General features: G+C 41.7%; 1 protein-coding gene across 1 annotated transcript; it reads left to right on the top strand.

The window, feature by feature from the left end:
• Window positions 1–29,232: 29,232 nt before the first annotated feature.
• Window positions 29,233–70,791, top strand: eif2s2 (eukaryotic translation initiation factor 2, subunit 2 beta). Its single transcript, XM_052030958.1, has 9 exons — window positions 29,233–29,364; window positions 34,423–34,606; window positions 39,163–39,257; window positions 45,346–45,481; window positions 47,291–47,391; window positions 50,095–50,243; window positions 55,211–55,267; window positions 68,045–68,130; window positions 69,831–70,791. Exons 1-9 carry the CDS (start codon window positions 29,350–29,352, stop codon window positions 70,004–70,006), a joined length of 999 nt encoding a protein of 332 aa, XP_051886918.1. The 5' UTR covers window positions 29,233–29,349; the 3' UTR covers window positions 70,007–70,791.
• Window positions 70,792–72,089: the final 1,298 nt, after the last annotated feature.

Here is a 72,089-nt window from a genome sequence, read left to right as displayed (position 1 = left end):
TTTAAAAGCTCTATGTTTCTGAAGCTCCTTGAAGTGTTCCTTTTCCTATATCAAAGGTGGTTACGTGAGAGCAGCCAGTTGTTGAATATTGGATAGTTTTTCATAGTGTAATTGTCCTAGTGAAGAACTGAATTAAACTTTACATTAGATTATTTCTTTAGGGTAAATGCTGAAACATCTACAGCTTTACATCTATTGACAGACATGTTTTTACAGATTTGAACCTTTCATGCTCTTGCTCTAGGTTTAAAATGTTTGGATTTATTGGTACTTTTCGTAAATGTAGGACACACAAAAGCATTTCACTGTGAATGAATTCCTTTTCCAGTGTAATTGCGGTTTAATACAAGGAGCATGCGGCAGCCAATCTGCAATCAATGAAGTCCACAAATATCAGTGAGAAGATAATGCGTTGCTGTGCTATTTGTTGAGGATTACCTATGTATAAGAATATCAGGACGAACTCCTTTCTTTAGAATAGAGCTATAGAACTATTTGTCTTCACCCAAAGGGGCAGGAAGGGTTTCAGTTTAACATCATACTGAATAATGGCATCTCACATAATGCAGTACTCCCTCATTACTGCACTGAAATGTGAGTCTGGATTTTATATTCAAATGTGTCTTCAGCTGAGTTAATGCAAGCACCTGAAAATTAATTCCATAATGCTGTTATTTTGATGTTATGCAGCTGAAAATGATCGCCCTTAGCAAAGAAACAAACTTCCCTCTAATCCCACCCCACCCCACCCCATTGACTACGTGCAACACTGTCATTTGTGCCCAGAGTTTTCGGCCTGGGGTCAAAAGACCAAAACTGTCGACCAAACTCATCCAGCACACCCATTTCTAGGTAGTGACATTTACTTAACTTGATGTTTAAATGTCTTTGGAAATTGTATTCATGGTCTCTTCAACATTGTGTGCAGCTCACGTTATTAACAACCAAGGTAGGGATTGACATAACTGCTGAAGTTTGTTTTCTTATATCAAGGAAGCACTCATTTTGAAAACCATGATATTTTTGTCCTTCTTCAGCCTTACTCTGAGTGGCTGGAACGGTCGACATCATCTAATCACAAAGCAGCAGCAGTGTGCTGCATGATACCCCAAATCCAAAGCTCCAGCTTCCATTTCTCTCAGCCTTCAACACTGAAAAATATTCTCAGAAACACGCAAAGAATTACAAGGGTGGATGTCCAAAAGCCTGGATATTGAACCAGGTTTTTAATGAGGGTCTTAAAGGAAAGAAAGAGGTAAAGAACGACAGACAAGTGGGTTCCCACTGGTTCTCCACTCGCGTAGCAGAAGGACATCAGCAACTTCATTTTGGCAACTTCCCCATTCATCCAGGCTCAATTAATTTAATTCATCTGAAGCCATTTTTGGATCGAGGGGTCTGAGGAGAGATGGACTGGAAGTTGTGATGGAAATAAAATATGCTCTGAATGATTGCAACTGATTTGTATGCTCTGTTTTGAAATAAAAATCTAGATTATTGTAGTAAACAAATGTCATCCAACCTTTCTGTACTGTCCACCAGTTCAGCAGAAGGTCCTCCTCTAACTTCACCCCACCCTGTCGAGTGGATGGCCATATGGAACTGATTGCTTCATTTAAACTTTTATTAGGATTACAGGGGGATGTCAGTTCAGATTGCTTGTTGTGTTCCTATGGATGTAGCTGCTCCGCTAGTCACCAGTTTGTAACAATGCAGCCTTGTGACATTACTGCTCTTTAATGTGACCGCCTCTCATTCAGTCCCAGTGGACTTCAGCCCTTGGGCTCCCATGAATTTCTCAAATCAATTTAACTTGTTGCTCATAGCTGAGGTGGAAATGACACTCCTTAGAAATAAACTAAACACAAAACAGGTTTCTCCCTTGCTTAAAAAAAAATTCAAGTCCTTTGAAGAACTCAGGATTCCACTAATTATACCAGCTAATAACCCTGAAATCAGACTCTGAACTGTTCAATGTCATGTTAATGTACAAGGACAAGAAGTCAGAATCAGACTCTCGGGATTAAATATAGCTACCTTGATTGGAAATGGAACACCTTTAATACTTGCACTCACCTAAAACCAGCTTTGAAGCGAAGCTCCACTGACTGTTATTAATTGACGGCGACATTTGCTTTTAATTTCTGTTGATATTTTCAAGCTTCTTTGATGAGCTGCTCATTTCACATCTGCAGGACATTTTCATGAAGCGGGGAGGAGAGATTTTGAAGACGAACAGGATGCAAGTTGATAGGAATGCCTCGCTGAAATTAAAATGGAAGAATCATTCCTATCAAGACAATGGCAGTGTGCAAGACCCTGTTGTTCAGCATCTACAGCTGGGTAAAAGATAGGGCAGAGGTGGAGCAGGCCTCCTTTCTCAATAGCAGGAGAACATTTAGCAATGTGAGTATTACCGAGATAATGCTGTCTCTTGAGGAGAATTACATCTTAACTGCAATGCCTCAAAGTTTTGTTGAAACTTTTTGTTTTCAGATTGCATGGAATAGCATCTTATCAATAAAGACCTTTTTTTCTGTAAAGTAGATCAGACCCAGATGGTTTCCTGTGGAAGGAATGACAGTTTACATGCACAAACCCAGGATATAATTATAACCCTAATACTTAGATCCTTTCCAAGCATCTTACAGCACCCCCTGGTGTTGTGAGATGACTAACTCCCTTAATTTGCTGTCTGTCAAGTTTGAGGGCCTCAAGAAAACCAAGGAAATAAAGCTGGGCAGGTCTCAACCTGAAAATAAAACAAGTTTATCTAGATATCGAATTTGAAAGAACATCAGTTTAGTTATCTAGTACCCTACAACAAGCAACCCTTTTTCAATTTTAACAGTTTTCCTCATTCAAATGCTAAAAGTGATTATAATAATCAAATTAACTTGTTTTAGACATAAATATAAAACTAAATTTGATTTTAACCATTCAACCCCCGCAACAAAAAAACTGAACATAAAAATGAACTAGTTTGCTCATTTCGCCAAAGGTATTCAGGATTTTGTGAAATCTTGTCCACAGTGTTAAAATATTTTTGTTCCTTTGTTTTTTTTGATAAATTTAATAACATTTTCAAAATGTACATTAAATTTAAAATGCTTTCAATAGATAAAAGAGACATCTAATTGGAATAGAGTTTCCAAGAGACTTCGAGAGGTTAAACTTCCCCTTTGGTTTGTAAATAATATTTCCAATCCCCGTTGGCAAATCGCGGCTTTTATGCAGTTTTATGCAATTGCAACATTTGGAGAATTGGCTAATTATTTGACAGACGTCAGAAGTGAAGTTCTGAGATGAAGCAACATTGCCATTAAATAAAGCTCTACCAGCAATCAACTAAAGTGAAAATGAGGGGATACGGCAAACACTGAACATCTGAAGTTCCATAAAGACGGCTCGCAAACGCGCTGCGAAGTTCATGGTGTCTGAAAAATGCGAACAAGCAGATTATTATTTCAACGGAATGAGTGCGAGGAACGGTTTGTTCCTCCAATGTAAAAGTTGGGGAAGGTGATCGGTAACATGCTTCCAGCTCCCAATAAACCTGTCTGTTTTATTTGCCAGTATTTACAGGTCTCGGTCGCATTCCTGCGTTGCGTTGGTCACACATTTTATTAGAAAACATTCATCTGCGAGGTGAAGCAATTGTCTGTAGTAAATTCGTTGCTAGAATTCCGCAACTACTCTGTTGTTATTATCTAATGTGTCTGGTTTTATTCGTTTAAAGAAAGGACGCACAACAGTGCAAGAAATTATATTTCATCTGTGCTCAATGCATCCCCTCGGCACATCAACGAAAACTGAAAACTCCGCAGCTAGCTCAACCTTTGGTGGTTTAATTACTTTATTTACACAATAAAGTAAGGAATAGCACCAAAAGCCTATGACTTGCTGCAATAACTATTTATTCTTTCGAAACAAAGCATGCACAATATAAATCGGCTAAACTGAGACGCTAATTCTAACCCGAATGCGCTCTTTCGTCTATTTGGACGTATGACAACGTTGCAAATCTTCGCTTTCACGCTGGACCTTTAGAATAATCTGCGTACAAAATGGGTTAATTTTAATAATGAGAGTATCCTTATTAATTTAAATATAAATTTGTTTAAAATATGACGGGGATTAGTGACGAGCTTCAGTACATTTGTTTCAGTAGAACGAATTAATGATAGTTAACATTATTTTTCTGTCTTGTATTTCTTTATAAATAAATAACAAAACCAAATTTTGGATGCAGCGCGACAAAAGGGAGATTACAGTGCGCCGGTTTAGGAACTGGGAATTGCGAAGGCGTACTTTAAGTGTAATTCACCAAAGAGGCAACAGCCTGTTTGCGTTATTCCCACAATTTTTGACATTTGATTGAAAAAACTAAAACAACTGACTATATTGGAAAGATTTGTTTTTTGAGGGGATTGGAATAATTCAGCTGACTGTCTTTTAAATCGGATCTTCAATTCTTAAAGCTGTGTAGAAAGGGAAATATTTTTGTCGGAATGTTTTCAAAGTGTTGCTTTCAACATTGGCCAGCGCACTACTTAGGGCAGTCAAATGTACACTAACTCTACTTTCAACGTTATTTAAATCTGATCGTTCAGTTGTTTTAGCACTTCGTTCCCGTGTTTGTTTTGTTACAAACAAATTTATGGAGTAAATCGTATTTCACTTTCGTATATCAACTACTATATCGGGAAATTCTTGCACGGTTTATTCCGGCTAAGATAATTCGCTTTTCGGGTTGTGTGAAGTATTTGACGATCGGCGATGAACCTTCGTTCTTGACCGTTCCCTTTCAATACCCGAGTGTCTGCATAAATAACTATAACAGGCCCGCTAGAATCACTGAGGTCGCTGATTTTCCTTGGGGGATTTTGTTTGAATCACCCTAACGGGTCACAAGTTAATGCGCTTTTATAGAAATGATGGTACTATGATGAAAACATTTTTGTTTCGTTTATTTTACGTTGTACACAAATCAAACTTACATTAAGACAGTCTTAAGTATGTATATTCTGTTATATTTTTAATAAATTGCCTCTGAATTTGAGATCAGGATTTCAAACCATTGAAACCCTTCTGGACCCAACTTGACCTCCGATTTTACGTGATTTAGATTCACATTGCTCAGAAGGAAGCAATTCGGCCACCATGGAAAGTTGGCACTTTGAATGGGCCGTCATTAGTCTACACACTGCCATACACATTTTCCCTTTTGGAAGTTTCCATTGAAACATTAGTCCTCCCTTTCAGGCAGTCGGACCAAGTTCCTACACAAGGCACTAAAAATTTAACGTCTCTCCTCTGTCAATTATCAATTATATTAATTATCAATTAATGTATCAATCAGTTTTGAACATTTCTGTAATGTCTCTCATACCTGTCTCTTTTCTAGGAGATACCTAGAACCAGGGGCATGACTTCAGAGGAAGGAGTTGCCCGTTTAAGATGGAGATTAAGAGTAATTTCTTCTCCCAGAAGGTCCTGACCCTTTCATTCTCTACCCCCCTAGAGCTGTGGAGACAGGTTCATGAATTTATTGAAAATGGAGGCTGGCAGATATTTGAACTTCAAGGGATTCATGGGACTGGTTGGCCTGCTACGTCCTGCTGCCAATGTTCTGAAGTCCCCAGAACCAGGATCTCACCAGTCTCACTCCTTAAAACATTTCAGTACAACTTCTCTGCAGTGAAGTGCCTTGATATCCTGAAATGTGATGCCCAAAAACTGGTTCAATATTCCCACTGAGCCATAATTAGTGGTTCCTAGGGTTCATAAGGTTAGGCATTAGTTCTGCACTGTTATATTTAATGCTTCTATTTATACAGAAAATGCTCACGGCTATAATTTTTTAATTCCAAATTTTATTTAATAATTATCAGACATCCACGATGGGATTTAATCTCCTGTGCTTTGCATTGAGTCCAGGACATTGCCTTATTATGCTGCAGTAACACAACCAGCACACTCCCATCTCCATCCGCATCTCTCGTTGGACAAACTTGGGTTGTTTTCTCTGAAGTGGCAGAGGCTGAAGGGAGACCTGGTAGAAGTTAACAAGATTATGAGAAGCATAAATAGAGTAGATAGCCAGTACCATTCTTCTAGGGTGGAAATATCTAATACTAGAAGGCATGCATTTAAGGGGAGAGGGGGAAAGTTCAAAGGAGATGTGCGGGACAGTTTTTTTACACACAGAGAGCAGTGGGTGCCTGGAATGTGCTGCCAGGGGTGGTGGTGGAGACAGATATGATAGAGGTGTTTAAGAGGCTCTTAGATAGCCACATGAATATGCAGAGAAGGAAGGGATATGGACCATGTGCAGGCAGAAGGGATTAGGTGTCATTAGCTTAATTAGTTTGACACAACATTGTGAGCTGAAGGGCCTGTTCCTGTGCTGTACTGGTCTCTGTTCTATATAACTATGAGCATTGCTTAGTGCCTGTTTTGGATCTGTTAAATTTTACTATGTTTTGGCATTCTCCTTAATGCCATTTCTCTGTGCAATGTGTTAACTAATTTGTTATTAATTAGAGTATGGAAGTGGTTATGGTACTGGGCAGACAGCCCACTGCCATGTGCTCAAATTCTACCATAACCAATTGTGAAACTGAATTCAGTAAATCTGATTATTTATGAGCCAGCACCTTGAAAGTACCTGCTGATAGGAAGAACCCAGCTGGACCACGATGTCCTTCAGGGAAGAAAGGCAACAGTGCTGATGAGCAGGGAAATTCTCCTCATGTCCTGTCTGAAATTTATTCCTTAACCGTCACCATCATAAGGTTACTATTCTGTTATTGCTCCTGATGTGTGTAAAATGACTGTCACTTTTTCTTAAAATGCAACAGTGACTACACTTTAAAAGCAAGCATGAAATGTGCTACATAAATGCAATTTCTCTATCTGAGTCCAAACATGTGAATCATACTGCATACCATTTAGATAACAAGCAATGGGTTGCCACTGAATGCTTTTCATCTTTCCTCTCCCAAGGATATAATTTTTAAAAATCTGCAGTGATTTTAATGGGTCTGAATGTTAAGCATCAACCGCATTAATTGGTTGCTCTCCTCAGCAGAGGATGTGACTATATGTTTGCTTGACTTGGCACATTTTTCCATTAATGGTCTGTAGATTTGTAGAGTAGACTCACAGTTGATGCGGTCAATTAATCCTTTGAAAAAGGAACTGGATTAGAGGTGAAATGGAGGGATTAAGAAATAGTCGCAGACTGAGTTGCTCAGTCATTCCAAGAGATCCACCATAATATTGGAAAAAAACTAGGAATAGTTTATAAAGGTCCATCTCCAGACACTGAGCATTTAAAAACATAGCCTGCACATTTCTGATTTTTGTATGTTCCATCTTGAACTTAAAGATAATCATGCTGCTTTTCAAAAATAAACTTTCTGCTTCAATGATGCAAGTCTGTGTCTGATAATATCATGTAATAAAGGCAGAAAATGATGGAAGATCTCAGCTGGTCTGGCAGTATGTGTAGAAAGAGAAACAGTTTCTCTCTCCACAGATACTGCCTGGCCTGCTGAGTATTTCCAGCATTTTCTGCTTTTATTTCAGTTTTTCTGCATATGTAGTTCTTTAATAGTTCAATTAATATCGTTAGTGGAGGGATATGGACCATGTGCAATAACTGGTTTCAAGTGCAGCGTCACTATTCCTAACATGAGAATTGTTGCTTTCTGTTTGTTCACAGGACGTGGATGCCTCTGGCAATGCTGCCACTTCTTGCCTCCGAACTGAGGAAACAGCTAAGAGTCAACTACATTGGTGGGTCTGGAGTCACACATAAACCGGACCAGGTAAGGACAGCAGATTTCCTCTCTTAGTAAACTACACTGGCTTTTACAACAAGCTAAGATAAGATCTCTTTATTAGTCACATGTACATCGAAACACACAGTGAAATGCATCTTTTGCGTAGAGTGTTCTGGGGGCAGCCCGCAAGTGTCACCACGCTTCTGGCACCAACATAGCATGCCCACAACTTCCTAACCCGTACGACTTTGGAATGTGGGAGGAAACTGGAGCACCCAGAGGAAACCCACGCAGACACAGGGAGAATGTACAAACTCCTTACGGACAGTGGCCAGAATTGAACCCGGGTTGTTGGCGCTGTAAAGCGTTACGCTAACCAAAATCTGGTAGTTTGTTGCATTTTTCAACAGTTGGCCTCATAATTTAACCACCTTAAACCCTAGCATATTTCTTGGAAATTTGTGCTACACGCTCTAATGTTGTCAGTGCATCCTTATTGAAGTATGGTTCTAAATGTTGAATATAGGGAAGAGTACCTTGTCCACCTGGTATGCTGACCAGTCTGCCTACATTCTCTTCCTCCTTCCTAATTTATGAACTGGCTTTGTACCATCCTGACTGTCCCACATTTTGATGAGAGTGATATGGGGCCTATTTTTCATTATTACCAGTGAGGTAAGGCATTATTGGTTATGTTTTGTGGTAGTGAAGTATAGGACAATCTAATAGTTGGTTGGGGGGTTGGGAAGGGACTTAGGTAGGACTCTAGGGGAGAGTTTGATGTATGGTCAGTCAGAAAGGGATTATCTAATGCAAAGATCTCACTTGAATTGGGAATCTGTATCACATACTGACAGATCCACTTTGTATTTAGGGGCTTTGTTCCAGACACTTGACATTGACAGATATTATTTTCTTATTTGAACAGTACATTTATAGTTCTTGGCACCGATGAAGCTGAACGCTGAGAAAATCCAGCTTGCTTGTTTTCCTTCAGTGAAATCTGCGGCGCTTTGCACAAAATGATGGAGTGCATTGCGCAACAACTCTTGTTGCTTTCAAACTGCACTTCGCTGAAATTTCTCTTCAGCTCTCCGGAGAAACCTTCAATCAGTTTTGCATAATTTAGTGGTGAAATTTGTTGTTTAACAACAAAAATCTCCCAAGGAATGTTCAGGTTTGGATCAAGTCTCTTTTCAGAATGGTCTTGCAGGACAATTGTAAATTACAGAGTGAGAAATTACCCTGTTCCTGATTAAAAGAGAAATATGAGAACATTTAGATGGTGAAGTTTCTTTGGCTTCCTGTTTGCTGAACCATTATGTTGGCTCTCTGTTTTGATGAACCATGTTGATGTTGAAGTTAGTGGGAGATGATAAACTACCCAGACAAGTTTCTGAGAAAGGTTTTCCTGATTCAGTCATTAACCAAAGGTTAACTGGGAGCCTGGCAATTCACAGCAGCTAAGTTATTGTTAGTCATTAACCTGTCAGTGCAGTAAGGATACCTGTAATTTCAGTTCTCTTCTCATTCCCAGTTTCCATTACTGCTCAGCCAGTCTCCCTCAAACAATTCCCTAATCCCCAGTTAGCACTCACTATTTAAACAAGCAATAGGCAAAAATAATTTTTAAATGTAATTTTTGTTGTACCTCCACAGGCTTTTGCATATAAATTAATAGATTTAATTTTGGGATGGAGATCAGTTTCCAGCACCGCTGGTCCCACCTCGCAGTTAAATAAAGTGATGAACTCAATGGTATTCCTGTTTAAACACTGCAGCGGGATCAGGGAAAAGCTGGAGCTGAATTTGAAGCTCCCCAGAAAATGGCAGCCTCAGTTTGCTTGTAGTATTCTGCAAAGTTCGAAGTTCGTCTGTTTGCGAACTGTATTTCATGATGCACACACACACATGCATGCACACACACACACACACACACACACACACACACACACACACACACACACACACACACACACACACACACAGACAAACACACACACACAAACACACACACTCTCTCTCTCTCTCTCTCTCTCTCTCTCTCTCTCTTTAGTATCAAGGAAAGATTTGGCAGCATTTGTGGGAAAACACAAGGAAAATAAACATTGTCCTCAAATCAATTCTCAAAAGAGAAAAATTCATGAAAAGATTGACATTTTCAGGACACAGTTCGTTTCAGTAATTTGCAAAGCATACTGAATGTTCGTTATTTTTGAAGAGCAATATTGCAACCTAATCCAGAACTCAATTGACACTCTCGTCAGAAGGATGTGGATTTAAGCCCTAGTGCAAAAACATAAACACAGACTTACCCTCAGAGCAGCACTGCACTGTCAGACATCTTGACAGGATGTTGAAACAATTTGTATTCCCTCAGGTGCAGAAGACTGAAGTGGCTAAAATGTTGGACAGGAAAATAAAGACTATTTCCTCCGGTCGGGCAGAATCCCAATCAAGATCCGAGCTGTGAGAAATCAGGAACACCTTTATCAGATCGAGGTAATAGAAATAAAGAAAAGTTAATGGAAATACTCAGCAGGTCAAACCGCCTCTGGAGATGGAAAAGTTAATAACTCAGGTCAGTGGCCTTCAGTCAAATCATGGGTAATAGAGATCTGGGACTGATCTGTAGCTCAGCCCTGACTGAAGGGCTGAACACCCTGTAGTGATTATTGAAAGCCAATGACACCAGATTTTGTTAGATTGAAAGTAGCCAGGTTTTGTGGGGGTAATTGTGCCTGCCATTTTGTTAACATGAAGATGATAAGGGTGTCTTAGCAGACACAGAAGTGAGCAGAACTCTCTGGCGATGAACCAGCAATTCCCTTAATTCAGAAAACAGGGAAAGAATTGAAAAGCTAAATGCTGGAAGGTGGCAGGTCATTGGCCTGAAATGTTAACTCTCTTCCTCTCTCAACAAAGGCGCCCTGACCTTCTGTGTATCTCCAGCACTGCTTTTATTTGAAAATAAATCAGCATTCAGCACCAAGGCCACTGAGAATTTTATACCAAGGATTACAGAGTTCTTTACCTAAGAATTAGACAGAGGAGAAAGAAACCTTTGAGCTGGAGGTTTTTTTCAGTAGAGTAGGGGCTGAAGCGCAGCGTTCATGTAAACTGATAGAAATACTGTGGAATTTTCAAATCTCCTGGGAGGTACTTGGAGGCAGTTTTAAATAATTAGTTCCTGAAGTTCATTTTAAAGGCACTTATATAAAGCAAAAAAAAATTCTTGTCCTCCTTGCATCCATCTGCAACTTATGACCTTGCACACTGCAGCCCAACCCTTGGGACTACCCAGCACTGGGCAAAAGTATCCATCAAACCTTCTACAACAACTAAACAAATGACACTGGGGATTTTTTCTAACTATTTATGGACTGTTATGAAACAAAATGTTTTCAGAGAAAGGGCAAGTGTCATTCTCTACCAGTTCATTATAAATACTTAGGAGACTATTTCTTTGTTTAAGTGACTGCAGATGTGCATGACTTCAAATATCAGAGTGAGCATATTATAAGGAATAAGGTTTATTAACACACAGGAAAGCAAAATATGTTAATCCTGCTTTTTATTTTGTTGAACTTTATTCGTCTGTGGTCATTAATTATATGGTAACATGAATTTAGATCATAACTGTGAGAAACGACATAGTTTTGGCAATGATAGCTCCTCTCATCTTTCTAACAGAGTTCAGCGAGTACATGGTTAAATGTCATTAAATTTTATGTCCAATAATTTAGGGAACCAGGTGATTTATACAGAACAATTACAAGTGTTAAAAGTGTGCATTCTGGAGTAGGATTTTGTTCATTACTTTAAAAGTATAGCACCTTTGGGGGAAAAAAGGTGGGTGATTTCTGCAAAATGACTGAATTTTTTATGTGCAGTTTTCCCTTCCAAAACAAATATTTTTAACATAGCCACCTCCCAGCAAAACAAACAAAATGTTGCGTGATGCAAGCACACAAACAAATCCTTCTGGCTCCCATGAGCGCATCAAATGATAATCTGTATATTGGGCAGAAAACTGGGTTTAATTGACTGCAGCTGAATGATGAGACTGGTGTCGGGAGCAACTTATTTTCATGCCAATCCTCATTGAGATTAAAATGGGGATATTTCACTTGTCTATAAAAATGGGAACCTTTCCTTTAAGTTTTTCTTCCAATCTTAAAAGAAATTATTCATGTTGAAAATCTTATTTCTAATTTGATGTTCGCACTCTCTGTGTGTACAGTTCTGCTTTATTCACCCTCAAAGGATTCTTGACAGAATATAGGAATTGCATAATTACTTAATCCATTTCGACCTTAAGTCTGCAGCCGTTTGCTGTATCTGTCTAAAGTCTCTTTTTATTCACTCACAAAATCAAGTCAAGTTACACTTTATCGTCATTCACCCATATACTATAAAAACACGTGGAGGAACATAATGTGGTTTCCCCCAGACTCACACAACAAGGGCATACATAGAACAGAGGACATACAATAAACACAGACAAAAATATTGTGCAAGTACAAATAGTGCAAAAAACAGTATATACAGAATGCAAAATTAGTGCGGAGTTAGTACAAAACCGAGCTGGATGAAGAACATACAGAACTCAGTGTGTTGCACTAAATGTATAAACATGTTCATGAAATGAAAGTGTCACTGGTATTTGTATCCATCCCATCCACCCCTGAGAAATGTGGTAGGAGTCAGCTTCCTGAATCATTGTGGCCCTTCTGCTGAAGGTGCTCCCAGGATGCTGGGATAAAGGTGTGTGGTTTAGAGGAAAAGTTACGGAGTATCAGCTGCCTTTGCCTTGCTACCTGGGAGTGTTTGCATGTTTGGGAGGTGCTGATGAAGGAGCTATGTGAGTTTGTATAGTGCCTGTGGTGGACTGTGGGCAGTGCAGTCAGCAGTGGAGGGAATGATTATCTCAGCAGCATAATATATCTGAGTGTAAACTCGTAGAGATTCCATTCAACACATCACTACAGCTTGCACTCATACAATCAACTTTTCAAACATTGTTTCCCTCACTTCTTAATCCTCTGCTGAGAGTTTAGCTGCTTTAGGCCATGAGGAGCTGGGCTACATTGACCAAGGATGGGACTGCAGCCAACTTTGACACCAGGCTTGCACTGCATGGGCCCCTTTGCACAATTACTCTTTAGCCACAATTCCTGATCATTTCAGATTCAGATTCTGATTAGTTTATTGTCATGTACACCAGGGTGCCTTGCTCATGTGAAGCTTCCAGAGTAAACAGTATACATGGTAATAATAAATACAGCAGTAACTACAGCAGTGAGCCCAAAACAACAGAATGGTGCTAAGGATTGTGGTGCAAACTGAAGTTGTGCAAAAAGAAATACAAAAATAACAATAATGGAAGAGGTAGAATCAACGGTTGGAGAACGTGGCAGCATCACTGGGAAGGGGATGTGAAAGAGGTGATTGGTTCAGAAGAAAAGCACTAGCAAGGGGAGATGCAGGTCGCGGTTACAGACGGAGCGCAAGTGTTCTGTGAAACGGTCACCCGGTCTGCGTTTGGTCTCACCAATGTAGAGGAGGCCACACTTGGAGCACCGAATGCAGCAGATGATATTAAGGGAGGTGCAGGTGAATCTCTGCCTTACCTGAAAGGACTGTTTGGCTCCCTGGATGGAGGTGGTGTAGGGGCAGGTGTTGCACCTATTGGGGGGGGGCAGTGGTAAGTTCCCAGGGTGGGAGCGAGATGGGTGGTGGGGGTGGGGTGGGGGGTGCGGAGTGAACCAGGGAGTCATGGAGAGAGCGGTCCCTGCAAAAGGAAGAAAGGGGTGGGGAGGGGAAGATATGCTTGGTGGTGGGGTCCCGTTGGAATGTCAGAAGTGGCGGAGAATGATGTGTTGGATACATAGGCTGGTGGGATAAGATGTGAGGACAAGGGGGACCCTGTCCCTGTTGGGTCTAGGAGGGGTGGGGGTGAGAGTGGAGGTGCGGGAAATGGCAGAGATACACGTGTGAGCTCTCCCGACCACAGTCGGGGGGAAGCCCCGGTTAGAAAAGAAGTTGGACATCTCGGATGTCCTGGAGTGGAAAGCTTCGTCATGGGAACAGATGTGGTGGAGGCGGAGAAATTGAGAAAAAGGGATCGGGTCCTTGCAAGAGACAGGGTGGGAGGAGCTGTAATCGAGGCGGCTGTGGGAGTCTGTGGGTTTGAGGAAGTTGTTGGTGGAACATTCAACTCCCAATTCACTTCAACTCCCCCTCCCACACTATCACTGATATGTCAGTCCTCGGCCTCCCCCACTGCCAGGAGAATTCCAAGCGCCTACTGGAGGAACAGCACCTCATTTTCCATCTTGGAACCTTGCAGCCTAATGGCGTGAACATTGAATTCTCCCACTTTAAGTAACCCCCACCTCCCTTCCCCCCCCCCCCACTACCACCAGGCTTCTTCTCTTCTTTCTGAGCCTATCTCTCTTTTTTTACCTTCTTTTTTCCTCTCTCTCCTTGCCTTTGACCCATCCCCCAGTGGATCTGCGCTCCCCTCCTCCCCTGCACCTGCTATCACTATCTCTTACCTGCATCTACCCATCACCACCCCACCTCCCCTATTTTGTCCACCTATCACTGCTCTGTTTTTCCCTCCCATATATTGGGCTTCCCCTTTTCCTATCTTCAGTCCTGAAGAACGGTCCTGACCCGAAACATTGACCACCTGCTTTTCTCCACGGATGCTGCCTGGTCTGCTGGGTTCCTCCAGCATCATCATGTTTTTCATCTAGATTCCAGCATCTGCAGTCCTTTGTTTCTCTTTGATTAGTTCAGGAGCCTAACAGTGTGGAAGAAGCTGTTCTTGAGTCTGGTCATCCAGGCTTTCAAGCTCCTTATCTTCGGCAGTAAATGCACTTGTGTAGATGGCATCTAAGGGTAGAGAATAACACAGACCACAATCAAGCAGTTAGCTGACACTTAACCATGTAGGCTGACATGTAAAGAAGGGTCATTTGAGCCAAACACCACCAAATGACAGGCATGACTAAACCATTTACCTCGCCGAGCTTTGGAAAAGAAATGAAAAAAGATTGCAAGAAAATACCTGTACATTTGGGACAAAGTTTGTGAATGGTAATATTATCAAAACAATAACTCACGTTTAATATAGGACCTTTGAAATAATCCCAGACATTTCACTGGAGTAGAAACAGACGAAAGAAGCCAGTAGTGGGAAAGATGGGAACATCAGGGGCAACATCAGAGGAATAGCACTTACATTTACATACCACCTATCAAGCCTTTGGCTGATTGGTACTAGATTGGAAACACATGATCCCATCTAATCTTGAAAGTAAGGTGAATGAGCACTTGGTTATTACCCGGGTGGGAGTTGTTGTGAGAAAGGTTCTTCTGGTATCTTAAAGATAAAGGTCTGGACACACAGTCTTTGTAATTTAAAAGTGGTTTATTAACAAAGACAAACGCGAGGACAGAATGAATGGGAACAGATGCACACTCGCACACTCGCACACTCTTAAGTAGGAGATCATGAATGTGGAGGAAAAGCGCTACACACACACACACACACACACACACACACACACACACACACACACACACACACACACACACACACACACACACACACACACACACACACACACACAATAACTGGGTACAAATGATCAAGGAATAAACAATACAATGTTTGAACACCCTGATTCTGGACAAACATTGGCTCTTTGGTCTCGGGAGTCCTTAACTAACTGCCCTGGAGTAGTGCACGGCTTACCTCAACATCCTCGGAGACAAAAAGAGGAAGAAAAACCAAACATGCAGCACTTTTATGCTGCTGGGGAGCTGGGTGGCCCAGCAAGGACAAAGGTGTTTACCTAATGGGGCAGAGCCAGACCCCTGATTGACAGTGGTATAGCTTCCGACCTGATAGGCAATGCTATCGTCTGACCATGGGGGTCAGTAGTGTTGTCACTGTCATCTGACCCCTGGCCTTTCATACTACAGGAGTCAACCTGGATTACAAGATCCAGTAAACTTTGCCTGGAGAGAAGAAGGGTGTTGCCAAGCCCTTCTTGTGAGAGGTTTGTGTTTCTCACCTGCCACACATCCAATTAGTGTTAGTGACCAAGAAGAATTTCTCCAGCAAGAAGTTCTGCTGCAATTTTGTGATGCGTTGATGAACTGACATTTATATTCTGGGAGCTTGGAAGAATCAGTCTCAATAGTGTATGCATACAATAGACCGACAGTGAAAGGGAGATTGAAGAGCAAGTATGTGAAATTAATTGAGTACAGGAGTTGGGACGTCATGTTAAGCTGTATAAGACATTGGTAAGGCCACATTTGGAGTACTGCGTGCAGTTCTGGTTGACCTGCGAGAGGAAGGATGTCACTAAACTGGAGAGGGTGCAAAAATGACTTATGAGGATGTTACTGGGACTGGGCAGTTTGGGTTATAAGGAGAAGCTGAATAGGCTAAGACTATTTTTTTCCTGATAAGGTGAATAGCCAAGGTCTTTTCCCCAGGGTAGGAGAGTAAAAAATGCAAGGGCATGGGTTTAAAATGAGAGGGGAAAGACTTAAAAGGGACCTGAGGGGCAATCTTCCCATTGCAGAGGCTAGTATATGGAACGAGCCGCTAGAGGAAATGGTAGAGGTGGGTACAATTATGACATTTAAAAGGCATTTGGACAGTTACATGAATAGGAAAGGTTTACAGGGATATGGGTCAAGCACAGGCAAATGGGACTAGCCAGTGTGGATGAATTAGGCTGAAGGCCTAATAAAGAAAGAAACTGATTAATCAGGTTTGGTCAGCATGGACTTGTTAAGGGGGTGTTGTGTTTGACTAACAATTGAATTCTTTGAGGGGGTAACAAGGATATTTAATGAGGGAAGTGCACTTAAAGTGCTCTATATGGATTTTAGCAAAGTTTTTAACAAGGTCCCAGCTGGCAGACCTGTGAGGAAAGTAAAAGCTCATGCGATCCATGAGAGAATATAAAATTGGATCCAAAATTGGCCCAGTGACAGGAAGCAAAGGCCAATGTGTGGAAGACCTGCCCCTCAGAACGCCTTTAAGTCTTTCCCCTCTCACCTTAAATGTACAGACTCCCCTACCCCAGAGAAAAGACGGATCATCTACCCTATCAATTTCCAGGCACAGTAGTGTAGCGGTTAGCGTAACGCTATTACAGCGCCAGCGACCAGGGTTCAATTCCAGCTGCTGTCTGTACACAGTTTGTACGTTCTCCCCGTGTCTGTGTGGGTTTCCTCCGGGTGGTCCGGTTTCCTCCCACATTCCAAAGATGCACAGGTTAGGAAGTTGTGGGCACGTTATGTTGGCGCTGGAAGCATGGCGACACTTGTGGGCTGCCCCCAGAACACTCTACGCAAAAGATGCATTTCACTGTGTGTTTTGATGTACATGTGACTAATAAATAAATATCTTGTATCTTGTGTCTAGAAGACAATTATCAATGGGGTTTCACAGGCTTCGGTGCTTGGTCCCTTGCTTTATGTGAAGTGTATTGTTGATTTTGATCGAACTGCGGGGGCATGATAAAGAAAGTCACATTTTTGGAAAAAAGATTAGCTGCATAGTTAACAGTGAGGAGGAAGTAAAACCAGAAAGTGCTGGAAAAACTTAGCAAGTCATGCAAGATCAGATTCTAACAGTCACATTAACTCACAGGGTCTCCCCTTATCAAGGATATACCCACTGTTCTACCCCTCCCTCCCACTCCCTCCCTGCTTCTGAAAACTTACTTAACTTTTCTCTTTCCCAGTTTTGACGAAGGGTCTCAGATCTGAAACATTAACTGTGTTCTTCTTTCCACAGATGCTGCCTGACCTGCTGATTGTTTCCAGCATTTTATTTTTACTTCAGGTTTCCAGCATCTTCAGTTTTCTTTTTAATTTTCATTTAGGGAGGAGGAAAGCTTCGGACCACAGGATGATGTATAGATGATCAGGTCAGTTGGGCAGAAAAGTGGCAAATGGAGTTTAATCCAGAGAAGCATGAGGAGGCGTATTTGTGGTAGAACAAGGCAAACAAAGATACAATGCAACAATCTGCTGGAGGAACTCAGCGGGTCAAACAGCATCTGTGGGGGGAAGTGGATTATCGATGTTTGGGGTTAAGACCCTATATCAGGATATCCAGTTCTGATGCAGGGTTTCGATCTGAAACATTGACAATTCCTTTCCTCCCACAGATGCTGCTCGACCCGCTGAGTTCCTCCAGTAGATTGTTTGTTGCTCCAGATTCCAGCGTCTATAGTCTCTTGTTTCTCCGAGGGAAGACACAGTGAATGGGAGGATACCAAGCAGTGTGTTGGGAGCAGGGGGACCTTGGAAGGTATGGGTACAGATCCATAAAGGCAGCAGGACAGTTCAATAAATGCTTTAAAAAGGCACCTTTATTTGCTGAGACATGGAATATATGACTGTAGGGCTAATCTTGGTAACCTGACATCCAATTTAGTAATTGTGGGATGGAAAGATATCCTTCTTCAGTCATTTTCCGCCGGCCAGAGTGTATTGGAAGGTAATCAGTGCCAAAGGGATGCAGGACATGGAAGGAAGAGATAGTAAGTGTTCAGATTATGATCCCAGCAATTAAAGAAGTGTGTCTCCCAAATTCACATTCCCCCTGGATCTCAAGGTGGAATAATGCCACAGAGGGAACATTGTGTTAAATACCTAGAGCTGAATACTGCAGAGATTCCAGAGGAGTGTAGAAAGAGGAGGGGTAAGATTGGAAAGGGATGGGAAATCGAGGATGAAACCTAAAAGATGGCAAGTAAAACCAAAGAAAGCCCAAAGATGTTTTCTAAATACATGAAGGGCAAAGAGGGGAAAGAATAGGATTTATTGAAGACAAAATGGAATCGTTTATGGAGTGGAAAACATGGATATTGTTCTCAATGTAAATTTGGCATTGTCTTCGCAAAAGAAGAGAATGATGCAGATATTGTAGTTAAGGAGGAGATCTGTGAAGTGTTGTATGGGATAAATACAGTGGGAGAGGAACTATTAACAGATTAGTATCTTTGAAATCAGCAGTCCTGGGTGAAATGTTAAGAAAAATAAGACTGACCATTATGTTCCAAATCCTGCCTGGCTCTAAACATGATGCTGGGGGATGCCAATGTGGTACTGCTGTTTAAAAAGGGATAAAGGAGTTAACTAGGTAATAGTAAATAAACCAGTCAACCTAACAGTAGCAATGAGTAAGTTATTGGAAGGAATGGCACTAGTCATTTAGAAAAGCACCAACTAATCAGGAACAGTCAGCATGGTTTTGTTAAAAGGAAGTTGTATCTGATCAGATTTGAATTTTTGAGAAGGTTACATGGAAGGTAGGTGGGCAAAGTACATTGCATGGAACTCTCACAGTGATTTGTTAGTGACCTGTATTTCTTCTTTTGAATCCACCTGAGAGAGCATAAGGGATCTTGGTTTAATGTCGCATCTGAAAACCAACACTTGCGATCATGTAGCATCGCCTCAATACTCCACCGGGGCTGTCGATTGGGATTAAATGCTCATATTTCTAGAGTGGGGCATGAACTGAGAACACTATGACATGTGGTACCTGAAGATAATAGTTTACACTTCGTGGTCCAAATGAAACTGCAGTTTCTGGTTCCATTTGTACAAATGTGATGTACTTAGTATTTTATTGTGCTCCCAACATCAAGTCCATGGACATTCTACACTCCAATATACTGGATTTTTAAGCTTTGGTTAATTTATTGAGAGTACTGATGTCACACAGGAATATTTTCTGTTGAGGATTTTTTAAAAATCAGTGTTACAAAAATTCTATTGATTTGATTCATACTAATGCCACAGAACTCCTACACTAATTGGCTTGTGGTTCCAGTTTTATGCACAGAAACAGATGATACCTGAAGGCAAGAGAGACTGCAGATGCTGGAATCTGGAACAACAAACAATCTGCTGGAGGAACTCAGCGGGTCAGACAGCATGTGTGGAGGGAACTGGACAGTGAACGTTTCAGGTTGAGACCCTTCATCTGGATCCAAAACATTAACTGTCAATTTCCCTCCACGGATGCTGCCTGACCTCGAGTTCCAGTCCAAACCCACATGTAGAGTCATTGGAAATAGTTTCTTAACATCCAAATGGATGGTGTCCAATAATATTCCAACTCACCAGTGAAATCTAAGGACATAATCCTATGATCTTTGACCCTGACCCTGATCCAGTCTTGGTGGGGTTAGTAGGGGAGGGCACCTTATCAAAGTACAGCAGACAGACATACTACCCATTAAAGTTTGTCTTTGGTATTTTGCCCAGTTATCCACTCCTGGTGGGGGTGGTGAGAGAAGTTCTGCCCATCCATAAGCCCAACATTGGCCCCAATCCAAAATCCTTGAGAAGAAAAAACTGCAGATGTTGCAAATCTGAAATAAAAACAGAACATTGACCTGATGAATGACTACTAACTCTGCTTCTGCCTGACCCACTGAATGTTTCTGGCATTTTTTTTGTTTTTATTGCAAAATCTTTTACTTTTTTTTATTTTCCACCAGTGTGGGAGCATCATCCGCACAAGAACTGAAGTGGTTCAAGGAGAAGATAAACCATCACCCTCTCAGAACATCTACATTTTACAAGCAATGAGCCCATCAGCAGTGTGACTCTTGGACCTGAGAACAAGGGAGAAGGCTTCAAGCTCTAAGATTCGTCTGTTATATCCAACTTGTACGTTGAATTTTAGTGGATATTAATGTAAGCTCCTCAAATTCCATCCTCACTTTCACATGCCACTATCCCGCCTTCTCCTCATCCCATAAAACTGTGCCCACAAACTATTTCGAAACTATGAAGCTATTTTGAACATAGCAACACTTGACCACTTTGATCACTTTGCACTAAAATGGACTTTTTTTTGTTCTAAATGTGTTCTTTCTTGTAAAAATTGTGTATAATTTATGTTTAAGTTATGTTTCTCTTGTGAATGCTGCTTATGTGATGCTATGTGCCTCTGATGTTGCTGCAGGTAAGTTTCTCATTGCACCTATGCATACGTGTTCTTGTGCTTATGACAATAAACTTGACTTTGACTTTGAACTATTAGTTGAAAGTGTTTGCCTGGAGTAGGTGTTTTGTCGGCAATTACCAAACACATAATCCTCAAAAGCTGAAACAGCCATTCAGGGGAGAGAATTCTAAAGATCCACTACCCTCCTGGTGAAGAAATTTCTTCTCCTGTCAGTCCTAAAAAGCCTACACCTTATTCTGAGTCTGTGCCCACTGCAGTTTTAATCTCCATGGCCGGTGGAAACATCCTCCCAGTATCCACCCTGTCGAGCAATGGAAGCACTTTGTAAATTACAATGAGATCACTCTCATTGTAAACTCTAAAGAATGCAGGCCTGTGCTACTCTATCTCCCTGTGGCAAATCCATTGGAAGCATTAAGTCAAGAGTTTACAAGTAAAAAAAATCACAAGGTGGTGAAATCCTGTCTCAGAAATGGAAATAAAATTTTATTCCACTCAGGTGCCTCCATGAATTATTCTGTTTATTTCTGGCAGTTGTATTCTTTCCTCAGCTTCCTGGATGTCATTGTGCCATGGTTATGTCAACAGTCCACAGCCTACAAAATAAAGAGCATTCAGCTAAACCATTTTCTAATTACTGGTGTGGTCTCAGCTGGAGTATCATGTTCAGTTCTGGACACTGTTTAAGAAGAATGTCTAGGCTTTAGCAAGAGAGTGCAAAAGAGATGTATTAGAAAGTGACTGGAGAAGATCTTAGAGTAAATCTCAAGAAGATTGTTAATAGAATTGTTCAATATAATGAAGAATTTTGATGATGATTGGCAGAAGGATCTGCAACCAAAGGATTTGGATTTAAGGAAACTTACAATAAAAAATCAAAGTGAGATGAAAAGATTTTTATTTGAAGCAGTGAATTTCTATGATCTAGAATGTGCTGCCAGAAAAGACGACAACAGCCTATTCAATAGAACTGAAATGGGAATTAGATATATACATGCAGACAGGGGACTGAGACTATTGGAAAATGTCTTTCGAACAGCTGGCACAGGCACAATAGTCTGAGGAGCTTCCTTCTAGATCTCTGATTGAGAGATGCAAGTTCAAATCCCACCCTTGTAGTACAGGAGTTTAAATTCAATTAAACACAGAATTTTTAAAACTAGTCTGAGTGACAATGCTGGTGGTCGCAAAAGCCTGCCTGGTTCACTGATGTCCCTCAGGGAAGGGAATCTGCCATCCTTATCCATTCTATCCTCAATCATAGAATCATAGAACAGTACAGCACAATACAGGCCCTTCAGCCCACAATGTTGTGCCGAATGTGACTCCAGACCCAACAAACTGGTTGATTCAGGGTAAATAGGGATGGACCATAAATACTGATGTCCACATCCTGCAGATGAGTAAATTTAAAATACCGCCCACCACCACCACCTAATCTATCCTTGCAAACTGCCATCCCATCTCCAAACTCCCTGTCTTCTCTAAAGTCTTGAATGTATTGTAGTCCCTCAAATAAGTCCACAGCTTTCCTTAAACAGTATAAACAACTGCTTATTGCCAAGCTTCTGACTTTAGTCCTATTCATAAAATCTTTGTTCCCTAGCCACCTGGCACCTGATTGAAAATGAACCAGACTGTTCACATGCAAAAAACAAACTGCTGGAGGAACTCAGCCAGTCAGGCAGCATTTACGGAGGGAAAGGACAGTTGACATTTCGGGTTGAGACCCTTTGTTTGTACTGTTCACAACCTTTACTCAAGATAAGCTTCAAGCAACACTTTCAAGCCATAACAATGCATCCACAACATCATTTGAATACATTTCTTCAACTCATTTTGTTGTTGGAAGCCTCATCCATGCCTTTGTTGCTTTTTAACTACTTTTGTGCACTTCTGGCTGACCTTCCCTGTTCCTCTTTTATAAACAAGAGGTCATCCAAAACCCTGTTGACAAATCTCTCTGTGACATTGCCTTTCCCTGTGCCTGTATTTTCCTTCCTATATCAGCTGTGGCATGATTGGTAGTCAAAATCAAAAAGTCAGTCAAGTTTATTGTCATCAGCACAAGTCCATGTGTGCACAGGTGCAATGAGAAACTTACTTGCAGCAGCATCACAGGCACAGAGCATCAGATAAGCAGCATTCACAAGAAAAACATAACAAACAAAAATTATACACAATTTTTACAAGAAAAAACACAATTAGAACAAAAAAAGTCAATTTTAGTGCAAAATGATCAAAGTGGTCACAGTGTTGCTAAACTGTAGTGATTAGGGTTGTACTGGTTGGTTCAAGAACTGAATGTTTGAAGGGAAGTAGCTGTTTTTCAACCTGGTGGTGGGACTTCAGGCTCTGTACCTCCTGCTCAATGGTAGCTGTGAGAAGATGGCATGGTCTGGATGGTGGGGATCTGTGATGATGGATGTTGCCTTCTTCAGGCAGCACCTCCTGTAGATACTCCCGATGGTGGGGAGGGATGTGCCCGTGATGTATTGGGCAGAGTCCACCACTCTGCAGCTTTTTACATTCCTGCGCATTCAAATTACCATACCAGACCGTGATGCAACCAGTCAGGACACTTGCTGAATCAGAAGGTTCCAAATTCAGTGCCCAAGGTCATGAGTACAAAGAGATCGAGGCTGACAGCCCGGCCAATACTACGTTAAAATAAGACAGGACTCGGGAAAGGAAGACGAGGAGCACCTATTTGCCGGTAAGTCTACATTCGCATGGTGGGAAGCATTCGAAGGATAGATAGCAAGAGCTCAGAGCCATCATGTTCCTGTAAAAATGAAAGCCAAGGGTAACAAATACAGGGAACCCTAGCTGTTGAGTGACATCAAGGGCTGGATAAAAAGAAAAAATGAAGCAAGTAACAGGTGTAAAGAACTAAAGATAGGGAAGGTCCAACAAGAATATAAAAAGTGTAGGGAGACACTTAGAAAAGAAATTAGGAAGGAGTGTAGAAGAATGAGGGAGATTTGATAAGAGGTTTACAAAATTATGAGGGGTGTAGACAGAGTAAATGTGAGTAGGCTCTTTTCACCTAGTTTGGGAGAGATAAGTACGAGAGGACATGGCTTTAGGGTGAAAAGGGAAAGGTTTAGGGGGAACATTAGGGGGAACTTCTTCACTCAGAGAGTGGTGGGAGTGTGGTAAATGCAGGCTCACTCTTAAGGTTTAAGGATAAGTTGGATAGATATATGGAGGGGAGAGGTCTGGAGGGTTATGGACCAAGTGCAGGTCAATGGGACTAGCAGAATAAAGTTTCGGCACAGACTAGAAGGGCCGAGTGGTCTGTTTTCTATGCTGTAGTGTTCTATGGTTTTATGGTTCAAAGAGGGATCATGAAATATCACTGGCAGAAAGGATTAAGGCAGTATATAACTATGTTAAAGACAAGAGAATAACCAGGGAAAGAGTAGGGCCCATTGGGGACAGCGGGGACATTCTGTGTGTGGGGCCAGAAGGTATAAGTGAATACTTTCAATCTTTACTCATGAAGGAAACAGACATTATAGTTGGAGAACTCAGTGAAGGGGAAATGCTAATGCATGTCTCCATAAATAAAGAGGAGGTACCCAATACTTAGCAGGCTTAAAGGTCTATGAATTCCCAGGGCCAGGTGAGATTGATCCCAGAATGGTATGGGAGGTAAGGGAAGAGACTTCAGTACTCTGGCTGTGATTTTTACATCTCCACTGGACACAGGTGAGATACCAGGTGACTGAAGGATGGAAAATGTGATCCCCCTTTACAAGAAGGGCAGCAGGGAAAAGCCTGGTGATTATAGGCCTAAGAGTCTAACATCAATAGTAGGGTAATTATTGGAAAAGGTTCTGAGGGACAGGATTATTGATCACTTGGGAAGGCAGGGAATAATCAGAGGTAGTCAGCATGGCTTTGTCAAGGGCAGATCCTGTCTGACCAATCTGACTGAATTTTTTCAGGAGGTAACAAGCTGTATTGATTATGGACTTCACATGGGAGACTGATTGAAAAGGTTAAGGCCAGTGGGATCCAGGGTAAGTTGGCAAATTGGATCCAAACAGACAGAGGGTGATAGTAGAGGGTTGATTTTGTGATTGGGTGCCTTTGACTAGTGGTGTTCCACAGGGATTGGTACTGGGATCCTTGCTGTTTGTAATGTATGTGAATGATTTGGATGTGGATGTGGGAGGCAGGATCAGTAAGTTTGCAGATGACACAAAGATTGGTGGAGTTGTTGACAGTGTGGAGGGGGGTCTTAGGCTGCAGGGTGATAGTGACATGTTGGTAAAATGGACTGAGAAATGGTGGATGGGGTTTAATCCTGATAAAAGTGAGGTGATGCATTTTAGGAGTACGAATGAGGTGACAACATATACCTTGAAGGTCTTAGGGAGCACTGAGGAACAGAGGGACCTTGGTGTGAAAATCCAAAGATCCTTGAAGGTGGCAATGCAGGTAAATAATGTGGTTAAGAAGGCATATAGGATACTGGCCTTCATTGGTCAGGCATTGAATACAAGAACAGTGGGGTTATGCTCCAACTTTATAAAACATTGGTCAGACCTCTGCTGGAGTCCTGTGTGCAGTTCTGGTCACCACACAATAGGAAAGATGTGATGGTACTGGAGAGGGTGCAGAGGAGATCCACCAGGATGTTGCCTGGATTGGAGCATCTTTGTTATGAGGAGAGACTGGAGAAGATAAGTTAGTTTTCCCTGGAGAGAAGGAGATTAAAAGGGGATATGATTGAGGTATATAAAATTATGAGGGGGATAGGTAGGGTAGATTGTAGGAATCTTTTCCCTTTGTCAGAGCTGAATTAAACTAGAGGACGTAGATTTAAGGAAAAGGGGTAAGAGATTTAGTGGGGAACTAAGGGGGACTATTTTCACCAAGAGAATGGTTGGTATCTTGAATGCATGCACTGCTGATGGAAACAGAGTCATTGACGTCATTTAATAGGTGCCTAGACAAGCAGTTGAAATGCCTAGGTATTGAAGGCTGGAACCAATGCCTAGGTATTGAAGGCTGGGACCAATGCCTACGTATTGAAGGCTGGAGCCAAGTACTGGAAGACTGGTCAGCGTGGATGTGGTGGGCCTGTTTCCTTGCTGTGTGACTCGATGACTCTACTCTAGGGTTGTTCTATTGCCGGAGATACGCCCTTCTATTAAGTGAATGAGACATTCAAGATGTTAGACTGAGCTACCATCTGGAATCACAGCTAAAAAAGAGCAGCAGGAAACCTTTTCTCAGTCTTGTTACGACATTATTAAAGAGACTATTCAATTATCATCTCATTGCTGTTTTGTGGAGTTTGCTGTGTGCAATTAGTTTGCATTATTTCCTAGATTATAATAGTGTCTGCACTTGAAAAGCACCTGCTGTAAAGTGTGGTTCAGAGCACCCTGAAAGGGCTGGGTAAAGCACTTTTAAATAAGTCTTTTTCTAATGCTATTATCCTTCAAGGTCTATATGATCCTTCAGTTTAATCATTCCAGTATTGGTAGCTGTTGCTTTGGCCACCAAGACTAAGTTCTAGAATTCCCTTTCTGAACCTTGCTGTTTCTATTTTATTTAACATGCTCCTTAAACCTGCCTTTTCGATCAAGGGATTATCTATCCGCCCTAAAATTACAGAACTGTCACCGTACAGGAGGGGACTGCTCAGCCTATTGTTTCAGTGCTAGCTCTATGTACAGCAACCCCATTGGTCCCTTCTTTCACTCTCAGTCCCGTACTGCCTGCCCACTTCCCTTTTGGATTCCCTGATTGATCGCTCTGCAGTGAATTCCAGATTCTAACTACATAAAAGAAAATTCTTACATCCCCCACTTCTGGGAACACCTTCCCTCTCTTTATATTGATAATAATCATAATCTTGTACACCTCTATCAAATCTCATCTCAACTGTCTTTCCCAATAGAACAGTAAACCTTGGTGCTGAACCTTCTTATGTCAAGTAACAAATATTTTCTTGTGTGGTACACAGTCAATTTTTGATTGGTGATCTCCCTTTGTGGAGAACTTTAGGATGATTTTACTGTGATAACAGCATTGTGTAAATGCAAGTTGTGCAGATGACACAAAACTTAAAGGTGTGAACTGCAAGTAATAAATTTCAAGGAAATATAGACAAACTGGCGCAATGGGTGAACAGGCTGATGAAATTTAATGCAGAGAAATATGAAGTATTACCTTTTGTGAAGAAGAATGTGGAGAGGCAATATAAATTCAAGGGCACAATTCTAAAAGTGAAAGAACAGACCGATGAGTGCGTCGCTTATTGAAAGTGACAGGCAGATTATGAGAAAATAGTTAAAAACCATGTGGGATCCTGGGCTTTTATAAACAGAGGCATAGATTTCAAGAGCTTGGTTGTTGCTCCAGAAATCTGACAGATATTTCCATTTCAGATAAATAACCTCTGGAAGGTGTAGGGCAGGCACAGTAGTGTAGCAGTTAGTGTAACGCTATCACAGAGCCAGCAACCCAGGTTCTATTCCAGCCACTGTCTGTAAGGAGTTTGTACGTTCTCCCCGTGTCTGTGTGGGTTTCCTCCGGGTGCTCCGGTTTCCTCCCACATTCCAAAGACGTACGGGTTAGGAAGTTGTGGGCGTGCTATGTTGGCGCCGGAAGCGTAGCGACACTTGTGGGCTGCCCCCAGAACAGTCTACGCAAAAGATGCATTTCACGGTGTGTTTCGATGTACATGTGACTAATAAAGATATCTCACCTCATCTCATCTCATCTCTCATCTCATCTCAAGGAATTCATGATGAACCTTCATAAAACACCGCAACACACACAAAATGCTGGAGGAACTCAGCTTGTCAGGCAGCATCTACGGAGGGAAATAAACAGTCAACATTTCAGGTTGAGACCCTTCATCAGGACTGGGTGACATCAGCTGCCTGACCTGCTGAGTTCCTCCAGCATTTTGTGTGTGTTGCTCCAGATTCCAGCATCTGCAGAATCTCTTGTATCTTCATAAAACACCGGTTTGGCCACTGCTGGAGTATTGAATCCAGTTTTGGGCACCACACTTTAGGACAGTTGTGAAGACTTTAGAAAGGGTGCAGAGAGGGTTACCAAAATGATTGCAGGGACAAAGGACTTTAGTTATTCAACTAGACTGGAGAAGCTGGGGTTTTTCTCCTTGGAACAGAAGAGGCTGTACAGGGACCTGACAAGTTTTTAAAAACTCCTTAAAAAGGTGTAAACAGAGCAGAAAGAACATCAGTCCTGATGCAGGGTCTTGAACTGAAACGTCAACAATTCCTTTCCCCCCACAGATGCTGCTCGACCTGCTGAGTTCCTCCAGCAAGTTGGTTGTTGCTGAGAGAAAGTTTTCCTGTTGAAGGAGGGATCAAGAACTTGGGGATCTTGAATTGAGGTGATTGGCAATAGAATCAAAAGTGACATGTGAAAACAACAAATGGTTGGGTTCTGAAATGACTGCTAGGGCTGAAAGTCGAGTCAGATACAAATGTAGTGTTCAAATCTCTTCTCCCCCCCCCCCCTCCCATTGGGCAAAAGATACAAAAGTCTGAAAACACGTACCACCAGGCTCAAGGACAGCTTCTATCCCGCTGTTGTAAGACTATTGAATAGTCCCCTAGTATGAGAAGATGGACTTTTGACCTCACAATCTACCTGCACTGCACTTTCTCTGTAACTGTAACACTTTATTCTGCATTGTTCGCCCATGTACTACCTCAATGCATTGTTGTAATGAAATTGTCTGTATGGATGGCATTGCCAAACAAGTTTTTCACTGTACCTTAGTAATGTGACAATAATAAACCGATTTCCCAATTCTTTTATTTACCAAAAAGAACTGTGAAACAATTTGCAGGGCTTTGGGGAGAGGGCAGGGGTGGACTGCTGGATTGCTCTTGCACAGAGCCAATTTGTTCTTGACTCTGAATGGTCTCTGTTTTTAACCGAAACCATTCTGTGAATCTATGAAGCCTTTATTTCCTGCTGATTTGCTGTAATTCACTGTTTCCAGCATCCTTACAGGAAGTTCCATAGCATAGCACTGATGTCAGATAGCATTCTTAAGGCACATGTGGCAAAGATGACCTAAAATAAAGCTTAGAGCACGCCTGCTCTTTGCATTGATTCCAGAATATCAGCCCAGATTCTTGTTGGATGAGTTTATTCACAGAAAAACTTCACCAACTCCGGGGCAACAAAATCTCCTGCACTTCAGCAATAATACGACATGTGCGCATGCGTTAACATGTTTTGGGCCAGCACATGCGCAGTACTGGCCCGAACTGCAGAGGAAAGATGATGCAATGTTACTGGATCCCGCTTGATGGCTGTCGCCCACATGACGTAATTTGACAGGCAAAGGATTAAACCAATGGAAATGGAGGATGGTGCAAAGCTGACCAATGGTGAGGAGAAGGTGCCGGCGAGGGCGGGCCCTGGCGTTGTCAGGTTCGGGTGCGGGCGGTACTCTCGTCCTTTGGCGGTGACAGGAATCGGCCGGCGAGCGGGGGGATTCTCACCGGAGGCGCCGTCATGTCTGGAGACGAGGTGGGTCCGGCCGGTTGCGCTGCCGGGGGGGCGTGGATGGGTGACCCGGCTTCAGGCTCCCCGCGCCCGGGTGTGTGTGTGAGGCGGCGGAGCGGAGCCTGAGGCCTACCCGGCCCGCGTGTGGCCCGCGGCCCGCCGCCGCTCCGGCCCTCGGCGGTGGGTGGGCCCTGGGCTCCGGGGCCTCGGCCGCCCGTGGGTCTCGGGGGAGGTGGCAGACCCTGGGCCCCGCGGGAGGATGTCCCTGGGTGGGTCCGAGGGAGGACCCGGCGTGGGGGTGGCTCAACGCCAGGTTGGTTTTCAGATCACCCCGCTCGCTGTCCGCTCCCCGCCGCCGGAACCTTACTCTCCCCCCACCCCACCCCTCCCCTCCTCTCCCCCCACCCCTCCCCTCCTCTCCCCCCACCCCTCCCCCTCCCCACCCCTCCCCCTCCCCACCCCTCCCCCTCCCCTCCCCTCCCCCTCCCCTCCCCTCCCCCTCCCCTCCCCCTCCCCTCCCCTCCCCTCCCCTCCTCTCACCCCTCCCCTCCCCTCCTCTCCCCCCACCCCTCCCCCACCCCACCCCTCCCCTCCTCTCCCCCCACCCCACCCCTCCCCTCCCCTCCCCCACCTCACCCCTCCCCATCCCCTCCCCCCACCCCACCCCTCCCCTCCCCTCCCCCCACCCCAACCCTCCCCTCCTCTCCCCCCACCCCAACCCTCCCCCCACCCCAACCCTCCCCTCCTCTCCCCCCACCCCACCCCTCCCCTCCTCTCCCCCCACCCCACCCCTCCCCTCCTCTCCCCCCACCCCTCCTCTCCCCCCCACCCCTCCTCTCCCCCCACCCCTCCCCCTCCCCACCCCTCCTCTCCCCCCACCCCTCCCCCTCCCCACCCCTCCCCCTCTCTCACCCCACCCCTCCCCTCCCCTCCTCCCACCCCTCCCCACCCCTCCTCCCACCCCTCCCCACCCCTCCTCTCCTCCCACTACCTTCTCCTCCGCTCCCATCTCCCCCGCCACCACCTCCTTCCCCTCCTCCCGCCTCTACCCCACCACCTTCCTTCCCCCTGACACCTTCCCCACCACCCTTCCCCTTTCCCACCGCTCCCACCTCTCTCCTTGCCGCCACCTTCCCGCTTCCCACTCTCAACTCTTAATTTCTCATCCCCTCCCCCATTTCTACCACCTTCCCAATCCCCCATCCTACTCTTTCCCATACCTCTCTTCCCTGGCCTCCCCTTGCTCCATTGGTTATTTGCTCCATGCCGCCCACGCCCCCCCCCCCCCCCCCCCCAATATACCCTCTCCCAATATCTGTATACGGATTGACTTTTTTCCATTCATTTTGGTGGGTTGGTTTCACTGGTGAAGCCATCATGTGTTGCCATCTCGAATTATCTTTCAGATGGTAAGCCACCTTTCTTGACTTGCTGCAATCCATGGAGATTGTACAGTGTACTTAATAGAATGAGAGACTAAACACAAAAACAGACTACAAGCTTCCCAGCTATGTAAATGGAAAAAGACTAGCACAGTCAACTGTGTGACCATTACTGATGCAGATGGGAGAATTTACAATAAGGAAGAAAGTATCACCAGAGGAATGAAACAAATATTTTGAATTCAGGGAAGACAAAGGCTTGTCGGGAAACACCAGAGAGCCAAACAAGCAATAACAATTTTAGTAAAGACTACAAAAGAAGCTAGTGAGTCTGAAAACTGATTTTTCAACCAAAATGGATCACGTTTTCCCACATTATATTCGATCTGATGTGTTGCTCACTCATTTAGCATGTCTATACTCTTGAAGCCTTTTTGCTGATTTGTCACAACACATATTCCTGCTTGTATCATCTTAATACAGAGAGAAACTGGTTCTTTGGCCAACTATGTCAACATCAACCATCAAGTACCCATCTATACTAATTCTATTTACCGGTGCTTGATCTATAGCCTACTATACCTTGGTGATTCAAATGCTACCTGGATATTTTTTGGTGAGAGTACCTGCCTTCTCCATTACCTCAGGCATTGTGAATTCCAGGTTCCAGGCTCCCTCTAGATGAAAAAGAACATTCACTCATCCCTTCTGAATTTCTCTTGCTGTAACCTTATGCCCTCTAGTTTTAGACACATCTGATTTGGGGAAAAGTTTCCCAATTTCTATCTATGCCTCTCATAATTTTGTATACTACTTTCAGTATACATTTTTGGCTTCCTTTCCTAAAGAAGGATATACTTACTCTAGAGGAAGTGAAATGAAGATTCACCAGAGAGAGAGAGAGAGACAATAGACTGTAGATGCTGAAATCTGGAGCAACAGATAATCTGCTGGAGGAACTCTGGGTTGATTAGCATCTATGGGAGGAAAGGAATTGTTGATGTTTCAGGTGAAAACCCTGCATCAGGACTTGGTACTCGCCAGGAGATTCACCAGGTTCTGGAACAGTCTCTCTGACAAATGAGAGATTCAGCAGGCTTGCCCTTTTACCTCTTGAGTTTAGAAGGATGAGAGACCACCAGAACGTACAGGATTCTTAAGAGGCACGTGGGGGAGGATATGAAGCCTGGCTGAAGGGTCAAGAACCAAGTGTCACTCTCAAAGTAAGGTGTTCACCCTTGAGGACTGATTTGCAGAGAAATTTCTTCAGTTAGAGGGTGGTGAGTCTTAGGAATACTCTATCCTGTGGGGCTGCGGCAGCTCAATCATTTAATTAATCTGTACTATTTTCTGTTTTTAGAGGCATCAGGGACAATGGGGAGATGGTGGGAATATGGTGTTGAGACAGATAATCAGCTGTGATCATACTGGATAGCAGAGCAGGCTCAAAGGACCAAATTGCCTTCTCCTATTTTCTGTGTTTCATTCACTACAGATGCTCGGATTTGGAGCAACAAACAATCTGCTGGAGGAACTCAAGCGGGTTGAGCAGCATCTGTAGGGGTGGGGGAGTGGGGTAAAGGAATTGTCAATGGTTCAGGTCAAACCCTACATCAGGACTTGATGCAAGATTTTGTCCCAAAACATCAACAATTCCTTATGCTGCTTGACCTGCTGAGTTCCTTCAAAAGACTGTAGGATGTGTGAGGAATCAAAAGCTATGAGGATAGGACAGGACAGGAAAATGGTGTTGATAGGGAACTTCAACCTTGGAACTGTTGATGGAGCAGGCTTGACCAGCTGACTGGCTTACTCCCACTTTTTCTAATGGGAATGAGGTCATTGATGGAACAGCAAAAGGTGACTGAGCCCAAGACAGCTCTAATGAACTCCTGCAGTGATATCCTTAGGCTTCGATGATTAAATCTCCAATGAATAAAACCATGCTCTTTGAGGTGTATGGCTCTAATCATTTCAAAGTTTTATCCCTTGATGTCCACTTATTTGGCCTCCTTGATGCCACACTTCGTCAAATGTTGCCTTGATATCAAGAGCAGTTCCTCTCACTTGTTGGGTAATTGTAGTTTGCTAGGTTCATGCCTCACTTTTAAGTGCACCTGATGCTGCTTTCTGCATGTGATTCTGCACTTAATGAGCTAGGATTGATCTCTGGCTTAATTGTAGTTACAGACTGTGTTGGTTTACTTCTCTGCTGCTGTTTGTCCACAGCACCTTGTAGATTCCCGGTTTGGATCGGTGTCTGTCCCACTTAGCACGTTGGTAGTGCCACGTGACCTGAACTCTGGTGTTCACTCTTGCTGTGCTGTTATGGAGAGATGTATCACCAAAGGGTAGATTGGTGATAACAAGGTTGAGTAGTTTTAATCCTGTGTTTTATCTGATATTGACCTTCAGGACATTTCCAGCTTGGTTTGTGGTGGTGCTACCAGCCATTCTTGGTGATGTACTTGGTAAGGATTACTTTCTGAGCGTTCAGTACTATTTCCATGTGTTGCTCATATAGAAGCACTGATTCACCAGCTGAAGCTGGATGGTTGGTGAGAATTACTGCTTCTGGAATGTTCCTCCACACTGCTAAGAACCCTGTCATTAACCCTGTATTCTGCCTTCAAATTCAACCTTCCAAAGTGTATCATTTCACACTTCTCCGGGTTGAACTCCATCTGCCACTTCTCAGCCCAGCTCTGATCCTGTCAATATCCCATTATAACCTTCGACAACCTCCTACACTATCCACACCACCACCAACCTTCGTGTCATCTGCAAACTTACTAACCCACCCTTCCACTTCCTCATCAAAGTCATTTATAAAAATCACAAAGAGCAGGGGTCCCAGAAGAGATCCCTGTGGAACACCACTGGTCACTGACCTCCAGGCAGAATACGCTCCATCTACAACCACACTCTGCCTTCTATGGACAAGCCAATTCCGAATCCAAACAGCCAAGTTTCCCTGGATCCCATGCCTCCTGACCTTCTGAATGAGCCTATCATGGGGAACCTTATCAAATGCCTTACTGAAGTTCATATACACCACATCCACTGCTCTGCCCTCATCAATGTGTTTTGTCACATCCTCAAAGAATTCAATCAGGCTTGTGAGGCATGACCTGCCCTGTATGACCATGACCTGTATGGTAATGTTCATGTTTGATATAGTACATGATCAGTGTTTGCAAAATCCTTTTGTTTTGCATTTTCTTTTAGTAGTCTGAATCTCTGAATCAATCTTTCCTACTTTTTTCACTTATTTTCCATACCACTGTTACCCTTGATAAAGTTTGAAGGGTATTAAGTGCTGTTGTTGACTGGAGGTCCTTCGTGGTTCAGAAACGGTGCTGATTTTAGACAGGACACAGATGGAATAAAATCATACATTTATGTTCACAAAGTCTTTAAACCTTGTCCCAGTTTACTGACTGAAATACAGGGGATTAATGGCAAGTATCTCCTGCACTGCTGCTCTTGTGGTTTTTGATTTCATTGCTACAACTTCCTTTTACTCTGAGATTTAAATAATACTTGAAGAAAAGTACTGAGCTTAAATACAAACTTTGCTAAGCTTGAGTTGTAACAAGCTTAATTATTTCTTGGATGAATAGTTGAGAGAATATTTTTAAACATGCTAAGTATTGTCCTGAAGCTCTGATTGATCAAGTGTCTGCTATCTCTCGAACAGATGATTTTTGATCCCACTATGACCAAGAAGAAGAAGAAAAAGAAGAAGCCTTTCATGTTGGAAGAAGATGGCGCAGAACAGCAAACAGAGGAAATGCCGGCAACAGAATCCAAGGAAGCCATGATATCGGAGAATCTGGAGGAGAAAGTTCCAGAGGCAGATGATGAAGACAGTAAGAAGAAAGGTAGTTCAGTTCCTTTAACACAGTATTCAAAACTATTATTTTTTAATTGGAATTCAGTTTGGGAAATCTAACACACTAATTAGGTATTGGTGCAGTGTAATATTAGTTTGACTACGTTGTTAGAGTTTGTATTTATTTTGGTCATAATATTGCTTTATGACACAGCTCTGGAGTTATGAAACTTTAGCAGTGTCTTGAAGGCAGTGCACTTTTGAAGGGGGCTGCCACTTTTGATGCAATGGATTCTGTAAAGTTGTACACCATCTCAACACCATCAGGAAGCTTAACGTCATCTAGGACCAAACAGCCTCTTTGATTAGTTCTCTATTCACCACTATAAACATTCATTCCTTCCACTGGTGCACTGTGAGTACTAGTGTGTATCATATACAAAATACACTGCAGTTACTCGCCCACACTACGCTGACAGTGCCTTCCAAACCCATGTCCTCTACCACCAAGTAGAACAAGGGTAGCAGGTGCATGGGAACACTTCCCTTCAAGTTGCACATCATCCTGATCTGGAAATATATCTGTGTTCTTTCATTGTCACTGGGTCTAAATCCTGGAACTCCCTCCCCAATTGCATTGTAGGAGTACTTTCACCAGAAGGACTGTGGTAGTTCAAGGAGGTGACTCATCACCACCGCCTCAGGGCAATTGGAGATGGGCAATAACTGTCAGCCTCGCAGCGCCCAAATCCCAGAAAAGGAATAAATGATCAAAATTGTAAAGCATTATCCTCTCCATGTCAGCTTAATAGAAAGAGATAATGTTAATATATTTAACTTCACAGCTCTTGTCCACAGAAGATTAAGCTGCATAACATCAGGCACTGATGATCCAGATTTTTAAAAGTGGTGATGGTTGCTGCCTTTTGAGCAGTGAGTTCCACAAATCACCTGGGTGGAAAATAACTCTGCCAATAACCTTAAATCTGATGTTATCACATCCAGAGGGAAGTTTTTAAACAAAACCCCCAGTTATTTAAAAGTATTGAAAGTATTGGCCCTTAAAGTCCTTCATCTACAAATATTTCAGCTTCACTGGGATAAGCTGTTATTCAGTCAGATCAAGCAATGCCAATCTCAGTTTAGTGTTTTGATTTGGAGCCTGGTTTTGAAAACCAGTTGTCTTTCAGTTGGAACTTGCTCTGCCAAAAATCCATATAGAGACACTCAACGTTGAATTGGTATAAGAATACTTTAAAAGACTGAATGTGTGGGAGGTTTGGAGATGAGCAGCTTGCCACCTTATTTCGCTTTGCAGTCCAAGGAAAACAACTCATGGAACTTCCAGTAGTTTCTTCTGACAGCAATGTTGCAGGGGTTATTATGAAGACCAGGTATACCCAGTGCTTGATCTGTGAATGGTGGTGCCTTCCTGGAAATTGAAAAGGTGAAATGGACTATGGGTATTTCAGTACTGTATTCCTCTGGGCAGAGAGTGCTGTGCTAATTAATTATTGTGAGAAGTAGATTTATAAATCAAAGGTACATACCACAGAGTCCATGGTGTTATAGTGAACATTCATATGTTGAATACTTCTAAATCTTAGAATACCTGTATTGAAGATCACTGATAGACTTGTGGACCACTCTTCCCACAAAACATCAGCAGTGGCTGTTCAAAAAAACACCGTGCTTGAAGAGGATATTAATATCCTGACTCTAACTCTCCATCTCTTTCAATATTTCTGTAGTGCCTTTAGAACCTATGGTAGATTTCATAACTGATTTATTAGTGAAAAAGATGTCCAGTTGCAATTTCTTTGAGTTTTGTTCCACTGTCCATTAGATACAAAATGCATCTGTGGAATTTTTGCTCAACAGACAGTGAAAAGTGGGTGAAACAAGTGAAGGGTTTACTTCAACAGCAGTTTATTATTGGCTGAATGCGCAGCGTGCTTTCTGATCTGTTGTGAAAAATGTGGTGTTTCCTAGAGATTAGTGATAAAAGCCAGTTGTCTGACCAGCATTGTTTTCAGTATCCATTTCTTTGTGTGGTTCTATTTGAATATTTCATGAAAGAATGAGATGGAGCAACTAAAGTATTTGTGCAGCTTCATCTGACCCCACTCACCTGGTACAATCCCAGCAGCCCAGTTCTTTGTAATTCTTTATTGGAGTAGTAATCTCTGAGGTTCTAACTAACATTACTCATTTTAATAATGGAGAAGGAATGCTGAGCTTTGATTTAGTTGATACACAAAAGCTTGTTGCCACATAATGCAATGAATGAATTAGTTGGACAGAATTAATGCTCCACCAGCATGTGAGGCTGTCACATGGATGTAACCATTTGTTGCTACCCAGACTTTAATGTATGTTCAACAATCATTCACCTAACAGCTTGAGTTTCTGTTCAGTAATTTTGAGGGGTATGCATCAGAGATCTGTGTTTTTAAAAAAAAAAGGTTAGATGTTTGGCCTTGGTACAGAGCTGTGAACTGCAGTTTTGTTGGACCCAACATTGCTAGCGGTTCCTTCCTGTTGATTTATGAAGGACCTTTCCACACTTAACACAGAAAATCATAGTTACACTTTGAACTTGGGCTCCTGCTGTAGTCAGGAAACAAGTGGGGAGTGGTTTTTATGCTTGAGGGAGGTGACAACCTCAATACTGCATTGTGAATGCAAAATGCAGTGCTATATTGGTATTGGTTTATTATTGTCACTTGTTCCGAGGTACAGTGAAAAACTTGTCTTGCATACCGATCGTACAGGTCAATTCATTACACAGTGCAGTTACATTGAGTTAGTACAGAGTGCATTGATGTAGTACAGGTAAAAGCAATAACAGTACAGAGTAAAGTGTCACAGCTGCAGAGAAAGTGCAGTGCAATAAGGTGCAAGGTCACAACACGTTAGATCGTGAGGTCATAGTCCATCTCATTGTATAACGGAACCGTTCAATAGTCTTATCACAGTGGGGTAGAAGCTGTCCTTAAGTCTGCTGGTACGTGCCCTCAGGCTCCAGTATCTCCTGGATGGAAGAGGAGAGAAAAGAGAATGTCCCGGGTGGGTGGGGTCTTTGATTATGCTGGCTGCTACACCAAGACAACGAGAGGTGAAGACAGAGTCCATGGAGGGGACGCTGGTGTCTGTGATGCGCTGGGCTGTGTCCACAACTCTCTGCAGCTTCTTGCGGTCCTGGGCAGAGCAGTTGCCCTACCAAGCCGTGATACATCCAGATAGGATGCTTTCTATGGTGCATTGGTAAAAGTTGGTGAGAGTCAAAGGTGATAAACCAAATTTCTTTACCCTCCTGAGGAAGTAGAGGCACTAGTGAGCTTTCTTGGCTGTGGCATCAACGTGATTTGACCAGGACAGGCTGTTGGTGATGTTCACTCCCAGGAACTTGAAGCTCTCAGCACCACTGATGTAGACAGGTGTATGTACGCCGCCCCCTTTCCTGAAGTCAATGACCAGCTATTTTGTTGACATTGAGGGAAAGGTTGTTGTCATGACACCATTGCACTAAGCTCTCTATCTCCTTCCTGTACTCTGACTCATCGCTGTTTGAGATACGGCCTGCAACGGTGGTATCATCTGCAGACTTGTAGATGGAGTTAGAGAAGAATCTGGCGACACAGTCATGAGTGTATAGGGAGTAGAGTAGAGGGCTGAGGACGCAGCCTTGGGGGGCACCAGTGTTGAGAATAATCGTGCCAGAGGTATCGCTGCCTATCCTCACTGATTGCGGTCTGTTTGTTAGAAAGTCAAGGATCCAGTTACAGAGGGAGGTGTTGAGTCCTAGGTCTCGGAGTTTGGTGACAAGCTTGCTTGGAATTATTGTATTGAAGGCAGAGCTGCAGTCAATAAACAGTAGTCTAACGTATGTGTCTTTACTGTCCAGATGCTCCAGAGCTGAGTGTAGGGCCAGGGAGATGGCATCTGCTGTAGACCTGTTTTGCCGATAGGCGAATTGCAATGGGTCCAGGTTGTCTAGTAGGCTGGAGTTGATGCGTGCGATGACTAGCCTCTCAAAGCACTTCATGATGGTTGATGTCAGAGCCACTGGTCGGTAGTCATTGAGGCATGTTACCTTGCTTTTCTTTGGTACTGGGATGATAGTGGTCTTCTTAAAACAGGAGGGAACCTCTGTGAGTTGCCTAATGAGTGTTAAGTGACTGTCATGCCCTCAAACAGCTGTAGGGTATTCTAAAGTAATATACAAATGGGATCAGATGATGGGTAGTGGACGGTGTCTTGATAGACCAGTAGAACTGAATGGTCTGATTCCTGCTCTGAAATTTCAGTAATTTATTATAGTTAAAATAAAAATTCTAAACAAGGTCTGGGAAAGCTATTTGTGTTTATTTGGCCAGAAATATGAAGATAAAATAAAGATCAGTTCTTGAATGGTAGGCTTGGGCCAAAGTACCCGTTGCTGTGATCACAAATATGATTGTGTAACTTTACACATTCAACTGCAACAGCTTTTTGTAGTATAAGTTCTCATATGGGTTTGTACTTCCTCAGGTGACAAGTTTAACTTTCCAATCCCTATTTGATGTGTATAAGCAACTAAGGATGTTTTTTCCTTAATTGTAGATGTAACAGATGATTTAGATGACTTGGATTTCTTCAATCAAAAGAAGAAAAAGAAGAAACCTAAGAAAGCTTTTGATATTGATGATGGTGTAAAGGTTAGTAATACAGGTCCAAAAGCTCAGTAGGTTGACCCTCTGTGACTTGGGGAAACTCCTTTAACTTGCCTAATGAGTGTTAAAATTGGTTCTAAGGAGAATGTGCATCTACAATGCAGGCAAGTGCCATTTTGATCGTCAGCCCAATACCATCTTTGCCCAACAGTCTTGATGATTTTTATGTTTGCATTTCTTTTACAATTTTGGGTAAGCTACAGGTTTGAACTTTCTCAGTCTGTACTCTATTAATTCGATGTTTTCATTCTGTGAACCTTAAATCAGTATTTCCCAAGTGTCTCTCCAGAGAGCTGGGGTAAGACAAGTGGAAAAATTTTAAAAATGCAATTTTATAAATCCTGAAATAACACTCTTACAAACCACTCAGCAGGTCAGGCAGCATCTGTGGAAAGAGAAACCAATTTAACAACTTGGGTCAAAAACCCTTCATCATGGGCTAGTATGTTTCTTTCATTCATTACTGATAAAGCTGGCATCTATTGTCCATCTGTAAAATGCCCTGTATGGTCATAAATTGCCTCTTTGAATTCCAAGTGGTTAAGATGCCCCTAGAGTGGTTTTGATTCCATGATTCAGCTCCAGAGATTAGGAATTAATATATGTCCAAATCATAATGGTGTGTGACTTTGAGGAAAACTTAATTAGTGAGCCCATATGCCTGTGGCCTTTGTCTTTCTAGGTTATTCTGAAACTTTATAATAAAGGAATGAAAGGGTAAATAAGTAATCCCCCTACATGTTGTAATGAACTAGATTTGAACCCTGCATTGGTCTTGCTTATCGGAACACACCCTGGGCTGTAGTGATACTATTGTTAGTGACTTTTGCTCTGGGGACTGGGTGGGATGTGGTATCTGTGTTTCTGTCAATTGGTTTCTGTATATGTCAGGGGACATTGGGCGAGGATAGCAGTGTGCTTAGTAACCCTGACTCCTGTGTCATGGTGTGTTACACACACACACACACACACACACACACACACACACACACACACACACACACACACACACACACACACACACACACACACACACACACACACACACACACACACACAGCACTTGGAGTATTGTGTGCATTACACGAAGGATGTGGAGGCTTTGGAAAGGGTACAGAAGAGGTTTACCAGGATGCTGCCTGGCTTAAAGGGCATGAGCTATAAGGAGAGATTGGGCAAACTTGGATTGTTTTCTCTGGAACATTGGAGGCTGAGGGGAGACCTGATAGAAGTTTATAAGATTGAGGGGCATGAATGGGTTAACGATCAGAATCTTTTTCCCAAGGTAGAAATTTCAAATATTAGAGGACACGCATTTAAGGTAAGAGGGGGGGAAGGTTTAAAGGCAAGTTTTTTTTAGTGGTAGGTGCCTGGAACAGGCTGTCAGGGAGAGTGGTGGAAGCAGATACGATAGTGGCGTTTAAGAGGCTTTTGGGTAAATGTATGAATATTGAACATAGAAAAACTACAGCACAATTCAGGCCCTTCAGCCCACAAAGCTGTGCCAAACATGTCCCTACCCTAGAAATTACAAGGCTTACCCATAGCCCTCTATTTTAATCAGCTCCATGTACTATATAACAGTCTCTTGAAAGACCCTATTGTATCCACCTCCACCACCATTTCCGGCAGCCCATTCCACACACTCACCACTCTCTGAGTAAAAAAAAAACTTACCCCTGACATCTCCTCTGTACCTATTCCCCAGCACCTTAAACCTATGTCCTCTTGTGGCCACCATTTCAGCCCTGGGGAAAAGCCTCTGACTATCTACCCTATCAATACCTCTCATCATCTTGTACACCTGTATCAGGTCCCCCCTCATCCTCCGTCTCTCCAAGGAGAAAAGGCCGAGTTCCCTCAACCTGCTTTCATAAGGCATGCTCCACATTCCAGGCAGCATCCTTGTAAATCTCCTCTGCACCCTCTCTATGGCTTCCACATCTTTCCTGTAGTGAGGTGACTAGAACTGACTACAGGAAAGATATGGAGGGATGTTGTGTTTGGCACAGATGCCATGAGCCAAACGGCCTGTTCCTGTGCTGCACTGTTCTGTGTTCTAAATCAGTGTCAGAATTGGGCTTGTAGGTGGAATGGTCTGTGAGCTGCAGTTAACAACAGTTCACAGGCCCCTCTGTTTACAAAGGGATGCTGGCACTGATTTTGTTTTTGAATTACAAGGCACCCATTTTTTTGTTTTAAAGGGTCCAAAGAGTCACATTAATTCAAGCACAGTTCACTGCTTTCATCATGATGTGCTTCTGCCTTTCTTGTCAGATATTTGCAAAGATCATTAGTTATGACCTTTTCTACTAAATTTATTTTAAGTAATTACCAGGTTTAAATAAACCAGGTGTGCGTCTTGATGTCATCTTGTGCAGGAAATATAGTGGGAGGAGGGAGTTATATCAGGGTGAATCACAACAAAAGTGCCTGGACCTATTTCTGAAAGGACAGGATTTCAACTGGAAATGGGGACAGACAGTTTGAAAGTTTGAAACAGGTTCAAAGTGCTTTTTATGCTTGGTTGATGCATTTTAAAATCAAAAGCAGAACATTGCAATTTCTAGGCAAAGGTGTCCTGCTGGTCGATTGGAATGTTAATTGATCTTCAATAGGTGGGTAGAGTTAATTGAACTTCCTTCTCCTTCAAGTGGTAATTTAGAATGGGGGGGAGGGGCATGTGACAAGTGAACCTTCAAGATCCCAGACTGCTTGGGTTTTCCCCAGTTTAAGGGAGTGCCAATAAGTCACTGTAGATGGATGTATTAGTTCGAGCTGAAGTTTGAAATGTTACAATGAAATAGTTGATATTTCACCAGAATGGATAGAAGTCTCCTCTTTGATGGGGGAATTACATATGTGAAAATTTTGCAAATGATTAAATAAAAGGGATTATTTGAGCAATTGTCATCTCATGCTCTGAATGGGGAGAATAAAATGACCTTAAAAAGTGCAGACTTCTGAGAAATTTCAGTGTTTGCTGGTACATTTATGCTCCAGCAGCCAATTAAAAAAAACTTCAGGTTTATTGATGAAATGATGAAAAAAAGGAACATGATGGATGTTGTGCACTAAAACATTTCTTTCACTTCAGTGTGAATTGTGTGTGACCAGAATTGTTCTGTTTTTGTGTGCCTTTCTAAGGCCCCAAAAAAGGATCCCAGGAGCTGCAGAGCTGAACCTTAATAAATACACAGTTATCAGATACTGAGAAGGACTTGGTGAAAACTGGGAAAGAACATGGCTTTAGAGGAGTTATTGTAGATTTATTAGAGGAATTGTAGATAAGACCAGAATATTTCTTCAAATTTAATTCGTATTATTATGTCAAAGGGGTGCAGATTAAAATTTGGCCTATTTGGGGGTTGTAGAATGGGAATTCTTCACAAAGCATGATCAACAGATGGAGTAGGCTCTGGACTAGGGTAATGAAGACAATACACAAATAATTTCAAAAGCAATGGAATGCTATATTGAAGGCTCTGAAGTTATTTTTATCTGGATGGACTTGAGCTAAATTGAGACCACATGCTCATCTTCCTATCTAACTGTCTTTGAAAGTCATAGGGCATACTCTTTAAAATAAGGGCTCACCTATTTAAGATGGTGATGAGCAATATCTTCTCTGGGGATCATCAAACCCTGGAATTCTCCATTCCAGAGAGCTGTGGAGACTGAGTTATTGAACATGTTCAAGGGCCCACATGGGAATAGAGAGTTATGGAAGCAGACTGAGGAGATGGAGTTGAAGCCATAAGATGAGCTATGATCTCTTAAATTCCAGTGCAGGCTTGACAGGCTGTGTAGCTTATAATTTCTTATGTTCTTACTGCATGCTGCAAATGTGTAGGTGCAGATTGCAGGCTCACAGTAGAAATTGCTCAATTTGCCCGAAACAACAAGGTTGCTAGTGGGACGTTGAACTTCCAAACTGTTCAGATCCTTTAAGGATGAGGTTGGCACAGAGCAGCAGGAACATTTCAATCAAATTGTCATTTCTAGGGATTCTTAGTTGAGTTTAGGGATGTTCTGTAATCTGTCATAAAATAATGCAAGTTCATTTGTGAGAACTTTTCCACTGTGCTTTACTCTTCTGGTCTTTTACATCACCATGTTCAGCCATAAGTGCTGAATAGAGGAACCATCTTGTCTTTCTCCTGAGATACCCACCATTGTTTTGGATAGTGTTGTGAGGGGGGGAGTGATGGAGGCATGGTGATGTGGGTGGCCTTTCAGAGGAGAGCAGTAGAAGTGGCTGCCTAGTCTATGACACAACAACTGACTGTGATGCACAGCAGGGGAGGGTGGAGTCTAGGAGCACCAGTGCTAGAAGACTTCATAGTTAGGGGGACAGACAGGAGATTCTGTGACCATGAATGAGACTTCAGGAAGGTATGTTGCCTCCCTGCTGCCAGGGTCGAGGATGTCTCTGCCTGGTTGCAGAACTTTCTCGAGATGGCAGGCAGCAGAGCTCATCGTACAGATCGTACCAACAACATGGGTATCAAAAGGGGTGAAGTCCTGCAGAGTGAATATAGGGAGTTTGGCAGAAGGTTAGAAAGCAGGACCTCTGGGATTGTACTCTCTGGATTACTCCCTGTGCCACACACTAGTTAGGGTAGAAATAGGTGGCAGAAGAGCTGGTGCAGTGGGTGGGATTGGTTTCTTGACCATTGGTGACCTATGCAAGAGGGGCAGATTGCATCTGAACTAGAGGGGGAACCAACATCCTGCTGGGGAGATTTGCCGGTGGTACTCAGGAGGGTTTAAATTAGTGTGGCAGGGGTCTGGGACACAAAGTATTAGCGTATCAGATGATAAAGTTGAAACATAGAGAGAGGCTAAAGTGAGCAAGTCCAGTGGGCTGGGCTGGGCAGGACAGGGAGCGCTGAAGGTCTGATTGGCTAATCCACATTAATTTGAGTACGAGAAACCTGACCGGTAAGGCGGATGAATTCGGCATGGATCAGCACGTGGGATTGTGATATTATAGGCATTACGGAAACATGGTTGAGGAATGGGCAGGACTGACAACCCTGTGTTCCAGTGTACGGATGCTTCTGAGAGGGAGTTGCTATATAGGGAGAACATCACAGCAGTTCTTGGAGAGGAATTCTCTAGGGGAACATCCAGCAAGGACATGTGGGTAGAACATAGAAATTTAAAAAAAAAGGGGGGAAGGAGGCATATGGCATATTTACATTCATAGGTTGGGACAGAATAATTTAGTTGGGATGTTATTTTGCAACTTTACAAAACGCTGGTTAGACCACAGTTGGTGTATTGTCTGCAGTTCTGGTCAACCTTACTATAGGAAGGATATAGTTGTACTGGAAAGAGTGTAGGGAAGATTGACCAGGATGTTGCCTGGATTGGAGGACTTTAGTTATGGGGAGAGATTGGACAGGCTGGCCTTGTTTTCCTTGAGGGATGTCCTGATAGAGATGTATAAAATTGAGTGGTGTAGATAGGATCTTTTTCCCATGGAAAAGGTATCAAAAACAAGAAAGCATAGGTTTAAGAAGAGAGGAAGGAGTTTTAAAGGGGATCTGAGGGGTAAGTTTTTTTTTAAAGAGTGGTTGATATTTGGAATGTACTGTCACGGGAGGTGTGGGATCAGATATAATCGCTACGTTGAACAGATACTTAAATAGGTAAGGCATAAAAGGATACAGATAGAATGCGGGCAAATGGGGTTAGTGTAGAGGGGCAAAAAGGTAAGTATGGATATGGTGGACTGAAGGGCCTTTTTGTGCTGTGTAACTCTGACCCTTATTCTATGACAAGTTTTATGGCTGACACCACATCTTAAAAGCTCATGGATCATGGTATCCCTTTGTTCTCAATATAATCTACTTCTTGAATATTGTGTTCTGGTTGCATGCAGACTGCTGATATACAACAATATAAATTGCTTGCAGGTTTTCCCAAGTTTCTCTATCCTCAGTTGAGAGAATGTGATACTTTAAAAGAAGTTCTTACCAAACAAGTTGTTTTGAACAGTGTTGGTTTCCTCTGTAATGATGTGAGGTGAGGTGTTGCATTTACAGGAAATTTGGCTTTTTTTTAGGATTTGAAGATTGAAAATGAGGTGCCTGAGCAGGGAGAAGGTGATGATGACGCTTTTGACATAAGCATGATGAAAAAGAAGAAACCAAAACCTGTAACCTTCGAGGACGAGGAAATAAATGAAAGGACAGATGGCAGTGAGTACTTCATTATTACAAGCTGACCATCAGTGGTCTTCCACACCCTCTCCAATCCCCCAGATGACACAAGCATCAGGTAAAACAAAAAGGTTGGATTGCAGTGGGTAAACAGGGTCCCATTGAAAGGGTGAGGTGGTGGGGAAGGAGGTGGTGACGTGAAAGAGATGTAGAATGTACTACACATTGAAACTCTCTAGTCCAGCACACTTGGGACCTGACCAGTGCCCAACTACAGAGAGTGCCCCCTGATCATCCTCTGAGTAGGAGATCTGTTCTTTTTAAGTATATCGGGACAGTGTGGGAAATGGAAGCTGGAGAGTTCCAAGAACGATCCGTAACGCGAAGTTTCAGTCAGTCAGAAACACTGTTGGCTGAGATTGCAAAAGTTACACTTGTAGTTAATTAGCTGCAGATTAGTACAGATTTTAATTAATTTTGGGTCTTGGTTAGAATTAGTTAATTAGTATAGATCTGTACGATGGATTCAAAACATGCTGAGCCACAGAATGCTGGACCAGAGTGTTTCAACCTGTAGTTAACTTGGTGCACTGATACTGTCATTGTGACTTTGCCGTCACTCTGGGTGTAAGTTTCTCCTGGTGATAAGATACTCTTGGAATCTCTGCATACTTGAGTGTTTGGTTGCATTTAATTATTTTTAACATCAAAATATTTAGGTGCCTCAAAATTGTTGGCAACATGTGTATGCTTGGGGGGATATTATAGATATTCCTATATATATGGTATCTGATTTTGGAGATCAAAGTCAATCAGTGAGCTTTCATCTCCAAATGCTTTACTCTTCCAAGATTAAAACCCTCAAGGTTACCCAATAAGATTTCAAAGGATAGACAAACATATTGATGCTTTTTAGCAGTATAAGAGTACTGAACTGGAATACATAAACTTATTTTGAAATGTTGAAAAGTAATGCAGATTTTAAATTGTTGCTTGATAATTTAATTTGCTGGATTTCTCAACATATTTTTAATATAAATACTGGGTTTTGTTTCAAGCTGAGGATCCATATGTGGTTTGAACTGCACAGCCACTTCCGATGAGCCAAGAGGAATTTATTGCATTAAGTATTGAAATCTAATAAACCATTCCATTTGGATTGGTTTCCTTCCCTTTTTTCCCCCAAGGGCAGAGCTTTGGAAGGCATTAGTTTTCAGGCATAGGTACTTGTCTGCATGGCCATTCTTGTCTTCTTATGGCCACTAGCAGATTATTTAATCGCAGCCAGGTGTAACTGTCCTCCTGCATCTGCACACGGGCATGAAATGATGATGTTATAGAGCAGAATTGGGCCATTCAGGCCAACTGGTCTATGCCATTTTTATATCCACACAAGACTCCTCCAGCATCATCTGGCAATTTGGTGCAAGAAATGTGCCTTGCTATTTTCGTTCTCTTTTAAGCTGGAGGTGTTGAGGCTAACAGGCAATCCACTGTTGCCTGAACACTGATTACCTGGCACAGCACTGATTGAACCTAGATTTGAATGAAACCTGGCTTTTAACATATTTTCCCTAAAGTTGACTAGATGTTGTTCTTTCCAGAGTCAAGTTATGTGAGGAAGTAGTTTCAAATGGAAGAAAATAACTTCACAGATTTTCTGGAAAATAAATTTGCAAACCAAAGTTTAGTGTTATACTTGCACAGTTTTGCCCATGCTTGAGGGGAAATCTTTAGTGAAGCTGAGGATAAAGGGTGCAATCAGAATGCAGATATTCCTCCCCACATTTCTTCTCCCATTGTTTTGGAGGTTAACATCTTTCTCAAACTTATGATTTATTTCTTCAGCAATGGATGACGATGAAAACAAAAGAGATGATGGTATCACTTTCTCCTCTTCGAGTGGGCCAGCTTGGGCAGGATCAGAACGAGACTACACTTACGATGAGGTAAAAATGCATACTGGTTATGTACATGTTGACCCATGTTTTTATTGTCTTTCCTGTTTTCACTACTGTTGGAATTAAAGTGAGGAAACAATTTCTTTGGGGTGAGTCCATTTCAGAATTTGTTGAAGGGGTGGGGACTTTTATTCTTTGGTTTGTTTCCATCCGATTTTCTACTCATTCAAGGGATGTGGACTTTGCAGGCTGAGCCAGTGTTTAATTGCCCATCCATAGTTACTACTTGAATCACTGCAGTCCTTGAGGTGTGGGTTACCACCCACTTCCAGGCCACTCTCCTATTCTGAGAGACTGCACTACACACTTCTACTTGTGTTTAAGGCCTTCATTAATTTGTATATCAAATAAAGACGTTTATTTCATTAAGGTATCAACTATTGCCTGCCACTTCTCCATTTTTGTAGAACTTTCATCACTGTTGCCATACAGATATGAGTGACTACAGCCCGCATTGTGACTGACACCGAGAACTCCACCGTTGACCCTGTGTCCTCCACTGTCCATTTGCATGATAGTTCTTCCCTTGTGCTACCTCTGCCTGTTTTACTGAGTCATTGAATCACATTCCATTACACCACGTTGCATCAACTTATTACTCCTACTGACTCTGTAGTGGCACCATTGACATAGGGAAGAACTTTATCATATAAATTCAGAGGAGTAAGCCACTCAACCTCTAAGCTTGCTCTATCATTCAATAAACTAATGGTTGATCTAATTATAACATCGACTCTGCATTCCCATTTACCTATGGTAACTTTTCATCCTCATGCTTATGAAGAATATCTACTTTTGCCTTAAATGTTCAGAGACCTGCTTCCACTGCCCTTTGAGGAAGGGAGTTCCAAAGATTCATGATGATCAAAGAAAATTTTAGCTCATTTTGTCTTAAATGGTGACCCCTTATTTTTAAACAGTGACCCCTGGTTCCAGATTTTCCCATAATAAAAACATCCTCATTGTATCCACGGAGGACACAAGAGACGGCAGATGCTAGAATCTGGAGCAACTCAGTGGGTCGAGTAGCATCTGTGGGGGAGGGTAGAATTGTCAGCGTTTTTATACCTTCCTCTGTATACTGCCCATTGCTGCTTATCTATGAGCATAGGTTGAGATTTTTTGGAATGAGGCTTCACCAGCCAGGGCAGCAATCCTTGCATTTCCAAATTGGCCTTGAGAAAGTGGTGAATTGCCATTTCAAACTATGACCATTGTTTTGAAGGGACTCTCATGATGTCAGGAATTCCGGGATGTTTGCAGGCTACAATGCAGAATTTGTATTATCTTTCTAAGTCATAGTTTGATTTAGAGGTGAACTTTCAGTAATAGTGAACCCTTGTACCTGCTTCCCTTGAACTTCTGGGCCATAGTTGGTTTGGTGTCAATGTTGTGTTTTGTCCCTTAGAAATGAAACGTTTCTCCAACAGTCGCTGCAATTGCAGTTAGAAATTTGCTGCTAATACATTTTATGAAGGCACCTGCGAATGCAGTGAGTCTCCAAGATGGCAGCACACCTTTGCTCTCTTGCTTATAACTGTTGTACATATCTGTACTTGCCATTTAATTTGCACATTTAAAATAGCTTGGAAGTGTTTACATCAGAGATTAATAATCAGCTTGCTTTTAGTTGGCCCGGTTTAACTTAGCTGGCAGTACATCTTGTAACCTGGCCTAAAAAATTTAGTCAAAAGAAAGTCTGGATATTATTTCAGGAGAAATTTTTACCATGTGCACCTAATAATTTCGTCATTCTGCCCTGCATCCATAAATAATGTAACTCAAACCAGGTTGACTGGTTTATTGAAGAATTTGTCATGTATATGTCTTCACAGCAGGATTGCAGTGTAGCTGAAGCAGTTTACACTTAGTGCAATGATTGAAGTGATTAAAATGTTATCTTCACGTGGACAGTTTTTGTTGGCATCTTAGTAAACTCTCGATTGGTTTACCCTAATCTGATGCAAAATTTATGTATATATGAAACGACGACCATTTGTGTACACATCCTGTCATATTCACCTATTAATTCTAGTGGCTTCATTTATATGGAGTTTCTATTGTAAGTTGGTGGTGTACTTTAACTTACCATTGGAAGAGCTATAATGTTGCTGCTATAATGAATTATAACCTGGGAAGCTAGCATACGTTTGACCACTGGAATTTTTATATTTTGATCATAAATTCCTGAGTGGTGAATATAAAATGGGGTCAGAATCGTGTGTTCTGTGGCCCAACTATTCGCCATCCTTTAATCCTTCACCTAGAGCTGCCAGCTATCTGGGATCATCCTGCAATTGCAAGAAACCAAAGAGGGTAGTTTTTGAAGTTGTTATTCTCTGAACATGCTCTTTTTTTTTGGGGGTGGGTGTGGGAGGAATGAGTTGGGTAGAATGTTGTTTCTGATTACAGAGCATTTGAGGCCTATGATGGCATTCTGCCTGACTAAGCCTACTTAGGTCTTGCCTACCATGAGAGACATATCCAAGTTATGGTTTCACTGCTGCAAAGATAAATTTAAAGTTGGAGAAAGGACATCTTTATTGATATAATCATTCAAGATGCATATCTCATAAATCTCCAGTTAGTATTGTATTTCTGTCCAGTTGTACATGCATCTTGCATGCATATGTTTGCAAGTCCTGATCAGGACACAACTATTCATATGAAATGTCTTTTTCTCCTCTTTAGTTGTTGACCCGTGTATTTAATATAATGCGAGAAAAAAATCCTGATATGGTGGCTGGGGAGAAGAGGAAGTTTGTTATGAAACCACCTCAGGTGGTCAGAGTGGGAACCAAAAAGACATCGTTTGTGAATTTCACAGATATCTGCAAACTGTAAGTTCTCAGCACTACTTCCTTATCAGAATTCCAGTCCCCATTTCCTCTGAAAGATGGCTTTTAATCAGCCAAGTTAATTTTAATTAGATGGAAATGGTGACTAGATCACATACTGTAGATACTCAACTTCAGAAAGTTGTAACTAAATCAGTTACAACTTTCCTCCTGTTTCCATATGTTTGGGATAAAACAACTAGGTCCTGAAGATTTGTCCTGCTTTGTTTTCTATGTCTATTTTCTTCAATTAAATCCAAGAAGTAATTTCCCTTTAGTTATTTTTCAACATCTTCAGGCTGCTGGAATCTTAACTACGTCATCTCCAATGAAAATAAAAATGTATTCATTAAACAAGTTTGCCATTTCCCCCTTATCCTTTTCTAATATAAATATGTTAACTAACAATTCAAATAGGGAATTTAGACGAAGCTGCTTCTGCTTTACGTTGACAGTGGTGAAAACCTGCAACCGCCTAGTGTGGGAAATGGTTGGAGTGAAGCATATGGATGGATTGAAGGGGAGGCTGGATGGTATACAGAAGAGAAAGCAGGGGGGGGGGGAGAAGAGGATTATGTTGACGAGTTAGAAGGGGAGAAAAGAACCCCATACTCAATGTAAAGTATCACCACCTTTGTTGTATTCCTCCTTCTCACTTATGTAAGCTTATAAATATGTTTACTGTCTGTTGTGATATTAAGTTTTCTCTTCTGCTTTCTTTGTCCCATTACTAAATTCACTACCCTCCCACTTCTGGATTTGTTCAAGTCTGTATGTTTGAGTTTGACTTCAAACTCATTTGTTGACTATGGTAATTAAACTCTACACATGGGGATTTATGGTGCAAGAGGTGCAGGAAAGAACCATGAGGAAGTAATTTAAATGATTTTGAAATGTGCATTTCATAAATGTATGAAAAGAAATAGGAAGAGTGAATGGTTTAATATTGCACCAATTAATATATTAATATCACCACATGTAAGTCTGTAGCATATTTATATTGTGGAATCCCACAAGATAATTATAAAGCCTTTAAGATATTCAGTGACTGTTTAAAAATAGGTACAGGAGCCTGTGTTTTTAGCATATTAGTCAAGTGATGTGATGACCTGGTGAATTATGTTCAGAACCACAAACTGGTGTACAGTACCAGGCTCAAGGACAGCTTCTATCCCACTGTTAAAGACTATTGAACAGTTCCCCAATACATCAAGATGGACTTTTGACCTCTCAATCTACCTCATTATGGCTGTGCACCTTGTGTGTCCCTGCACTGTACTTTCTCTGTAACTGTAACACTTTATTCTACACTTTTATTGTTTTAATTTGTACTACCTCAATGCACTGTTGTAATGAATCGATCTGTACGAACAGTATGCAACACAAGTTTTTCACTGTACCTCGGTACATGTGACAATAATAAACCAATTTACACTGCAAACACTGTTCAAGATGAATAAGTGAGAGCTTAAGGGCATGAAGTATTCCCATTACAGTTCAAGTGTAACCGGAAGGAATGAGGGTGCATATTATCTAACTAAGATGTGATGTTGTTTGAATTGGGCATGAACTTCTGGTCCCTGTATATGATGTGGCATATGAATTGACATTTCTAATGAAAAAAGCGTCAAGTTAAATGGTGATTCCTGGCGTACACTGCTATTGCAGGCAGACCCCCCCCGCCCCCTCCCCCCCACCCCCAATATCAGCTTGATTTCCCTTGTTAGGTATTTGCTGACTTGTGCTGTGTAAGTGCTTTTCTGTGGAAGGGATTTGGTACCTTGACCATATCATCAGCTACGTTCAGCAACAGCCACTGGATATTTGCAGGTCACTCCTAGTTATCACCCACTCTTCCCATCACTATTGCAATCCAAAGCTGGTTATGTAAGGGGGGTGGGGGGGTGGTGAGTAGGGGGTATTTGGGAAAAATACCAAGAGCCCATAGTTTGTCTTCCACAGACAGCAAATTGAACCATAAGTCTTTCTGGACACGTGTGCAGTATCACACTACCCAACCAACCATATGGGTATTTATTATCTCAAAGTTGAAGAGCTGGCAAAGGATTTTTTATTTAGTTCTGAGTGCTGTATTATTTTTGAGGTCCTGATTAGATCCTGGAGAACTTGGTAAAGATTAATTTCATGTGAAACTGACTCTGTACTATGAGTTCCATTTTCATAAATCCATGATTCACAAATTGTGTTATTATTGAGCACAATGTTATAACTGCTTAGTTACTACGTATTGTAGACTGAAGGTCAAATAGACCATAGCGTCATGAAGCACTGTTTTGTGATGTTTGCATGGAAACACAATAATGCAGTTTGTTCTACTAGGGTTTCCAAGTTCATGCTTTTTAGTTTTCTTTGAAATTTTGGACTTTGGGCAGCACTATCAAGACTAACTTTATCCTCAGTAGCCCTTCAGAAGGGTTGCCAAGCCACCCTCTTTAACATTTGAAGCTTGTGGCTTGAAGGTATATTGTGGTGCTCAATAGGATATTGTCAACATTCGAACCACAAGGTGATGAAGAAAACACCAACATCTTTCTCACTCTGGATGCTGTAATACTTGAAGCTGATGATATTGCATAAAGTGCGTCATTGCTTTGAAGAAGGGTCATTGCCCTCTCTTCCTTGGCTTAATAGTTTTGCGGCTAGTTCTAGTATCTCTGTTTAAAAGTCACCATATCAGATCAATGCCTCTAAATTGGTTTATTATTGCCACATGTACTGAGGTACGGTGAAAAACCTGTCTTGCATACCCTGTCCATACAGATCAGTTCATTATAACAGTGCATTGAGGTAGGACAAGGTAAAAATAATAAGTGCAGAGTAAAGTATTACAGTACAGAGAAAGTGCTGTGCAGGTAAACAGTAAGATGCAAGGTCACAATGAGTTAGATTGAGGTCAGTCTACCATTAGACATTTCAAGCAATCGACTGTCTGTTTCAAAGGAAACATTTAGTAGTGGGCTGTTCTCACATTTGTGCCTTCCTCCTTGCGGCAGTACAAAGTTGTCTCCATTTTCCATTTATTTCTCCAAAAAATACCTTTTGCATTTTATTCTTTGATGCTCTAAGGGCTCTTGACTTTTTCTGCTGGCACTGCTTTGAATTTGAAGCTAATAAAAGATAATTGAAGGACAGTTTTGCTCAGAAATGTTCTGTATGCTGTCTATATGGAAAGTGAAAACTTGCAGCAATTTATATAGTAGTAATTCAACAAAGCATTTCTCATAAACTGCTACCATGCAGCTGGAGCTGTGGTTAACGCAACTGGAATCTCTGCATTGGATTGCTGCCTAAGACTTTAAGAAAGTAGCTGGAATTGACGCCTGGGAATTAAAGGCCCACATTTTATTTTTGCCTGCCTTATTACAATTCCTAAGATTCTTGTTAGTTTGTCAACATTGGGGTTGGGTGGCACTGCCAAAATCTCACCACCATTGCAGTACTAGTGCAGGAAAAACAAGTTTTGTTTCTTAAAATTCTCAGGGACTGAAAACATTGCAGTTGCATTATCTAGTGCCTTTTGCAGCTCAGGGCATTTTGGCAATCTGTAGCCACTGAATTACCTTAAAATTTAGTTCATATTGCTGAGGGCAAACGTAGTGACCAATTTCTATGAGCCAGGAGTGACCCAGGAGCATCGGGCAAAAGGGAGGGATGGGTAAATGATAGTAAATAAATGTTTCTGGTGTGATGCTGACAGTTTTAAACTGTGCTTGGGAGGCACTTATGGAAGCTCATGGGCCATGCACGCCAACGTGGCTTTATTGGGCTGAATCGCATGTTTCTATGCCATAAATACTCCGGTCACATTTACATTTTAAAACTTACCCAAATGAGCACAGAGACTGTGCCAGGAACTGAGATTGTGTGCAATGCTTTCTTTTGGCAGAATGAAAATCTAAGAAAGGCAGTATGATCTGCCTGGCTAGAGTATGTATAAATACATCAACAAATATAATTTGTCAAAAAAAATCTGGGTCATTACCTCACTGCTGTATGTGGCATCTTGCTATTTGGAAATTGGCTGCTGTATTAAAAATCGTGACTTGCATCTCAATTTGCGTTAATTGGCTGTAAAGCTCTTTGGGACACCCAATAGTTATAAAATGCTCTTAAGTTATTGTAAGCCTATATACAACACTTGGCTAGTAACTATATAAACAAATATAAATTTTATTTTGTTTTAGAAAGAAAATTAAATGGATAGAAGGAAATTATCCTCCAGATCCTACTGGAAGTTGGGCCAGGGATGAACCTTTTATTAATAAAATGACAGCTATAACCACAGGGATCTTTCAGCCTGAACTGTTATTTAATTCCGAGTTTTGTACTTCTGTCTCTCCAAGATACCAACAGCTGCTTTTGTTTAACCATGACACTGGTAATTGGACTAATTAAATGATGAGTGCAGAAACATTAATAGTAAAACTATCTTTTCATTCTGGTGAAACCTACCTCTTACTATTTTGTTGCAGTATTTCTGTTGATTTTATAGTGAGTGTCACAGCCTCCAATCCAACCTTCTGAATCTGTTGTCACTATTATTGAGTTGCCCTGGTTAGTTGTTGGTTTGCCTTCTGCTTACGTTGGAAATCCATTCATTTTTTTTAGCAAAAGAAAAACTGTTGAATGATTCTGATGTTGCATACATCTTATCACATCAGGTTTAAATGCTTCTCTTTGCTATATATTCCTGTTTTTAAATGTATATAGCATTAATCTCTGGGAGAGCACAGTTGTTCCTTAAAATTGTTACTTCATGGCAGCAGAAATGTTTGTGAATTGTCCTTGTGATAGATCTTGAAGTTTTATTGGTAAGGTCAAAAGAACTCTATACCCTCTTAATAAAACATTGTTATCTTGACAGCTTTAGTATCTTCGTGTCTAAAATCAACTTGTTTTAATGTATACATTTGACAACTAACATGACACTTTTTCTCTTCTGCCTCTAGGTTACATCGTCAACCTAAACATCTTCTGGCATTTTTATTGGCTGAGTTGGGTACAAGGTAAGATGTAGTCTTAAATGTATAATTAATTGAGGAAAAATATAAATGTTAATGATACCTTTCACTAATTGGAAGCTCACTGAAAATAAAGAACCATATTTAAACTCTACCCCTTTGAGTCTGCAGTATGCCTGTGGGCTATTTTTACTAAAAATGTGACTGCATTAAGATCTTAATCAGCTTGGAGGAATGATTGAGGCTAATGACTGATTCCCATGCTCTACTTCAGTTACTGACAATCGATGTGTCTAGGTTTTTTCCTTTTTCTTAATACCTCCTCAAATGCTACATTTGCTGCTTCTCCAATGAAAATAAATCCATCTGCGATGCACAAAACAGTTGTGAATGGTGTGTGTTTGTACGTTGTTGTTCTGATTAACATGGGTCATTTGGTGAGATGACCCATCTGTACCAATGATAACTCATAACCACAGTTGCTGACCTTTTGATAAGCTATGCAGTGGAAGAGCTATAGATTATTTTCCAGTTTTAATTTTCAAACTACTAACTTGGCACAGGCTCAGTTCCACAATCCAGCTTGATTTTATTTTTTAAGAGGAAAATTGAAATACTATTGTGCGTTAAAGTGTGGAATAAGGTTGTTTAGGTTCAAAAGCCATATAGGCTGATTGGAATGATAGCAAAGACACATCCTCAGACTTCAGCAGCTCATTTAACTTGCAAAATAAATGGTAGTGGGTGATTTGTCTCAACTGTATAAAGAGGCACAGGATACACAGCACACCAGACCGTCTGTGGCGACAACAGAACTGATGACATTTGCTCCTTAATTTCTGCCCTTTTTCAAAACAAAAACCAGGCAAGTCATTCTGAGGCCACTTGTCAAGCTAAATGCAAGATTGCTTTGTTTATGCTTATTGCCAGATTTTAAGGTGATTTATTATGAAGTGGCTTGAGCTGCAATAAAAATGAAAGAAGGAATTTTGAAACAAAATGATGTTTTCCCTCCTGTCATTGCAGTGACTTCTGCAGTTAATTCTTTTTATGACGAGTGCATGAGTTCAGAGTAATAACTTGGAAAAGCAAGTTGCCCTGGGAGAAAGTGAATCAGTTGTGTTTATCAGAAAAAAAACTTAATTATAAATATACCACAAGATATTATTATTCTCTTCAACTAACTGGAAAAGCTGGCATGACTTTGTGTTTCTCATTAACTTGGAACACACTTAAGAATATTGCCCCTTTTAAAAAGTTTAAATATTATAAGGCCGTAACTTCGATTAAACACAATGCCTACTGTCATCAATGGTTCCATTCCATTGCTGGAAGACGAAATGCATTATTTTTATAAAGGCAGCTCTGTTAAACTAGGTTATTTATTAATTCACTTATGGCTTTTGGGAAAGGGTAACATTTATTGCCCATTTTCATTTGCTCTTGAGTTATGATGATGACCTGCCTTGATCTATGTCCATGTGGTGAGTGTGCTGCAGTTATGCTGTGGAGTGAAGTGCTCCAGGATTTAGATCCAGCAACAATGAAGGAATAGCAATTTATGTCCAAGGCTGGATGATGTGTGATTTGGAGTGAATCTGCCAGATAATGGTGTTCCTTGTGCCTACTGCCCTTGTCATTCTAAGTGGTAGAGAAGATATTTTGGGAATTGCTTGTTTTTAAACTTGGGTTTTTTGAGATGTGGCCATTGCATTTATTGGCCATCTCTAACTGCCCTCCAAGATGGTAATACGACAAAAGAGAAGTGGATATTCTTCTGATGGAGTTGATCATTGGTACAACCATCTGTGCAGTTCAGGTAATAGTTTTAAAGTGGATGGATATCGGGGTTGTTGTAGGAATTTTCGGCCCAATCTTTTTGGATTTATTATTGTAGGGCAGCAGCAGTGCTCTTATAATGGGTAAATACATTGGAAAGGAAACACATAGTAACTCTACTATTGACCAGAAATGCGCCTCTACTGTTCTGGAAGTTTCTGTTTCAGTTGCTTCTGGTCTCTGAGAAATAATTCCACTGATTTATTCTTATTTTCCTTCTGCTAAGAAACATATCATCAAATAAAAGTGCCCACTAGATCATCTATAAGATGCCTGCTTCTCCCCATGATGAGACAAACCTCCAAATGTTTGTCAGTAACATCTCTCTACCTCACCGTGACTTCACTTGATCATCTCTGTGGTGATGTAGTTTGTCTGATATCTGTCCTAACCACAATATACCTTCCTCTTGCTCGATATTGGGAAGACTGAAGCCATTGCCCTTACCACTTCCTCTCTCTGCTCCCTGTCTTGGACTAAACATAAGGAATTGGCATACTTTGCAATCTATTTGTCCCAGAGCAGAGCATCAAATGCAGCATCTCTTAACTCATCCTCAATTTGTCTATTTCTCAAATCCTAATACCAGCTTCTGTAATTGAATCATACAGTTTTCTGCTTAATTAAAAGGATACAAGCGAAGTAGTACAATAAGATCAATTGAGTTTGTCCTTCCAATTCATCAGTCTTGGCTCTGAATTTACTCAGCTAATTCTATTAAGTCCAGCTTTTATTCTCTTGGTTCCCCAATGCTTTAGATGTAAACCTCCTCAGTGTTCTCATTCTACATCCACAACTTTGTTCTGTCCTTCCATTTGTCTAGCCCTTTGTTCCTCTGGCCCTCTTGTTCATCTATTGTGCTTAGCACCAGGGTGACCAACTCGATAGGCTGGAATGATCTGTCTGTACCCTTTCCCATTACCTAAAAAACTTCATGATCTCCTTGTCTGTGGTGGATATTTTTATTTTACAGATAGTTAATCTGAACAGGAGGTTGTTTCTTATATTTCAACTTAGTGAAATAGCTAACCTTTTTACTTTGGGCAGTTAAGTAATCACCACTTTGAATTGTTGTTCTGCCTGTGCTTGTAGTGTCTTCTGATCTCCAGAGAGGAGAGTCAATAGTAAGAAAATGTCAGAGTAGACACGGCAAGGCAAGGTGAAGTAACAATTGGGATGGATTCAATGTTTGCAGCACGTACAGGTCACTCTACCCCTAGTGCCTGATCAGGTTTTTGGAAACAGATATTGACTTTGTCCCATGCTCGGTTACTGTGGCTCTGGATGTTTTGAATTTGAGAATTTATCCAATTCCCTTTTCAAAGGTACCATTGAATCTGCGTCTGCGACACTTTCAGGCAGTGTGCCCATGATCAGAGCAATTGGGGATTTTTTTTCAATAATGTATATAATTATTCTCCATTTTTCTCTCTGGTTCTATTGCCAATGACCTTAAATTTATGTCCATTGGATATCATTCCCATCTGCTGCTGGAAGTGCTCTTTGATCAGGGAGAATACCCTTCTGGAAGCTGAGTTTGTGTAATTCTGCAGTTCATTTATTTTCTAATCCAACAGCACATTTGTGTTTGCAAGCTTAATTTTGATGTTGGATCCAAAACTAGTATGTTTATTTTTAACGTCATTATTCTAGAACAAGCAGCTACTTACCATGTACAAGCAATGCACATTGTGTCATAGTCATACAGCATGGAAATAGGCCCTTTGGCCCTACTGGTCCGTATCAACCAAGCTGCCTACCGGAGCTAGTCCCATTTGCCTGCCTTTGGCCCATATCAGTCTTAAACATTTCCTATCCATGAACCTGTCCAAATGTGTTTTAAATGTTGTAACTGTACCCACCTCTACCACTTCCTCTTACAGCTTGTCCCATATACCCACTGCCCTCTGTGTGAAGGAAGAACTATCCCCTCTGTTCCCCTTTAAATCTTTCCTTCTCATCTTAAACCTGTGCCCTCTAGTTTTAGATTTCCCTACCCTTGGGGGAAAAAAACTGTGACCATCCACCTTATCTGTGCTCCTCAAGGTTTTATAAACCTCTGTAAGGTCACTCAGTAGCTTCCTTCACTCCAGGATAAACAGTCCCAGCCTATCCAGTCTCTCCTTATAAACTTAAGCTCTCTAGTCCCAGCAACATCCTTGTGAATCTTTCTGCACCCCTGCCAGCTTAATTGCATAGTATGGTGACCAGTATTCCGAGTGCAGTCTCACCAGCATCTTGTACAGTTATAACATGACATCCTAACTCTTGCACCCAATGCCACACTGATGAATGAAAGCATACTATTTGCCTTCTCCACCCTGTCTAACATGTTGCTACTTTCTGGAGATGTGTACCCCTAGGTCTTTCTGTTCTACAGCACTCCCCAGGGTTCTGTCATTCATTGACCTGATTTAACTTCCCAAAGTACATCACTTCACGTTTGTCTGAGTTAAATTCCATCTTCCATTCCCTTGCCCACTTTCCCAGTTGATCCAGATCTTGTTGTAACCTTAGATAACCACCTTCACTGACCACTACACCAACTTTGGTGCCACCTGCAAACATACTCATGCCAACTACTTACTCATCCCAATTGTTAATATACATGACCAACAACAGGAGACCCAATGTCATTCTCTGCAGTGCACTGCTGGTCACAGGCCTCCAGTCTGAAAAACAACCTTCCACTGTCTTCTGACTCCTTCCACTATCCAATTTTGTATCCAGTTGGCTAGCACACCCTGGATCCCATATGATCTAACCTTCCCGACCAGGACATGTGTTCCTAACTGCCTCCCAGGCTTCACTAAAGGAGTTAAGCTTCATACTGTCTCAAGCTTGCAGACTACTAGTAAACATCTGCTCACTGCCCATTCCGGCCCCTTGATACAAACCATGTCATTTCACTATGACAGCGCCATAAAAAAAGCCTTGCAAATCTTGCCAAAAAGCTGGTTTTAAATTTCATCAGGATGATCGCAAAACTGAGGTGGAATGCCTCAATACTGGCCTGGAGCACATGAAAGGAATTAATTTGATGAGGTAATAAATTGTCCGGGTATTTATTGACCATTACCTATGAGAACTTGGTGAATTTTGTAATTCTCTAAAATGTATACAGATGGTAGCTGCTAGGCAATACTGAAAGCAGTAGATGAATTGCGTGACTGATTTTTTTAAATATATATATATTTTTTAAAAAATGTAATCATCCTCTATGGTACCAGGCCAAATGGAGGCAGCACTGATTGCAGATTATGACGGACAGCTTTCAGATTTGCAGATTATTTGTGGGTGTAGCTGATGTAGTGCATTCATTTTTGGTTGCTGTGTGCCAGCTTGACAAAGGCATTCCCTTGGGTATCTTTAATTAATGACACCCAATATTCATCAAAATAACGTCTATGGATCAAAGGTTAATAATGGTTTCTGTCAGTAATACAGTTGTGGTATAATTAATGTTATCCTTCAGGCACCTTAATGTCGGAGCTTGTGTAAAACTATTTTAAATTTTAAAAAGTACACATTTTAGCCTGTTGGCAAAAGAGCAGCAAGGAGATGTTTTGTGACGTGGCGGGTTCTCACGAGCTGCCGAAAGGATGCTGTAAGCAGATACAGCTGTAACTTGCAAAGGAAAATTCGGTGAAAAGACAGCATTGACCGTGACGCAAATTAGAGAATCGTTCAAAGACTTGACCCTCGGACAGCAATGATTTAGCACTGACTGCTATTGTATTTGCTTTAGAGAAAAGAAATATCATCTTTCATTGTGTGGATCTGATACTTTCTCTACGTGCTTAAAGCACTTGATTTGGAGAGGAGGGCTAAAGGGGGAGGGTTTCAGCTTCCTTCTCCTGGCCTCAACAATACCTGCTTTTAGCCAAGTTCAAATTAACAGGAGGTTTTTAGTTGCAGGTCAAGGGATGGAATGGGAACTTGAATTCTGTCATCGATTGACATTAATTGAATTGGTATTGGTTTATTATTGTCACTTGTACTGAGGTACAGTGAAAAGCTTGTCTTACAAACCGATCGTACAGGTCAATTCATTACACAGTGCAGTTACATTGAGTTAGTACAGAGTGCATTGATCCCAAATCTTTAAACGTTAGCACCCCAGAGAAGGCAAAAATTATGGAAGGGTGTATGAGCAGAAAGAAATTTGCTATCCAGTTTACACTTTTTACCCAAAGTGTGTTCAATGTTCCTTGAAAGTAATCTTCTGATGCATCATTTCTATAGTATCAGTTGCTAATCTTTTATTCTCCACTTCTTAAATGGTTCTTAAGAACTTTGGAGGTAAACGTCTGTGAAAAGGAAGTAAGTTAATATGTCAGGTTGATGACCTTTCATTAGAGCTGGTAACAGTTAAAACAATTAGCATGTTTTAAATTGTAAAGAAGAAGCAACTTACTAGTGAAACGTCTTTGATAGAGTGGAGACCCAGCAAGACGGAATGGTGGTGGTGCTGGCTAGTGAGGGTGCTTGAGATGCAAGTTATAGTGGGTCTGTGTGGAGGAGGTACAGATGTAGGAAGGTGAATGAGACTAGAGGAGAGGGGGGCCAATCTTAAAATAATGTTGGAAATGCCCATCAGGTCAGGCTGCATCGGTGGAGAGAGAAAAACTGATTTAACTTTGCATGTTTTATCAGAGCTGGCAGGTTCTGACACAATGGTTATCTGAAATTGTTGAATTCGTTGTTGAATCCTGAGGGTTGTAATTTCCTTAACAGCATCGAGGTTTGTTGGTATGTGAAAGAATCCAGGTTGGCATTTAGAATGTGTGTGGGATGGAGAAACAGTGACAGGCAACTGGAACCTTGGTCACCATTGCTGACTCATGGAGGTGTTCTGCCAAGCAGTTATCCAATCTGCTTTTGATTTGTTCCCAACCAACCTCTCTCCCCCCCCCCCCCCCCAAAATGTAGAGGAGACGAATGCAGTACAAATTACTTAGGGACTAAGGGACTATTTCTGTCAACTTGGTCTCACATCAACAGAGACATTTCAATGAGAAAGTCAATGTCAAAGCTCTAGAGGACACCAGACTCTTGAAACACTTTATTCCCACCTCTGTTTAAAACAAAAAGAATAACAAAACATGAGGTAAGGATTCCAGAAAGACACGATGTCATTCCTAACTCCTGAGGATCCCTGACTTGTTCAAAGTGGAGAAAAAGCTTTTCTTAGTAGTATTGTGAAGCTCGTGTCTGTGCCTCAGGGCCACAGAGGCCCATTGCAAGTGGTAGGAGATCACCACCTCGGAACCAGCTGCCCCTTCTGTGAAAGAATCTGTAGTCCCCACACTGACTTCCATCACCTCTAAACCCACAGAACCAGAGTGAAAGCCAGTCATTCTCGATCCTGAGGAACTGCCAAAAGAACAACAACTTAAACTGGAAGAACTGGCAAACCAATCTTGGAGTGATTTTGTTGTATTACGATAGGAAATGGGAATCATTTAATGCACCATTGGATCTTGCAGTTAGTGGAACAAATGTTGGTGTTTGCCAAAATCGTTTGTTGAATCTCTCTGTGGTGCAGTTGTGCCTTAGTGTTTCTTCCAGACCAAAGGATCGTGCACTTGTAGGTTGTAATCTTAAATGCAGACATGTCACGGGAAAAAATGGTTTTGCTTTTTTTTTAGGTTCTTTTTCCATGCCATGAGTGTTCTTTTTTGTTTGTTTGGTTTAAAATCTGAATTAGGATTAGATATTCTGTAGGATTTGGCTTCCTCTCTGTGGATAACTTGTTGCTCTCTTCCACGAGTGGGCCTAGATTGCCTTTTATCCAGTACAGAGGCTCTCTGGGTTATGGATGACCTGACTTGCGGAAATCTGACTTTACGTAATTTCTTCCATACATTTTTAAAGCATTTTTTAAAATAGTAATAAAATATTTCATGATATTCATTAATGACTGGATATAGTATATTTTCCATTAGTTTAATTGGTGTTAGGATGATAATTCAGTGAAATTAAAGAATTATAGCAAGTATATGTAGTGATACAATGTGGGTTGCTATAGAAAATGAATGTTTCTGACTTATGGAGCAATAGGCTTACAGACCATTCTCAGGAATGGAACCATTATGTAACCTGGGGACTGCCTGTATTTCAATCATGTGATTCAGGGGCTGCAACAATAAAACCTCTTGTACATAAATTGAAAACCGTAATTCTGCACAGACTGTTTAGTCCCTTCTCCAATTTTATATAACAAATGTGTTGATGGTTTTTAAGGTAAGGCCAAGTATAAAATTGGTTGTTTATTTAGTAGATTGCAAGTTTAAGGAACAGAAAGTACAATTATTGCAATGCAAATGATTCTTGTGCCTTGTAAGATAACAAAATGTGATCTTTAGTCTAGCTGGATTGTGCTTTAGACTGTAAGTTCCTTAAGATTCATCAGTATTTTTTTATTGGATGTTTCATTCCCTGTGTCTCACTCTTCTATTCTAGCTTTTTCACAGAAGTCCCAGATTACAAATTCCTGTCTTTTATTTCCAAACTCAACAGAAAGCCACAATCCTTTGCTTTGGAATCAGCTCCCTGCTTTCCTTTGAAAAGAGAATTGTTTAGTTGAGCTGCCAGTGAACAATGTGGGTAGGCAATTAGTTTGCCCAGAGAGCCTCATCCCTCCCTCCATTTGCTTGCACTGAGTCAGCTTTAATATCTAAGTAATTGGAAGAAAGTTGATGCATAAACTATTGAACGTTAGCTTAAAAGAATTGCAGAAGGTTTCACAGATGAGATGCCTGTGAAGATAATGAAATCAACAAGAGAGAAATCTAATATTTTGATGGTAACTATCTTTTCCCCCAGGATGGTGGAGTCCAGGTTTAGGATGAGAGGGGAAAGATTTAAAAGGGACCTGAGGTGCAACTTCTTCATGCAGTGGGTGATGGGTATATGGAATGAGCTGCTAGAGGAAGTGGGTGAGGCAGGTACAATTGTATCATTTAAAAGAGTACTTGGATAGGTACATGGAGGGGTGGGGCTTAGAGGGATATGGGCTGAACTCAGGATATTGGGACTAGCTAGGTGGGTACTGTGGTCAGCATGGACTCGTTGGGCCGAAGGGCCTGTATCTGTGCTGTATTACTCTATGACTGAATAAGCACCAATTGCTTCATCTCTATCTGTTTTGACCTCTGCATCAGTTCATTTTTTTTAATGCATAAAGATTGACCTCTGCACCTGGTGATTGTAGTACAGCACTCTCCGTGTACCTGATTGTGTAATCAGAGTGCGCACTTCACTCTAGCTCTATGGGAGCACAGCACAAATGACTGACTGCCCTGGGGCCATCTAGGCCAGCGTGAACAACCTACTCTAATTGCAAACCCCTGTGTGTTTCACATGCCCTTTTTTTTAAAAAGAAAAATGTTGTGGATAGTGACAGAATTCCTCATTTCCATCATTCCCTGACAAGGTCTCCCTTTTTCATTTTTTGCAAAAAAAAAACCTTAATTGTGCCCTTACTGTCAGTTCTGCTCACCAAAGCACGCAATTTACTATCCAGGCAAAAGAGGCTGCAGATGCTGGAATCTGGAATTCTAATTTAGTTATTTTATAGCTCTGCACAATTTTAAAGTTCGTAAAGCTTGTTCCTTGGCCTTTTTCAACTCTAGCATAAGCAGTTCTAACTTTCACTTGAATGTTTTTATAAAGTTCATCTTCAATACCTTCTTCCATTGTAAGAGTGCAAGAAATAAGATTGAGAGTTGAGCATACCTCCCCTTAAATCTGCTCCATTATTTAATTAGGTCATACCCATTGTACCTCAACTCCTTCCTGCCTTGACCCCATATTCTTTGATCCTCACTGAAATCTGCTGACTGAATATACCTCCTGTAATGAAAGGTTGAATATCACGATGAACCACTGCAGTTTACCAAAGTACTAAGATCAACTTCAACACTTTCCACTTCAGTGATATTAAGGAGCCTTCCTTTCTCCTAAAAGGCAGCTTTCCCTCTGCCAGAGTTAACAAGGCTCTCAACTGCCTGTCCTCTATCTCCTGCCCTTCACCTCCAGAGGAGGTTTATAAAAATGATCCCGGGAATGAAAGGGTTAATATATGAGGAGCATTTGATGGCTCTGGGCCTGTACTCGCTGGAGTTCTGAAGGATGAGGGAGATCTCATTGAAACCTGCTGAATATTGAAAGGCCTGGATAGAGTGGACGTGGAGAGGGTGTTTCCAGTAGTGGGAGAGTCTAGGACCAGAGGGCACAGCCTCAGAACAGAAGGATGTCCCTTTAGAACAGAGATGAGGAGGAATTTATTTAGCCAGAGGGTGGTGAATCTGTGGAATTCATTGCCACAGATGGCTGTGGAGCCCAAGTCATTGAGTATATTTAAAGCAGAGGTTGATAGCTTCTTGATTAGTAAGGGTGTCAAAGGTTATGGGGAGAAGGCAGAAGAATGAGGTTGAGAGGGAAAAATAAATTGGCCATCAAATGGTGGAACAGACTTGATGGGCCGAATGGTCTAATTCTGCTCCCATATCTTATGGTCTTCTCCCAGCCAGGACAGGGTTAGGATTCTTTTGCCTTCCACAATCAGTCTCCACATCCAACAGATAACCCTGCATAATGCTGCACCATCCTATGGGGTTCCACCACCAGACACACCTTCCCCTGCTCTCCCCTTTCAGCAGTCTAAAGGGACCATTCCCTTTGATTTCCTAGTCCACTTTTTTCCACCAACCACTTCCCTCCTCTCTCCACTTTCTCATGCAACTGCCCTTTTGGCTCTTCCCTTCCCACCAACTGTGGACCCAAATAGTTGTTCCAAAGTTAAGAAGTTCACTTGCATTAATGCAGGTTTAGTACATTTTGTGTTCATAATGTGGTCTCCCCTACGTTGGAGAAACCAAAAACAGACTTGATAACCGTTGCAGAGTCCCTGCATTCTGTCCCCAGGGGTGACAATGGGCTTCCAGTGATCTGTCACCTTAATTCCCCACCACACTCCTCCTCCCACTTTCATCTGTCTTCAGCCTCCTACTTTGCTGCAGTAATGTCCTACATAAATTTGAGGAACAGCACTTCATCTTCCATCCCAATTCATCTTCCATCCCAATTCATCTTCCATCCCAATTCATCTTCCATCCCAATTTGCTTTTTTCCCTACCAAAATCCATGGCTGTATCTTCCTTTTCTCTTTTCGATCTCCAACTGCTGATGTTGCAAGTAATTGCTTCCTTTGCAACCTTTTGTCTGCACTCTTTTGCAGACGTTCCCTCTGTTCTCTCCGACCTCCCCTCTCTGCAACTTAACACACTTGTCCTCTTTCTTTTCCAGTCTGATGCAGGGACTTTGATTCAAAAGTCAACTGTGTCTTGACCATGCAGAGTGCTTCTAATATTTGGTAGTAAGGGTCTGCAGCTTATTTTTCTTTGCCTGAGTCTACATTATTTCTTTGTTTTTGTACCCTTTGGCTCTGCTGGAAAGTTATAAGAGATGAGATTTCTTTATTAGTCACGTACATCAAAACACACTGTGAAATGCATCTTTGCGTAGAATGTTCTGGGGGCAGCCTGCAAGTGTCGCCGCGCTTCCAGTGCCAACGTAGCGTGCCCACAACTGCTAACCCATACGTCTGTTTTTTGGAATGTGGGAGGAAACTGACGCAGTCGCAGGGAGAATGTACAAACTCCTTACAGACAGCAGCCGTTCTTTTAATGGCCTCAAGCAACAGTCGAGGTCTTATTTAGTGAATCAGTTAAAAATCTTCTGAGTTCTATTTCTTTCCTATTTGCAGAATGTATTTCTGCATTTGTAGATTGATGCAGTACAGAAAGAAACCATTTGATCCATCCTGTGTGTGGTGGCTCTGCGGTAGAACTGTCCCATTAGCTCCCTCACTTCCTTTCCAAGAACCCCTCCAAATATATACTGTATCCAATCAAATAAATGTATTATCTGCTATCTGCCAATCCTGATAGTCATCAAGAGCATCCTTAACTCTTGAGTACTGTCCTTTGCATAAACTATTTTGGGTATTAAAGGAGCATGAGAGTTTATTGAATGTATTTGGTGGGTAAATGGGGCAATTAATACTAGAGCAATAAATGATTCTAAACTGCTGTTGGAAACGGGAAAATCCAGCATCAATATCAGGAATCAACCTTCCACCTTCAATACTGATAACACAATTTCAGTAGAGACCAAACATTCGCAGTGAGGGCTGGACCCAAAATCTCTTGATCCAGAGGTCAAGATTTACTGAAATGCACAAATGGATAAAGCTGCTTCCAATCTGTTCTAGGTGAGATGGGTTCATCTGCACCTCTTCCAACCTGGTTTACTGCATTCTGTGCTTACTATGTAGCCTCCTCTACAATGGTGAAGCCAAGTTGTAGAATAGGCAACTGTGTTGCGGAGCACCTGTGCTCTGTCCACAACAGCCATCTCAAACTTCTGGTTGCATGTCATTTTTTGTTAAAACTCCTTCATACTCCCACACCAACCTGTCCGTTGCCTTCTCCATCGCTACCAGGAGGCCAAATGCAAATTAGAAGAACATTGTCTCGTATTCTGCTTGGATAGTTTTCAACCCAATGATATGAAGATCAAATTTTCCAATTATTGGTAACCCACACCCCTCTGTTCTCCTCTCACACACACTTACTTGTCCACTTCTCTTCCCCCTTTCCCATCTGCTCCCTACCCCCCCCCCCCCCCCCCCCCCCCACCACCTACTTCTATCTACCCATTATCCCTACTGCATTTTCCTCAGCAGCGGCTATTTCAATGCATCAGTGGGTCCCATAAATGGTTTCTCTCCGCATACTGCCGTCCAGGTGTACCAGAAAAAGGTTGGTTGTTGCTTCATCTCACTGCTAATCTACAGTAGCTACTATTCTTGCCCACAAGCTCTGTGCTTCAGGAGCATCTGGGGACATTTAATATGATGAATTTGAATGAAGGTATCTTATTGATTGTAACTTCGGACTGTTTTTCTTTTAACAGTGGATCCATTGATGGCAATAACCAGCTTGTAATCAAAGGAAGGTTTCAGCAAAAACAGATAGAAAATGTGTTGAGGAGATACATCAGTGAGTATAGCAAATAAGCACTATTTTAAATGGCTGTGGAAATCGGTGTTACCTTGTGCTAACGTAGAACATAGAGGAGTAGGAGTAGGCCATCTGTCCCTTTAAGCCTGCTCTGCCATCCATCAACATCATGGCTATCTTATAGAGACACGAGAGACTACAGATGCTGGAATTTGGAGCAACACAAAAGGTGTTGGAGGAACTCAGTGGGTTGGGCAGCATCTATGGAGGGAAATGGACAGTTGACGTTTTGGGTTTAGACCCTTCATCTGGACTGCATTAGACACCAATGAATCCAGATGAAGGGTCTCAACCCGAAACATCAACTGTCCATTTCCCTCCATAAATGCTGCCTGACCTGAGTTCTTCCAGTGCCTTCTGGATGGCTATTTTGTACCTCAGCACCATTTTCCTGTAGTCTCGACCCGAAATGTTGACCATCCCATTGCCTCCACACGTGCAGTTTGACCTGCTGAGATCCTCCAACAGTTTGGTTTTTTTTTGCTGCAGATTCCATTATCTGCAGTTTCTTGAGTCTCCCTATATCCATTGATACTCCTGAGGTCCAGAAATCTATTGATGTTGTTTTGAATGAGCACAGTAACCGAGCTTCCACTGCCCTCCAGAATTCCAAAGAACCATCACCCTCTGAGACGACAAATTTCTCCTCCTCAGTCCTAAACTGCATATTCCTTCAGCCAAAACTGTACCTCCAGTCTTCAACTCCCTTATCTAGGGGAGACGTCCTTCTGCATCTTGCATGTCAAGCCCTTTATGAATTATGCAAGTTACAGTCATAGAACTATATAAGCACGGAAATGGTTCATGCTGATCAAGTTGCCTAACCATTCATTGTTTCAATGAGATCTCTTATTCTGCTAAACTGGATCCAATCTATGCATCTTCACTTCACTCTTTCTATAACAAGCGCTTGGGTAAGCAGACCAAAACTCCACATGATACACAAACTGATCTCACAAAGACCCAATGTAATTGCAGTAAGACATTCTTGAAATCCAAATACAGCACACCCATCGATTTTTTTTTTCCCCCTTATCTATTTTACTAGTTACATCCTCTAAGAACTCCAGCAGATAAGAATTACCTTGATCAACTGAAGTGTAAGTAAAATATAAATGGAAAATGCTGGAATCACTCAGCCCAGGTAGAATCCAGAAAGTGAAGCAGAGCTGACGTTCTGGGTCAAAGATCCTTTGTGAGAATTGTTAATAAAACTCAACAGAACTATAGACGGATTGTAAATTTAAAAGTTAGTTTAAAATAATTCTGCAGCTTTGGCGAAGTTTGTTCTCCTTCAACACAGACACTGCTTATAAAAGCACTCAGTTTCCATATTATTCGGAATTATCTCTGGAATCAAACTATAACGTTTCTAAATTGTTTTTCTTCACATTCTTTTCTGTACTTCCCCTTTTATTCTCCCGCTGTCTGTTTTTCTGATTTTTCTCTTTATCCTGTTGAAATTATGTTGTTGGGTTCAGAGGTGAAAGGTGAGTCCTTGTTGATGCAGGGTTTACTGTGTGTGTTGTTCTGGTATTCCACCATTTGTCTCCAATATATTCTCGTGCTTTCATAACTGAACTTTGTATACCTTTTAAGAATGTTTTTAAAGGATTAACATTGTGGGTGTTCTGTGCGACTCCTTGACATAACAAATTTGTATTTTTCTCGATTCACAGAGGAGTATGTTACCTGTCATACCTGCCGGTCGCCAGAAACCATCTTGCAGAAGGACACACGTCTGTATTTCTTGCAGTGCGAGACCTGTCATTCACGCTGTTCTGTGGCCAGCATCAAAACTGGCTTCCAGGCTGTCACTGGGAAGCGTGCACAGCTCCGTGCCAAAGCACATTAGCCTAAACCCTAACCACTGGAGAGAATGGGAACTGAGGATTGATGTAATAGAACTGTTTTACCAAACAAGGGGTGGGTTTTAAGTACATCAAAAATTTAAGAATTGCCCACAGCTCTGCGGAGGTGATCGAGAGTGGCGAGCAATAGTCCATGAAGGCTTCCCAAGCCCCAGAGCTCATTGTGACATTCCTGTTGCACTGCTCTGTTTATAACCTGTCCAGTCACCAGTACAAATGGCAAAGGCGGTTGCCTTTTACACCATGAAAGTTCACCAAGCTGCTGGAGGTGCAGCATAATTTCTTGGACACTTGGAAATGATCCACTGAATGTTGATTCTTAGAGTACATAGTTCCTCATTGTTGAATATACCTCACCCTGGTGTTTAGATATCCCACTGTCTGGCTGCTGTACTTTTTAAACAGAGGAATGGGGTGGGATTGGGGGTGGGGTTGTGGGAGGCAGGGGTGTTGCCCAATTTGTGCTGAGTTTTGGAAATTTATTAAACAAATTCCCTGCAAATTATTTAAAACTGTTGACTTTTTTTTATTATGGGATCTTTCTAAACAATACCTTTTCAAATACCAGGGTGAGGTCTGTGTTATGGAACCTAATCAATGCTGATTTTTGCAGCAGTTCTGAAGGTTTATCCATATTCAGTCAAGGATTAGTTGGGGAAGGCTTTTAAAATAAAACAAGGTATGTGAACTGATGACAGCCTCGGGGACTGTACACCAGTGGGTGAAAGTGTGCACCAGTAAGACGTAATAAAAGTAGTGGTTAACACGGTCATGCTGCTCTGCTTCTGGTACTGTTTGCACTGCATTTCTAAAGATTCTGACAGTTTTGGTGTTTAGTTAACAGAGAACACATGATAAACTGTGCCTGTACTCTTCAACACAAAATATATTTCACTTGGTGGAAAAAGTAAAACTACAGATGCTGGAAATACTCAGTGGGTCAGGTAGCATTTGTGGCGGATTAATGTTTCATTTGGTGACCTTGCATCAGATCTGATGCAAAGTCATTGAGTAAAGTCATTAGCAGTTTCTCTCTGCAAAGTCACTGCACGACCTGCAAAGTATTTCCAGCATTTTCTGCTTCTATTCCACACTTCCCTTGGGATAGGCAAACAGGTTTCAGAAACCATTGTAACTTTGTAAAAGCCCTTACTGTGCAGAACTGTTTGCATCTTACTTTTCAATGTGGCTGAATGGCTCCCTATTTTTGAACACATTTTCTGCCCCCTATTTAAATTCCTGTGGATTTTTGTTTGAAGGAAGGTTTTTATAATGTTTGTGGGAAGATTGATGGGGTGGTCTAGTAAAAATCTTCATTTAAACACAGTTGGGCTCCATGAAACTTGATCTCAACAATGATTCTGTCTTTGGATTATTTTCATGTGTTGAGAAATTTGTCCTCAATTACTGCATCTTCACCCCAGAAAGTTCCCATTTGCTCATTGGGTGGGGTTTGGCTTTATTTTGCAGCTGAAGATGGGTGGTGTTGGGGTTTGAGGATAGTGTGGAACTGCCAAGTATGCAAGAAAACACATGTGAGCAGTGTTAAATATCTTGCAAGTTCAGAGACCACAGACTTGCTCACCAAGCCTTTCATCATTTTGCAGAAGGTGGTTTATCTGCAGCAAAGCTGGGTGAATTTGGGCAGTTTTCAGATCTGTGTGTGGATTTGCTTTAAAGCTCTACAGTTGCCATCACAATGTACTCAAGCACTGCAGCTTGCCAACACATCCTTAAAGGGGATGGAAAGAAGGGTGAGGGGAATGGAAATCCAATAATGCTGTTTTAATGTGAATTACGTTGGCCGTTGTCAATATAATTCACTCAGTGCAAATTTGGTACCCTGCCACCTTCCCAACTGAACCAATATTTCAATCAAACAGGTGAAGATAATGTAAACTATCAAGTTCTTTGAAATGTTATAGTGTGTAGTAAGAATGTTTATTTTCTGGTTGTTAAGGGATATGGAAAGAAAATAAGACTGGTTATTGCCACCATTTGGTTCAGTAGGGCATTCATCTGCTTAATGAAAATCCAGGGTAATAACATTAATGTTGAGTAGTGTGC

The sequence above is a fragment of the Pristis pectinata genome, chromosome 16 (genome assembly GCF_009764475.1).
Source record: "Pristis pectinata isolate sPriPec2 chromosome 16, sPriPec2.1.pri, whole genome shotgun sequence".
Classification (NCBI taxonomy): domain Eukaryota; kingdom Metazoa; phylum Chordata; class Chondrichthyes; order Rhinopristiformes; family Pristidae; genus Pristis; species Pristis pectinata.
This window is presented reverse-complemented; position numbering and strand designations above follow the sequence as displayed.

Bases quoted from the DNA above. Each gene is read 5' to 3' on its own strand.
- eif2s2 (XM_052030958.1), top strand. The intron at 34,607-39,162 runs GTAGTTCAGTTC...CCTTAATTGTAG, and splicing joins TGAAGACAGTAAGAAGAAAG to ATGTAACAGATGATTTAGAT. The intron at 68,131-69,830 runs GTGAGTATAGCA...CTCGATTCACAG, and splicing joins TGTGTTGAGGAGATACATCA to AGGAGTATGTTACCTGTCAT.